The following is a 72,089-nucleotide window of genomic DNA, read 5'->3' as shown; positions in this document are numbered from 1 at the left end:
TTAGAAATCACTAATATTGTCTTCAATATTTAATTATTATTATTATTATTTAATCCTTGAAAATCCGCTAAACCACAGAAAAGACTAAAATTTAATTTGTTTACATTATTGGCTTAATTTACAATGAAAACATTTAGTTTTCTAGATGTTATATACCTACCACTATTAATAATATATTTCTAAACTGTCCCTCAAACTTATCAAAATGTCAAATTAATCGCATCCTTTCGCTCTGAATGTTTCTTATCGTAAAGTTGTTATTTAAATACGAAACGTCTGTGGCAGATTGCGATGCCATTAAAACTTTATTTGACTCTTCCATTTTTACAGAGGTTAAGGTCAGTGAGAAAAATATTTTGCCGCATAGTCAAAACACTTTAATATCCGAATGAATAATGGTTTATTGCTTGTGATTGCGATTCTCCAGTAGCGAACAAAAGTTGCTCGTTACTCGCAAAAAATTACTGGTCGTCACGACCAACTTTGTCGACTGTTTCATTTATGCGTATTCTGGAGTGTCGAATGATCAAAGAGATGATTATATTGGTAACCCTGTGAATATTGTCTATGTTTCTGATTTTTTGGCGTTTCTATGGTGTGAATTTGAAATGTCAAAACAAAACAAACGTCGCATCGTTGTTTGTGTTTACACTATTTACTGAGTGGTTCATTTATGCTATTTACTTTCTTTGTCGCAATGTCTACCGGCTATATAACTAACGCCCAAAAACAGCTCCTAATTGAGCTAGTTAGTAGTGATCCCGAACTTCTTTCGGGAAAGTTTTCGGCGACATTTACTTTTAATGAATCGCGACGGAGGTGGGTGCAAATCGCGGAGAAACTGAATGCCCTCGCAGGGGCGAATAAAGACTTCAAACACTGGAGAAAGGTTAGTATTTGTTAATTTGTGTACAAAATATATTAATTTTCTCCTATTCCGCCTCACTCTTAATACGCAATATTTCACTTTCAAATAAATGGATTTAGCTTTATTAATTCAAAACATTATTTATTATGTCGGGGGAGACGGAAATATACGCATTTTCAATTTTAATTTCGTTTATTAAGTCACTTACGCGATATGTCAATTAGTATGCGGCGCCGCCGAAAGCGACTATATTCATATCAAGAGTTGGATTATATTCATAATATCGTAATTCATACCTACAAAATATTTCATAGACACTGCTGCCAACCAAAAAAAAAATAGTATTGCCATATAAAATAAATAATATCATCGTGTATAATTAATCCATATTAATATGTAAGTCAATGTATTATTTATAACAAATAATCAACATATAATTAAATAAAATAACCCGAATAACAAACAAATAGAATAAAATGTGATTAAACGTATTCCGTTTAGGTAGTTTAGGTAAGGTTAGGTTAGAACATGGAAAATAGGTATTAAAATTAAATTACAAACAAGTCTATACAAACCTAGCGTAGCCCACATACTATTTGAAAACTGGGATGTAACTCTAAAGGGGACGCGAGCAGGCGTTATTAAAGGGGCATTTTTTTGCCATAGAAAATCACAGTTAGATTAGGTTAGGTTATATATATTAATTTAATATATTCAAGATTTTATTTTCTTTAACTGAATTAGTTCGTAGGTAGGTACTGTACCTAACCCGCGCACTGGCTAGGTAAATAACTAGTTGTGGTATTTCCGGCAAATGTCACATTATTTTGTTTCTTTGAAATCTCGTGTGACATATCGCGTAAGTGACTTAATAAACGAAATTAAAATTAAAAGTGCATGTATTTCCGTCTCCCCCGACATAATAAATCATGTTTTGAATTAATAAAGCTAAATCTATTTATTTGAAAGTGAAATATTGCGTATTAAGAGTGAAGCGGAATTCGTAACCTTTACCCAAAATATAAACTGTTCTTGTTGCCCTAACACTACGTTCAGATGAAGGTCCGTCTTTGACGAATCGCGATTCGATAAAACGAATATGATGTTCACACGGAATTTCCTTAAACCTAATTTGTTTGTTAAAAATCACTATATTGAAAAGAATGTGTATTGGGTTACCTAACCTCAATGCCGATTGTTTCAAAATCGAAGAATATTGAACATTTTAAGATGTTAGAAAGTGTATTTCTACATTACTGTTAGGATATTTACTGTCAATAATGAATATTATTCAAAATTGTTTTCAGACATGGCAAGATTTAAGATCGAAGGCCAAATTAAAGAGTGTCGCCTTGAGACGTCATGCGGCCGGGACTGGAGGTGGACCACCGGCGCCATCAATAAATTTAAACCACTCAGAAGAGATGATTTTACAAGTCATCAGTCCCGTGTTGATAACGGGCCACACAGGAGTCCCAGAGTCTGAGGTAGACTTTGACTTTTCGTCTCTCCCAGGTGCTACAGCCAGCAACACGTTGAGTTCCTCAACTCAACCTGTTGCAGGCTGCAGCAGCTGGCAGTCTCCCAGGAGAGTTGAGGTACCACTACTCGTGGAGGCCCCGTCACTGACACCACCACTTTTGGAGGCAACTCCTTTTTTGAATGAACCCTCCATTAACCGACCGCCACTCGTGCAGACTCGGCGAAGTACAGCATCCCGTAGAGTAGATGAAACGTTGAAGACATCAAATGCGTTCATTGAACAGGGGGATCGAAACATCATTAATCAGTCGGTATTTTTTAATGAGCTGCTGGCTGTATTGACGAGGCTTACAGAGTCAATAGAAAATCATAATACTAGATCTATAGAAATTTTAAATACAATTGTTAAACTTTTGGAAGAAGGGAAGTCAAAGAAGTGATTTGATTACTACTACTAGCCCCGTCATTAAAGCAAGCAGCACATTATTTATATGTTTTTTTTTTTGTTTTTGTTTTTACTTTACTAAATAAAACTAAATGTGGTGGTTAACGTGCCTTAGTATTTAGCTTGTATTGAAAATATGTAACATTTTTTTATAAGTAAACATCATTTTATGTTATTATATAATAAGAATTGTGATATTCTTCAACCTATTGTTTAACAAAATGTTTTTGTGCACACCATCGTTTACTGGGTCATAAAACAAAGTTGTCATAGTATTCAATGTAAAAAATAATGTTATCATTTTATTGTTATCATGGATAAATTTTATGTTTTAATTTAAAATTAACACCAAAGATGTTATTTACTAGAAACTATCAGACTTGTTTGTTAGTGTACATATTCTTTAGCTTTTATTACAAAATATATTAAAATTGTACAACTGATAACTGTGTCATTCTCTGACATTGAGTTATTTGATAAAAATTGTGATATTATTCAGCGTAATTAATGTTTTATTTTTATCTTTGATAAATATAACGTTTTACTTCAAAAATAACACCAAAGATGTTATTTACTAGAAACTATCAGACTTGTTTGTTAGTGTACTTATTCTTTAGCTTTTATTACAAAATATATTAAAACTGTACAACTGATAACTGTGTCATTCTCTGACATTGAGTTATTTGATAAAAATTGTGATATTATTCAGCGTAATTAATGTTTTATTTTTATCTTTGATAAATATAACGTTTTACTTCAAAATTAACACCAAAGATGTTATTTACTAGAAACTATCAGACTTGTTTGTTAGTGTACTTATTCTTTAGCTTTTATTACAAAATATATTAAAACTGTACAACTGATAACTGTGTCACTCTCTGACAATGAGTTATTTCATAAAAAGTGATATTATTCATCGTAATGAATGGTTTACTTTTTTCCTTGGATAAATATAATGTTTTATTTTAAAATTAACACCAAAGATGTTATTTACTAGAAAATATCAGACTTGTTTGTCAGTGCATTATTCTTCTTGTATTACAAAATATATTGAAAACTGTGTTGATATCTTTATTATTTAAAAAAAAAATCTGGTATTCTTAATGTTAAATACATTATTTTTTTATGATCAGACCTTTGTTTTCTTTTAAACATAATGTGTCATACTTTACAACTTTAAATCCCTACATTACTACAAAATATAATATAAAAGTTCTTGAAATTCACCCTACAAATACAACACTAAGGAAGGAATTGTATAGGAACTGCTGTAATAAGTTAGTTGATTTGACACCAAAATAAAGTGGTGCTTACAAAGTTAATAATTATAATCAAATGTACAATACGTACATATCATATTTAAAGTTTTGTAACGCAGCCTCATGCAGCCTGCCACTCACCATTTGTATGTGGCTAATCCGCCATCATTAATAAAAATAAAACAATTTAGAGTGTAATAGAGACATGAAATAATATAGAATGAACAAGAAATGAATAAGAAAATGATAAAAAAAGGCTAGTACATATAAACATTTAACCAAAATAATTTAAAACAATTCTATTTTGAAGAGCTCTACCAGCCACTAAATCTGGGTTAATTCTAACAGCCCGATGCTCAGGCTCAGCAGCCGGTCCACCAGCAATCAGTCCCAAATCCATATTATGATCAATCAGATATTCTGGAAGATCAAAATTATCATCTACACACATATTGTGAAGCACTATGCATGCATTAATAATTTTGGACGCCTTTTCAGGAGAATAATGCAGAACTCTGTGTTTACAAAGGCAACGGAATCTCATTTTTAAGACACCGTTACATCTCTCAACAGTTGACCTGATTGATCTTAATCTTATATTAAACCTGTCTTCAGGAGATCCAGGTTCAGCCCTGTCGATTTGGGTCATTAGCCAAGGTCGCAAAGGGTACCCAGAATCCCCCAGAAGATGATATCCGGACTGACCACTCCTATATATCTGCTGCAGCACAGGTTCTACAGAACACGACTTCCAGATAAAAGCGTCGTGAGTGCTCCCAGGGTAACGTGCATCGACATGCATGATTCGGAGATCCGAGTCACAAATTATCTGAACATTAATTGAATGATATGCCTTTCTATTTACATAAATGTATTCTGGAGTAACTGGATCTCGTGTTTTTGGTGGATATATGGCCACGTGTGTGCAGTCGATGCAGCCGATTATCCCTGGGAATCTGTATTTGTTGTAAAACCTAAAATAAACAAATATTATTGATAGAGCTAACCTTAAAATAAGTAAATAACTTGATCATAATGTTTCTCTAATAAAAACTTACTTCGCCCTTATCTGGTTTAGGGCCTGGATGTTAGGGGGAAATTTTACCCAACGGTTAAAAACTTCACGGTTATTAAGTGCGTTTACCACTTCATCTAATGCCCGGGAAATTGATGCTTGGGAAATTGCAATGTGCAAATTACACCCCACGGGCAACTGGTAACCACCCGTGGCAAAGAAATTTAATGCTGCTAACACCTGCAAAACGACATTGGAAAAGATTAATTAGCAAGTTCATTTTCATGTAAAAACTATCGACATTTGTATAAATCATTTTGAACTCACTTTACTTTCGACATCTAGAGCTGAAGAACGGGTTGGGGGTGATATGAAAGGCGACACAATGACTACCAGCCGACGTACTAGGTCTTTGGTAAGCCTAAAATTCCTGATGAAGGCTTCGTCTGTTAAATTATCGAAAGGATCGACCCTCTGGCGAAACATTCTTGTTGGTCTCACAGCAGCTGCTTCAGCTTGCTCTACATTATTTATTGCAGCCAATATCGGCGGTAAATCAGCCATTATAAGGAACCAAAACAACTTTGTAAAATTTTTGACGTTTGTCCTTCCAAGAGCGGGCGGGAAACCGTTCGTTACTATGTACGATTTTGACAGTTTTCACGATGTCGACCATAAATCTATGGTTTCGACTGGTTCAACCCACTCGTTGTTAGTTCCGAATGACTTTTGACGTTTGTCGACTAAGTATATACCTACGAAGAAACTCAAGAATACCAATGTCGACCAATGTACGTACTTTCGACGGCGATTACGAGTGACGGCGACTGGAGAATCGCTATCAGGTCTTATGAACGATATTCCTTTTTATATTACTACCGGACATTTCGTTTTATGTAGTACTCGGGTAAATGAACTATACAACAAAATTATCTTTTTAATCTTGTCCACATTTTCAGTCACTTAACATGACGTGTAGATATTTGATTACTGAAGTAAAGTTTCACAATAAAATGTAGAATATTACAAATGAAATTAAAATAAAATAAATTTATATTAATTTACTTAGAAACATGTTAAGCCTTTGACACAAAACTTTGAAAAATCTAAAAAAAAACGGTATTTGTGAAATAAAACTCGACTTACTGAAAAGCTTCATATCTGATTAAACGCTATAAGTGAAAATTCACAACAAGGTATGTGAACCACTATTAATTAGATACGGGATACCACAGGGGAGTGTACTTGGCCCTCTAATGTTCCTTATGTACATATACGATCTGTGTGATATTACTACTACAGTACTATTCTGCCAAGAGGAATCATGGAAAGAGTTATTTACAAAAGCAGAAAAAAATCATCAAAAATAGCTAACTAACAATATTCTTACCCTAAATACAATAACAACCAAATACATTACACAAAGGGGGCAACCTTTGCCAAACAAATACCCATTTCCGCATGACCGTGCACAAACTTCACCCACTTACCAATGCGAGTATTCAGAAAACGTTTAGAAAACTGAATACGTGGGAGTCATAACTGACCACATAACTTGTATCACTAATAAACTAAAATGAGTCATGTACCTCATAATATCAATTAAAAACATTTTCTTAAACAATCCTTACAACACAATTAATGATCACACATGGCGTACTGCCTTGGGGAAGTGCAACGAGCAATAGAATAAATTACAAAAGGCGATAATCAAACTCATCCTCACAGTACCTACTCTACACAGACATACTCTCCCAGTACCTACTCTAAAAACGGTAATTTAGTATTAGTGGTTATGTTCTTAAAATTATTCATTCAGTGTGCCTTATCTAATACAGATCTAATATTATAACACTAAATATACTGTTTATACAAAGTGATGAAAAAACTTAGAATAACAATAACAGCACGACAGGACAAAATAATAACATTAAAACTAAAACATAATATAATATTTACAAATACTACACCACAGCCTAGTTCAAAAAACCAAGTACATATTTACTTTATTCCGACATTATAACACCGAACAAAACATAACCCAACAAAAAAAACTTCATTTCTTGATAGTCCCTTCTATAATTATTACTGAGTAACTGTCTAAAAAAATACATGAACACCTCATCACAGGTTATTCTGGTAAGTTGAACGCGAAACACTAAAATATTTTTGAATTACTTACAGTACCGATACAACATCATCATACTTCTACAAATCATCAATCTATTTATTATTTTTTTCAGTCTTCCTAATATTATTTTATAATATGCTTAGTAATATAATTAATGCACAAAAATACTACCAACAAAAAAGCTTGATCACCTCAGTACAGGTTCTCCTAGTGAAGCATAAATAAACCACTCACTAGTAGGAGTTCACGAAACACATATACATACGCTCAATAAATTATGATATTAACTGTCAAAAAGTTAGTGTTAATAATATTTATACAACGAAATAAAAAAAAAATACGCGGAATAGATAAACAATATCCCTTACTGATTTACCAACCTTGCAAAACCTATTAGATTTTTTTACGGGAGAAATTATTAACTCACGTGTATTATAAAAAGTGTATGATATTGTTGAGAGAGTTCAACACAATTTTTTAAGGTTCATCTATTTAAAACTAGCCATAGCCATGTCAGATATATAACGTTTATACTGCAACTATATTTGTGCAACTATATAAGTGAAACTTCTTTACGCGCGTTATGCAATTTCAAGGACCGGAGTAAAACCGACTCATGACCGTCACGAAAAACCGTGATCATTTCGCTATAGGAGCCTAGCTAATATTATATACCTAGTTTAGGTCACTCTCCAAACTCAGCTTCGCGGTCTAGAGGGAGAGCGCCCGACTGTCGTCGTTAAGAACCGAGGTTCGATCCCCGCTTTAACTATTTTTTTTTTCTTTTTGTGATTTTTTTAATACGAGGAAAAGTGATAAAATGCTCTCGTGCTGCGACTTTTAGATATTTTGACTATATGATATTTTGGTCGAAATATAGCTTACAAATCGATCCGGTAGAGTCGCTCGGTATTTTGATTAATTATTTTTATTTTGAATCATTAAAATTACTAATCAAGGCCTATAACGCGACTAATTACCCTCGCAGACGTGCGTGACAAGTTTTTTTAGTAAAAAACACAGCCGTAAGTGAGTTTTTAAAAATTTAGAAATGTTTTTCAAATTCAGACTCCATACGGGTATGAAACTGTTAAAACACGATAGATCTTTTTCAAAACGGACAAATATACGGAAATATTTTGAAAAACGACAGATATGACTTCACACTGCCGATATATCTTCGATTCGACCCTATATAAAGCGTTAACGAGACGTTATGTGATATTATTCATTTGCCGTGTTTGAAAACGAAAAATGGCGCGGGACAAGTCAATTGAGGAGTACACGTTGTATACGCGGTTCTCGTCGCGCGAGATACCTCTCCTCGCGTTCTAGAGGCAGAGCGTTCGACACTCGTTATGCAGGACCCGGGTTCGAATCCTATATTTTTATAACTTTTAATTTTTTTTTATCACATGCTACTTATAAATATCTCAATGGACAGAAAAAAAGAGAGAATGAAATGAAAAGAGAGAGAGAGAGAGAAGAATACTAAAAGTTTCACTTCCGTCGTGCGTAGGCTTGTCACACACTGTATTTTTTATTTTTTATATTCTGTTATTTAACCGTGTTATATTAGTTAATGGATGCACCTGACTTAAGTAAATTAATAACGTTCCGAGTACCAAATCGTAACACGCGACTTCCTGAGTTGTTCTTTGTTCATTCATCTAAATTTAACTATTATTTTAAAATTTTACATATCTCTTCACTAACATTGTTTTGTTATATAATCTGTAACTTACTTTTTATGTAAATATTTAACTTTGTTTTTCTTTTATTTTATTTACTCCAGGCATATATTAATACCTTTTTCAATATTCTCTATTTTCTGTATTTGCTGTCTTGATGTGTATCACGTCAATTAATTTTGTTCCTATCTTATTTGTTTTATTATTTTAATGCTATGCTCATGATGCTATAAAAACTTTATTTTTTTGTATTTTTCTTTATTCAGTGACGTGGTTATTACAATTATTAGGTATGTTAAGACCAACAAGCTAGGAACATGCCCGTCTTGCATTGGTTGAAATTATTATGTTACTTTGAATGCACTATGTAATTTAATTAGTGTATGCTTGTTTATGTAAAAGTGAATGAATGAATATATAAAATATATTGGTACGTGGAAGAAAAATATTCCTCTCAGATTCGGTTTAGCAGTAACAGTGATAACGAATAAGGTAGTGTCGTTATTTATCTGCGGGGACCATCAAAACCTTCTGGTCACGCGTAATCCGATCGGACCAACCCTCATACATCACTGTGAAACGTTTTATTTCAATCCCCGCCGCGAGGAACCTTGCGGGATGTGTCGCAGTTTGAAGTGTCGCTTGTGAGAAGATATTGGTCTGAATCGCGTTTGGGGCGATCCGAGATCCGATACCGACATTTTACGATGCAACGAAGAGATGAACCAAAAGAAGTGCAAAGGTGGGCGTTTCTTTGTAAAAGAAGTTAGATGAATTTCTGAAAATAGAAAATTTATGATTTTGAAGTGAAACTTCTTTACGCGCGTTATGCAATTTCGAGGACCGGAGTAAAACCAACTCATGACCGTCATAAAAACCGTGATCATTTCGCTATAGGAGCCTAGCCAATATTATATACCTACTTTAGGTCACTCTCCAAACTCAGCTTCGCGGTCTAGAGGCAGAGCGCCCGATTGTCGTCGTGAAGAACCGAGGTTCGATCCCGCTTTAACTATTTTTTTTTCTTTTTGTGATTTTTTTAATAATATTTTTTTTTAAAGTGATAAAATGCTCTCGTGCTGCGACTTTTAGATATTTTGACTATATGATATTTTGGTCGAATACGTAATAACCGCGGTCTAGAGGCAGAGCGTTCGAAACTCGTTATGCAGGACCCGGGTTCGAATCCCATATTTTTATAACTTTTAATTTTTTTTTATCATATGCTACTTATAAATATGTCAATAGACAGAAAAAAAGAGAGAATGAAATGAAAAGAGAGAGAGAAGAATGATAAAAGTTTCACTTCCGTCGTGCGTAAGCTTGCCACACACTGTATTTTTTTAATTTTTTTTTTGAAAGGTGAGTCCTTTTGTTTGCCGTTGGATACAAACTAATGCACAATGTACACACACACATCAACGTCATGGACTTAAAAAGCCCAGGACAGAGTGCGATTTTGTGTGAAAGGCATTGAAGCCAAATCTAGGGGAAATAGCCTGGCAGTCATCTTGTAAGACAGACTGTTATGTATACAAAGTGGTATTATTGGAACTATTTTTATTTTATTTTCATATTTTTAATGTAATTATAACAGCTTATAAATGTTTGGGGGTAATTGATGAGACAGGGAATGATATACTTCATTGAAATTTTATGTTGTAAAGGCATTTTTCATACATCTTCCCCCTCACCCCACGGCTTCAAAATTTTCAGGGCAGTGTCTAAATAGAATACACTAGTCCAGGGCCAATTAGATTTATGCATCCAAATACACATCAATACATGAGTCAAAACATAATACATATCAATCTGAATACAACACAGTAGTGGAAAATGCTCATAATACAAGAGTAACTGCAAACGATGGACTTGGTATTCCCAGATATCTAAATAAATGCCGTCAAAGAACCTTATAATTCAATTTCCCTAAAATTTACAACATGTACCAAACTCATTAAAAAATTGTTAACAGCTTTTCAGAAGGAGGTGGAAGCAGAAAAAATGTTAAGTGTAAATCTTTTTGTACTGATCTTTTTTCTCTCTGATTTTCTGTTTACTTTATACTTTTTTTGATTCTCTATTAATTTCTATGATTCTATGATAGTCTATGATTCAAAATCATAATGCTATATAATATATTTAAAAATAATACATTTAAAAACATAAAGTAGATTGCGTTGACAAACTGCTATCTAGCAGTTTAACGGGACTACATTTTAATTGAATATGTAACATTAATAAATTTAAAAAAAAACATCTATAGACACTCTCAAATACATGCTCCCATTTAAGATCGTATTTCGACAATCGGCACACGCTGACATCACTCTCAATAATAATTACAATACAATCATTACGTACAACATATAAGAAACAATAAACTAAACATTATATCCAGCATATGCTCAACAAAATGCGGAATAAAATCTTTCAAATACATACCAAGGTTCCATGATAACTCAACACAGTGACAATTCAACACACTTTTAAAAAGTGATATAAAGTCATTGGAAACGATGTAAAAAAATGTAAACCTAACCTAACCTAACCTACTTAACCCAGTTAAAAAAGTTTTTGTTTCACCACTTTCCATGACTTTTTATAACTCTTTAAAGATGTGATGAATTATCATTGTGATGATTTATCCGGTCACCACATACCAATACCAAGTCTAAACAAAACGTAAAACGTCTCAAAGGATATTTTGGTTATCGAAGAAAGCAATCACTTTGTGGGTTGACATAATAATTTAATTAAAGTTAAATATTTGGTTTTTAACCACTTTATTTTAATTTATAAATTACATTACCTCAACTAGTTTCAGTTATATTGTAACCTTCTATTTGATCCTCCATCGGAGGTCTAGGAGTTGATAGGTCGTATGTAAAATAGCGTAATCCGTTTTCTTTCAAACTTTACTGGTATAGTATAGATTTCACTCATCTCACTTCTACTGATTATCATCAGTGTGTAATGGACCTGTTTGGGGTGAAATAACGTAAAGAATTTTTTTTTTCATAAATTAAAATACGTTCAGAGAATAGGGAGGAACGAACAGACTATGGACATCTTTGGGACATACTAGAAGCTTTATTATAGAAACCTACGTCGGTAATAGGTGTTAACCACGTAATAATTGAAAAGAGGCGTGATGGAGCTCAACGAATCAGATCATTCCCAAAATCAATTAAATAATTTTTCGCCAATCACGGAGACTAAGGGCGGTCTAAAGACACGAAACACTCTAGGTTGATTTACTGTTGAGCTAACCTTGGGATCCGGTCTCACGATGCGTGTAAGGGCACTTGGAGAGCGACGATAAATTTGCATTCTAAGGTAGAAACGAAGCGATACCCAACCATCGATAACGAAACAGGGGGGTGACGGTTTGGCGAAAGAAGATGGTTTTTTAGAATGTTTTGGTCCAGAAGACATATTACGAGGTGATCCTCATAGCGAGAATTGTTTACGATCGCTGAAGTTCTGAGTGCTATTTCAAGTGTTGACAATGGACACGAATTTTAACTTAAGATGGGATGTTTGGCCGAAATTGCCTAATTATATTAACACGGGGGAGATGCAAGTGGGGTAATTAAGAAAAGACATAAAAGTTAATGGGTCACGAAGTCTTTGATTAACGATCAAAATTTTACGACCTTTTTTGCGCGTAAACAAAGTTACGAGGATAATATTGAAATTCCTGGATGAAGCGAGAAAAGAGTATATGGATTGGGCTAAAACTAGACGCAAAAAAACTGTAAAAACAGGGATGTACTGGGCGTAGATCACCGAAAAGAAAGGACCAGGAATCGAAAAGAAACCCGAAAGGTAGTTTAGCTCATGATGGAAGAGGTGTCACCGACTCGGGTAGTGGACAGCGATGGATTACGAAAAATTACCAGAAGATATGCGGCGGATATCACGAAAAGAGTCAAAACAGGTAGGCGAAATTACAAAAAACGTGTCGAATCAAATTTTGGAACGAATGCCTACGTATGTCATCACCGAGAGGAAGGTATATGTGTCCTGGGATCACCCACGGATCGTGTAGACACCAATCAAATGCTAGAAGGCAGCACACAAGGAAGGATACTGGATTGCGCAAGCGCTGGACATAATAGGTGAAAAGCTTCCGTTAGTTGGGATAATTTATCGATTATATTATCGATATCAATAGCGAATTTCTCGGAAAGATTTCGAAAACAACGATATAGAAATGAGCTACACCTAGTCTATAGGCCGGAAATCAACCAATATTACGGACACAACACGCGTACGAGAAAAAATAATCAAATAATTTTGCGCAATAATCTACATCGCCGAAAATCATTTACGGGAGGGCGCCCGGAAGTCAGGTCACCGAGTACACGCCTGTACCCGTCTCGGCAGGGGGGTAGGTGTCTACCTCAACTCGGCAGGCGGGGGCCAAAAATCCTGAAACGGGGTTATGCAATTCTAAACTTAACGGGAAGTGAAACCTTGAATTCATAAAGGCGAAAGTCGCACAAATTTTAAGTCGATTTATTCGAAAAAACATTATTAAATAGCGTTGTTTGGAGGGAATCAGGGGCTTTTTCGTTCTAACTTGGTTGGAGTCGGTCTTCGAGATCTTTGGCGTCGCGACAGTTTTGGCGTGCTATTTTTAAACTAAACTTATAGAGTTTTAAATGTAGTGAAGTTGTGAGTTTTGAAAATCAAGGTATTTTCATGAAGTTAGAGTGCTTTTAATATTAATCGAAATAATTGAAGTGTTTTAAAATTTAATTAGATTCAACCAAAAAAAAAGGGTAGACTCATAATTAGCCAATACTAAATTCACGGGTTGGAGTCTCTTGGTTTGGACTAATATAGAACGATGAAACTCAACTGCAGTAATGTTTAATAATAACGCGTGTGCCATTAGAGGAGGAAAAAATAGAGAACCATAATAATTATCAAATGACCTGACGAAAACGGCTAAGACAAAGTTCTAAATTTATTGTGAAATTGAAGAGACAGTGTTTTCCTTGCGAGCACGGGAAGGATTTTAACGGTCTACACGATATAAGAATTTAGTGAAAAAATCGAAGTGAACGTGGCAGATAATATATGAAAGGTTCTAGGGAGGGGGAGGGAGTTTGGGTAGATCTCGGCAAATACTTACTTAGATACTCTAAAATAGTCGATAGGGAGAGATATCTAGACTAGGTACAGTGGAGGCCAACAAATACCTATGCATGTCAACTATCAACTTACGGTTAGGGAGGAAGAGATATTCTATTGAAAGAAATGATCCGCTTAAACATTCCGAAATCTAGTATTCGGTAATTTATGTGCTATCTACGGGGCGGCGTATGAAAATAGAAATTTTAGCTAGGAAAATTAGATACAATATGGTTATAGTTCCTACTGGCGAGTAGACGGGTGACATAGAAAATCGATTTCGAATTTAATACGAACCTTTAACGGCTTAGGGGCTTCTACTCATACCTACAGTTCCTGGACGCGGATTAATGTACATGTCGTCGATATCCCGACTGGACTGGTAATATAACGATTTTGGGTGAGTGATCTTGCATGAATATATATTTCCAGAACGTTAAAATTGCGACGAAGATGGGGCTGCAACTGATAAAATAGTATCACATTTAGAACTGTTTGCTTGCTTCTAACAGCTGTGTTTAGCACGAGGCCAATGACCTACTTATTTGTAAGCAGTTAGTGGCGACACACGACCCAAACGGAAGAAAAGGGACCCCATAAATCACTCGACGTCCGTGCCTGACGACAAAAGTCGTACATTCTACCGAGTTGGCAGCCGCGCAGAGGCACCTCAAATCAACATGGAGGCGACTAGCTGCAACCAACTCCTGCTCAAAACAAAAAAAAAAAAATCAAATTAATAATATTTGTATAACCTTATATGTTCACTAACAAATTCCCGAATACCTTTGGCCTCGGCTTAGAACTCACCGTTGGAGTATGTTGTTCGTAAGCTGTCTTGAGAAAGCACACAACTTCCTCAGCTCAGAAGTTTTTCTACTTTCCTCATCACGCGATTTCGGGGCGTCAACGTTGTATGGAGAATCACGAAGAGTTCGGAAGGTCATCCCTTTTCGCGGGACCGGGTCGGATGAGAGGACACGAGAGGCAGTATGAAAATTAATGTCAAGTTGGAATGTTTGGGCCTTGGTTCGCTGCGAAGGCGTTTAATTGAACGGGCTCCAAGTCTTTCAAAATCGCGTGGAGGGGACGTCGGCGTGATGAACGAGGGTTCAAAATCGGAGGACGAACACATACTAAAGCGGGGTTTACCCGGAGGTTGATGCAACTCGACTGGAAAACCCTCGAGATCCTTTGCAGCAACCTTCGTGAGGTGGATAGTAGGCCTGGCGGCTAGTGGACGTTGAAAGCCTCACCAGAACAAACCTATTTGAAACATGCACGCGTTTAGCATCATGATAAGGGACGCAATGAAAATTCCCCTTTTACAGTCAGTAAAGTAGTCCGTCGGAGGAAGCGGGGCGGGGTGATTTGGGATATTCCAACAGGTGCATTATCTCTCCCTCTGACGTGAGCGGTCCGGAGGTGTCAAGGCGACTATAAGAAGAAGTTAGACCAGACCTCGGGGAAAGCCAGACACGTATTGGTTCTTGGGGTTTTGCATTTGGAAGAATAGCGACCATTTCATTTGGGGCAGTGAGGTGCCGACCCAGTTTGCAAAAAAAAACCTTTTTTTCTCGTCATTTAATCCGTTCCCATCTCCTTTTCTCTCGTTTCCACTTCCATCCGCAACACCCAAAGTTTACTAACCACAGCTAAATCCATTTATCTAGTTTTAGTACATCGTTACAGAGGTCGACGAGAGAGTCCCAGTACTTATGCGGAAACAACACACTATTCAACGAAGGGTTTAATAGCCCGTACACAAGAGGGGGGGGGGGGTACGGTTCTATGTCACAATCTAGAATTTATAAACACGGGGACATTAGGTAAGGGCGGGGATACAAGGAAATTGTAAAGATATGATATAAGCTGTTAGGTCGATTAGTAATAGGGTCCAGTATTCGAAAGTTAGGTGAGACACGTACTCGTTCCTTGTAGAACTCGCTGAGGGTCGATGGACGTTTTCCCCACGCTTTGGCTAAAAAGAACCGGGAGTTACCACAGAAAGGAGACATTAAATACCTACCACCCCATAGCGGGGGGGGCTTCGAATTAACAAATCACACAACGTGAAGTTAAGGGATTTATTGTAGATCAACCCCAAAGCGTAGGCCTTATTTTACTGTGTGCGATACCACAGGGGCGGGGAATATTCAGAGTTAGCTAGGCCCAGCACGATATCGTTTTGCAAAAGCGAAACTGAACGCTGGAGAGAAGGAGGTATAAAAACCTCATTCAAGCGAGTTAGGACAATTAGGAGGTCGAGTCAACACATTTGGTGCCTTGAGAACCAGGAGCCGAGAGTTTTACAAGTTGGGGTGGCTTCATTGACCTTATAAGCGATAGAGGTACGAGTATGGTGTCTCAAGAAAAAAAAACATGTCAGGAGCGAATAGAAAAAAAATAGGTCGAAACGAATGTGGGTCAGTTGTAAAATAGTCTAGACAGGTGAACAAAAATTAAGCTGGACGCACTGTTAGACTCTAGTGTCATTTATGATTTAATTACTTACGATGGAGACGGCGAGGCGCCGGACAATAGTGGAAAAAAAAAGGTTACCTACTCTTACGTATCTACAGCCGGTGGTAGATTTATCGCTCTGAACACGGCAGGGATGTCGGTCGGCTGTTTGTTGGAACTCGTGTGGCGCCGTTTTGGGTAAAGTCGCCTCAGGCGCGCCGTACAAATGAATAAAGAGAATTAATACACAATACGGTAGTTAGTAATGAATAATATAAATTGAGTACTTTCACGAGACTAATAATAAAAGGGAAAGGTTACACAGCTAAATGGAAAAAAAAAAAACGTAAGCTGATGTTAATCAACATTTCATGAGAAAAAAAAAGAGAAAATAAATAAATAGACAAGTTAATTACGGAATCTTTATTTGAGTGGAGATTTGTATTAGTTGATATTGCGAAATGTACGCCAACCTTCGATAAGGAAAAAATATACAAATCAGTTAAATGATCATAATTTGAGAAGGGCTCGCATTTAGATGGTGAAACGTAAAGCATCTGACTAGTATTTTGTAGACCGCTTGAAAAAAAAAATAATATGAAATGAATATTATTCAAACATTTTAAATGCCTTACGAAAGTGGGTAAAAACCGTACTAATATCGGTTTGTCGTTTCGAAGAGACCTATCGATGGTCACTTGAAAATTATTGCAAGCTAAAAGGAACTAATAGACCTTTTCATGATTTACAACGGTCGGGTCATAAATCTTAGAAAGAAAAAAATATCCACCGAGCATTTGCGAGACGATTTGTAGTACATAAAAACGGTTTGTTATCTTTGGATAGCGTGATATTAAGGGGAAACCTAACCGGTGAACATTTTGAAGGAAACAGCTTCGAAAATACAAGCTTTCATACAAAAGGGATCCGTCTATCCTCTTAATATAGAGTTAAACTTCGCAATGGGTGGTGATAACAGATAACAGATATTGTATGAGCTTTTGTACGACGTAGTTTGGAAACGTTATGCGTGCAGACATCGGTAGTCTCGGAATGTGTATATTACAAAATGGTCGGTAGACAACGGTTTTTCGATACCTAGCAAGCAATATAAAGAGGGAGAAAGTGTGGGATAATAATAATAATAATGTAAACCGAAGACTAGTGAGATTTGACTTGGTTACGAATCGGGACAGCCGGGATTGTGAGAGAGGGAAGATAATAATTATTTTGTTATGTTTTCGTAAAGGTTTAAATTAAACGTAGTGAGTACAAGCAGGGATACAATACGTTTGCGTACCACGACGAGTTCATTGAACCTACAGTGAACATTACCGGTGATTACTATTACATGTTTTCGGTGAAATAAATGCAGTGTTCTTGTGAAGTGAATAGTTACAACCATTGGATATAATCTAACTTATTATTTGAATAAAGTGAAAACAGTGATATTATGAGAAAACTACAGCGTGAAATAGTGACTAAATTCTGTGAATAAGAATAAATAAATCCGTTTCAATTAGTTCAACAAGTAAACAAAACACGTTCGGTACAATACGAATATTAAAACAAAAGATAGGTAGTCTCGCAAAGCTACTACTTGGATGACTTAGTCATATTTTTTTATTTTTATCTATGTATTTTATGTAAATTTAATCCTGAATTTATATTTTATTTTATTTTAAAGAAATTTGTATTTATCGATTTATAACACATTATATTAAAGGCACTGCTGAAAACCAGCTACATTCCCGGAGAAATCCGGAATGTACAGCTGAGCAGTTGCCCTTTTGACAATATAATCATCTAAATGTATGTGTACAAACTATATGCAAACATGTAAAAAATTATTGTCAAATAAACGTTTTTATTATTATTATTATTATTATTATTATATATTTGTGCGGAAATTTCGATGAACATCTAGGACACGTAAGTGCAGTTTTAGGGAGGTTGCGTGTCCAATTCAATAAACCAGATTTAATCCAATTCAAGTTTTATCAAGGCTTATTGATAACCGGCCACACATACGGATTATTATTTATTAAAGAAAACGAAAAAAATTATAGTCACGCGAGAATTCAAAAAAAAAACAGGAAAAAAAAAACCACATGCAAAATAGCTACGCGTTTTAAATAGATTCAAGTTGCGTGCATATAAAAGTGGAAAAAAAAAAACATACAACCAAAACTTCAGTCAGGTACCCATAGAACTTTGCTTCGACCCTTTGGGGGTGCAACAAAAACTTAGCCATAAATGTGTAGTTAAGAGGAAACACGTTTACTGACGAAGCGCCTAGAATATAAGGCAAAATTACGAGTTTTGTGACAAATGAAACCGTGTTTCGTCTTAATGAAATCACGAGTGGTAGGAGGCGGCAGATTTATGAATGGCATTGTGCCTTACGTTTTGTTTAAAGGCATTTGAGTTAAGACACGTACAGGGGCGAACTTCGTGAGAAGCAGATAAGCCAAAAATTAACGGAAGATTGGAAAGAAAAAAAAAGGGAAAGACCCATTCTAGAATTTATTTTGCATTTAGGGAAAATAGGAACATCTCCTCTTAGGGAGGTAAGGGGTACGCAACCTTTGGAGTACGAAAAAAAAAATTTGAAAAGGAAGAAAAATGAGTCATCTAAAACTATTGTTAGTAATGATTTCACCAACTAAACACCAAAACGTGTCTATCCGCTGTAATCCTTACTAAAGGGAGGCTGTAATGGACCTGTTTGGGGTGAAATAACGTAAAGAATTTTTTTTTTCATAAATTAAAATACGTTCAGAGAATAGGGAGGAACGAACAGACTATGGACATCTTTGGGACATACTAGAAGCTTTATTATAGAAACCTACGTCGGTAATAGGTGTTAACCACGTAATAATTGAAAAGAGGCGTGATGGAGCTCAACGAATCAGATCATTCCCAAAATCAATTAAATAATTTTTCGCCAATCACGGAGACTAAGGGCGGTCTAAAGACACGAAACACTCTAGGTTGATTTACTGTTGAGCTAACCTTGGGATCCGGTCTCACGATGCGTGTAAGGGCACTTGGAGAGCGACGATAAATTTGCATTCTAAGGTAGAAACGAAGCGATACCCAACCATCGATAACGAAACAGGGGGGTGACGGTTTGGCGAAAGAAGATGGTTTTTTAGAATGTTTTGGTCCAGAAGACATATTACGAGGTGATCCTCATAGCGAGAATTGTTTACGATCGCTGAAGTTCTGAGTGCTATTTCAAGTGTTGACAATGGACACGAATTTTAACTTAAGATGGGATGTTTGGCCGAAATTGCCTAATTATATTAACACGGGGGAGATGCAAGTGGGGTAATTAAGAAAAGACATAAAAGTTAATGGGTCACGAAGTCTTTGATTAACGATCAAAATTTTACGACCTTTTTTGCGCGTAAACAAAGTTACGAGGATAATATTGAAATTCCTGGATGAAGCGAGAAAAGAGTATATGGATTGGGCTAAAACTAGACGCAAAAAAACTGTAAAAACAGGGATGTACTGGGCGTAGATCACCGAAAAGAAAGGACCAGGAATCGAAAAGAAACCCGAAAGGTAGTTTAGCTCATGATGGAAGAGGTGTCACCGACTCGGGTAGTGGACAGCGATGGATTACGAAAAATTACCAGAAGATATGCGGCGGATATCACGAAAAGAGTCAAAACAGGTAGGCGAAATTACAAAAAACGTGTCGAATCAAATTTTGGAACGAATGCCTACGTATGTCATCACCGAGAGGAAGGTATATGTGTCCTGGGATCACCCACGGATCGTGTAGACACCAATCAAATGCTAGAAGGCAGCACACAAGGAAGGATACTGGATTGCGCAAGCGCTGGACATAATAGGTGAAAAGCTTCCGTTAGTTGGGATAATTTATCGATTATATTATCGATATCAATAGCGAATTTCTCGGAAAGATTTCGAAAACAACGATATAGAAATGAGCTACACCTAGTCTATAGGCCGGAAATCAACCAATATTACGGACACAACACGCGTACGAGAAAAAATAATCAAATAATTTTGCGCAATAATCTACATCGCCGAAAATCATTTACGGGAGGGCGCCCGGAAGTCAGGTCACCGAGTACACGCCTGTACCCGTCTCGGCAGGGGGGTAGGTGTCTACCTCAACTCGGCAGGCGGGGGCCAAAAATCCTGAAACGGGGTTATGCAATTCTAAACTTAACGGGAAGTGAAACCTTGAATTCATAAAGGCGAAAGTCGCACAAATTTTAAGTCGATTTATTCGAAAAAACATTATTAAATAGCGTTGTTTGGAGGGAATCAGGGGCTTTTTCGTTCTAACTTGGTTGGAGTCGGTCTTCGAGATCTTTGGCGTCGCGACAGTTTTGGCGTGCTATTTTTAAACTAAACTTATAGAGTTTTAAATGTAGTGAAGTTGTGAGTTTTGAAAATCAAGGTATTTTCATGAAGTTAGAGTGCTTTTAATATTAATCGAAATAATTGAAGTGTTTTAAAATTTAATTAGATTCAACCAAAAAAAAAGGGTAGACTCATAATTAGCCAATACTAAATTCACGGGTTGGAGTCTCTTGGTTTGGACTAATATAGAACGATGAAACTCAACTGCAGTAATGTTTAATAATAACGCGTGTGCCATTAGAGGAGGAAAAAATAGAGAACCATAATAATTATCAAATGACCTGACGAAAACGGCTAAGACAAAGTTCTAAATTTATTGTGAAATTGAAGAGACAGTGTTTTCCTTGCGAGCACGGGAAGGATTTTAACGGTCTACACGATATAAGAATTTAGTGAAAAAATCGAAGTGAACGTGGCAGATAATATATGAAAGGTTCTAGGGAGGGGGAGGGAGTTTGGGTAGATCTCGGCAAATACTTACTTAGATACTCTAAAATAGTCGATAGGGAGAGATATCTAGACTAGGTACAGTGGAGGCCAACAAATACCTATGCATGTCAACTATCAACTTACGGTTAGGGAGGAAGAGATATTCTATTGAAAGAAATGATCCGCTTAAACATTCCGAAATCTAGTATTCGGTAATTTATGTGCTATCTACGGGGCGGCGTATGAAAATAGAAATTTTAGCTAGGAAAATTAGATACAATATGGTTATAGTTCCTACTGGCGAGTAGACGGGTGACATAGAAAATCGATTTCGAATTTAATACGAACCTTTAACGGCTTAGGGGCTTCTACTCATACCTACAGTTCCTGGACGCGGATTAATGTACATGTCGTCGATATCCCGACTGGACTGGTAATATAACGATTTTGGGTGAGTGATCTTGCATGAATATATATTTCCAGAACGTTAAAATTGCGACGAAGATGGGGCTGCAACTGATAAAATAGTATCACATTTAGAACTGTTTGCTTGCTTCTAACAGCTGTGTTTAGCACGAGGCCAATGACCTACTTATTTGTAAGCAGTTAGTGGCGACACACGACCCAAACGGAAGAAAAGGGACCCCATAAATCACTCGACGTCCGTGCCTGACGACAAAAGTCGTACATTCTACCGAGTTGGCAGCCGCGCAGAGGCACCTCAAATCAACATGGAGGCGACTAGCTGCAACCAACTCCTGCTCAAAACAAAAAAAAAAAAATCAAATTAATAATATTTGTATAACCTTATATGTTCACTAACAAATTCCCGAATACCTTTGGCCTCGGCTTAGAACTCACCGTTGGAGTATGTTGTTCGTAAGCTGTCTTGAGAAAGCACACAACTTCCTCAGCTCAGAAGTTTTTCTACTTTCCTCATCACGCGATTTCGGGGCGTCAACGTTGTATGGAGAATCACGAAGAGTTCGGAAGGTCATCCCTTTTCGCGGGACCGGGTCGGATGAGAGGACACGAGAGGCAGTATGAAAATTAATGTCAAGTTGGAATGTTTGGGCCTTGGTTCGCTGCGAAGGCGTTTAATTGAACGGGCTCCAAGTCTTTCAAAATCGCGTGGAGGGGACGTCGGCGTGATGAACGAGGGTTCAAAATCGGAGGACGAACACATACTAAAGCGGGGTTTACCCGGAGGTTGATGCAACTCGACTGGAAAACCCTCGAGATCCTTTGCAGCAACCTTCGTGAGGTGGATAGTAGGCCTGGCGGCTAGTGGACGTTGAAAGCCTCACCAGAACAAACCTATTTGAAACATGCACGCGTTTAGCATCATGATAAGGGACGCAATGAAAATTCCCCTTTTACAGTCAGTAAAGTAGTCCGTCGGAGGAAGCGGGGCGGGGTGATTTGGGATATTCCAACAGGTGCATTATCTCTCCCTCTGACGTGAGCGGTCCGGAGGTGTCAAGGCGACTATAAGAAGAAGTTAGACCAGACCTCGGGGAAAGCCAGACACGTATTGGTTCTTGGGGTTTTGCATTTGGAAGAATAGCGACCATTTCATTTGGGGCAGTGAGGTGCCGACCCAGTTTGCAAAAAAAAACCTTTTTTTCTCGTCATTTAATCCGTTCCCATCTCCTTTTCTCTCGTTTCCACTTCCATCCGCAACACCCAAAGTTTACTAACCACAGCTAAATCCATTTATCTAGTTTTAGTACATCGTTACAGAGGTCGACGAGAGAGTCCCAGTACTTATGCGGAAACAACACACTATTCAACGAAGGGTTTAATAGCCCGTACACAAGAGGGGGGGGGGTACGGTTCTATGTCACAATCTAGAATTTATAAACACGGGGACATTAGGTAAGGGCGGGGATACAAGGAAATTGTAAAGATATGATATAAGCTGTTAGGTCGATTAGTAATAGGGTCCAGTATTCGAAAGTTAGGTGAGACACGTACTCGTTCCTTGTAGAACTCGCTGAGGGTCGATGGACGTTTTCCCCACGCTTTGGCTAAAAAGAACCGGGAGTTACCACAGAAAGGAGACATTAAATACCTACCACCCCATAGCGGGGGGGGCTTCGAATTAACAAATCACACAACGTGAAGTTAAGGGATTTATTGTAGATCAACCCCAAAGCGTAGGCCTTATTTTACTGTGTGCGATACCACAGGGGCGGGGAATATTCAGAGTTAGCTAGGCCCAGCACGATATCGTTTTGCAAAAGCGAAACTGAACGCTGGAGAGAAGGAGGTATAAAAACCTCATTCAAGCGAGTTAGGACAATTAGGAGGTCGAGTCAACACAAGTGTTACGATGCCACCATGATTCCACGGATAAACCAACCAGCGCGAATATCGTAAAAAAAACCCGGCTGTAAAACAAAATGGCAACATAAACAATTTCAATGAAATTCTGGATCTTTGTGGGCAAACTGCAAACTGCTGACGACCTCCGTGGCTGAATGGTAAGTTCCTTTACTCCAGACTAAGCTAATAAGCCTACAACTCTTAATTCCCTTACACCAGCCATAATTAGGTACACTTGAATATATTGTAATCGGTAGGATAGGTATCTGAAACACAAATATGATAAAGTTTCATTTTAATAATAATCCTAACAAAGTTACTAATTTACATAAACGAGCAAATAGGTTCGAGTGGCGGATTATGAGTTGATACTAAAATAACCCAAAACTAAAATGAGAAGCTTTTAAAAACATAAGACCCCGTAAAGAAATAATGTTGTCTTAATTTTACATCCCACTAGTCGTTTTATGTGACGTGTTTGTTTAAATCAGTGATTGCCATCCAGTGGGCGATTTAAGTCGCTTGTCCGGTGATCGTGAGCTAAAAGTGTTTTAGGGGGCGACTTTAATATGATTTTGGGCGACAGACATATTTGTGCACTTATTTTATTATAAAGACTAGATAATTCGGCGCTTTTTTGTTGTGATCTATGTTTGATTCCAAAGGCTTTTGTTTCATTAAATTCCAAAACATTTCGTTACAATTTTTTTCGTTGGAATCTAACTAACGATAAAAATCAACAGCATTTATTGGTTTGTCTTTGGGTTTAGTAAAATGTTCGCATGCGGCACTTTCTTTGAGAAGAAAAATATTATTGGAAAAGTGTACAATGTTAACCCAAAAAAATTAGGAAACTCCGGATTAGATAAAGACGTGTTGCAAAAATTTATTTGATTTTGGCTTTATACTGACTAAAAATGTTGTGAACACCGGGTCGGGGCTAATCGTACAAGTCTATCAAAATAAAGTACCTAGGCAAAAATGGAGGACATTGTGATCGTTAATCATTTTAAATGGTGACACCAAGATGGTTAAAAGTTTTAAAAAACTTACTACTAATAAACACTATGGTTTTCTGAAGATTTTTAAAAGCATTAACAAACGGTATTCAAAATTTAGAGGTAATTACAAGGAGATTATTCTACAGCATATTATTTAAATTTAACGTTCAAGTTAGTTGTTACAACAGTATAGAAAAAAAATTGTAGTTGTTCATCATAAGTTAAATTGCAAATTTTCCTAGGATTTTTCCTTTTTTCCAATTTTATTATTTTTAATTTAATAATTAGTATAATCTTAACACATTATAAATCAATCATTTGCAAATACATCCATAGTCGCTTGATGTCACTTGTATTGCAGTAAATTGAAATCTTGCAGCTCGCATTCAAACTTCTAATACGAAACATGATACACGTGGCCTAAATATTTTGTCAAATTTTTTATTTTTTTTTTTAGTATGATTTGTACAAAACGGTACTTACGTATTTATTCCATAAATATAATTATTTACTATAAATATAATAGTTTTGGAACTAAGAAATTTTCTTTGCTTTCTTCCAAAATATCAATTTAAAACCCTTTAAATGCCGGAAGATATTTTGCTTGGATGTACCTACCGTAAGGCCGTTAGCAAAAAAAATATAATATAATCCTTTTCTGAAATATATTAAAAATATAAATTGAAGACTTACCAAATATGTACACTGTATATCGTTTGTGTCGCCATTCACCAAGAAAAACATCACAAAATTTTCACAAGTTGTCCAGGGTTGTCACAAATTTTTAATTTTACTCGAATAAAAAAATATTTTAAAATAAATAGAAAATTAATAATTATTTTAATCAAAGTTATATACTTTTCACATCACGAAAAAAATAATAGGCTTCTGCCGTTTGGTACTCCTCAAAACAAGGTTCAATGCAGAGAGCTACTTTGCACTGTTTACACCGATACCTTGATTCTTTTCTATTTTCTTGGATTCACACATCTCGCCATTGGTGTAGCTTTTTTCTCAGCTGGTGGGATTTTTTCCATGAAATGCCTTTCTGTGAGTCATGATGGCAATTCCGGATTGTTTTTCCTTGATGCGCATGAGGGCACATCACGTTTATGTTCACTGATAAGTTGCCGAATCACCTCCAACTGAAACTGTGCTAGTGAAATCTTTTTTTTTTATTTTTTTTTATTTATTAGATAAAATAATTACATACATATTAAGGAAGCTTTAGCTGTCCAACTAGGAAATTTTCCCGTTTTAGGACAGCCAAATTGCCTGGTTTAGTTAACATTTGTACACGCTGCTGTTATGAATTATATTTCCATACTTTACATTAATAGTTACGCTAGTAATATAGTCTATATACATATATATTTATCAAAGTAATCAAAATAAAAACTTTTTCAGACATATTTGTACACCCGAATATTAGTTTTTTTTTATGAAAACACCTGATAAATTTTATCAAGGTACATGTAATAATATGCAATTAAGGAACACTGTATCAGGGTACATGATAACATATTGGATTAATTCAATTTATAGTTACAATATAAGAAAAATATTAGGTGGGTTTCTTAATTTGATCGCTGTTACTGTGCTGTGTATTAATTTACATAATCAAGGTACATATAATATAATATACATAATCAAGAAACATATAAACAAGGTACATGAAAACATATTGTATAAACATTATCAATCACAAAAATGATCAATCGCATTGTATAAATCAGATGCATGGTAGGAATTTTTTATTTAACTGCCAATAACAATGAATAAATGTGAGTACAGAACATTTTTGTTTATCTGTTGGTCATCATAAGTTCGCTTTCGACTCTTCCCAAGTCTAGAAGCCAATAATAAACTAATTTACGGAGAATGCTTATGCTTTTCGATTTCCATAAATCGGGTAAGAGGTTGAATAATTTTGGACCAAGGTAATAGAATTGTCTTTGGGCAAAGGATGTCATAGTAGTAGGTGGAACAACTGGATTCCTCCTTGAATGTCTAGTGTCGTGATAATGATCAATGGAAGGGTAGTGGTGACGTTGTTTTTGAGTGTGTAATATAATTTTTTTTATGTATAGTTGCCTGACATCAAGAACTCGTATCTCTTTGAATAATACATCACTGGGGTACCTAAATGGTTTTTTTAGGATGACCCTTAGCAGTGATTTCTGTGCTTTTGCTAAGGGATCCAGTATTGTTTTAGTACATCCGCCCCATCCCAAAGATGCATATTCAAGTAATGAGTTACACAGAGCATAATATAAACATTTAAGATCTTTTATGCAGAGAATATTTCTAATGCCCAGGAAAAGATGAGTAAGTTTTCTGACTTTTGTGGAAATTGAGTCTATATGTAGGTCCCATCTCAGAAATTTGTCTATCATAATTCCTAGATATTTTATACTATCTACGCATTCTAGGGTGTTACAATTACAAGTAGTTAGGTTATTGCAGTGGTGTATAATAATGTTTTGTGTTTCTTTCGGTTGTCCCGCTTGAGTTGCACTGAAGCGGATGAATTTTGTTTTCTCCGTGTTGAGTGTGAGTAGATTATTATCAAGCCATTGTTTAACACTGTTTATACCAGTTTCTGCTTTACTGTGAACTTCATTCCAGTTTTTACCTTCAAATAACAAGACCGTATCGTCTGCAAAGGTAATAATGTGGTCGGCAAGGGAACTGTTACATAGCTCATTAATATATATATTAAACAAAATTGGCCCTAGAGTACTTCCCTGAGGTACACCAAATTTAATATTTGCTGAATCGCTTAGAGTATCATTAATGTTCACTCTTTGGCTTCTGTTTTCTAAATAACTAACCATCCACTTTAATAGTTGACCCTGTATTCCAACGCACTGTAGTTTTTTCAACAGAATTTTATGTGATATAGTGTCGAACGCTTTGGCTAGATCCAGGAATAGTGCAGTACATTTAATTCCTCCATCGATATTATTAGAGATGATTTTTGTCAGGTTAGCGATAGCGTTTTCTGTGCTTAAACCTGGTCGGAAGCCGTATTGTCTATTAGAAAGAATGTTATTATCTTCCAGATATGTGCTAAGGCGATTTTTTACAATTTTTTCAATAATTTTCGAGACCGAATTTAGCAAAGAAACTGGCCGGTAATTATGTACATGCGATTTGTCACCATTTTTGTGAAGCAATATAACTACTGAATGTTTTAAATGATTGGGGAATATTCCTGATTTAAAGCTTAGATTCGAAATGAACGCGATCGGTATTGCGATTGAGGATTTAATAAGTTTTAACAGATTTGATGAGACTTTATCAGGACCACAAGCATTTGATGACTTAAGATCGTCAATTATTTTCATGACTTCGTTTGTCGTTGTTTGTACATTGTCTATTTTATGACCGAAATTAGAGGTAGTAAACTTAGTGAGATCAATTTCAGTAGTATTAAGTTTATCAAGAATTTTTTTCGCAAGAGTGACTCCCACTGAAGTGAAATAATTATTGGCAAAATTTGCCATAATTTTTGGGTCTGAACAGTTTATATTATTAATGTACAACGATTTAATTTCGGAAGATTTATTAATTTTTGTTTTAGATATACAGGGTGTCCGGAAACTCGTAGTACAAGCGGGAAACTGGTGAATCTACATCACATTTGGAGTCGATTTTGTAGTATATATTTTTTTTATTTGAGCTTTCGTTATCGATTAAATCGAGTTTGAAGTTGATTTTTTTTTTTTTTAATTTTTTTTTTTAATCAAATTCTTATAAATTATTACTGAAGATCAAAGTACCCAACTAATTAAAACTATTTGAAAGTAAAACAAATGAAGAAACTCGGATTTGAAGCATTATTTTGAAATCACCCTTCATTTAACCCGGTGTAATCGTAAAATATTTCTGCTCTGCAGGGTTAAAACATCTGTTATTCAACCCTAAACACCAGAAAAAACTTTAACCCTAAAATAGCCGAAAAATATTTTTTTTTGGTTTTTTTTTTTTTTGAAAATGCTCAAATCAAAAAACTTTATGTTTTTTTGGGTTCCCCATGTGGTGTAGATTCTCCAGTTTCCCGCTTGTACTACGAGTTTCCGGACACCGTGTATTACGAAAAGTTTCCCACAGACGTTTTGGCGTACAGTTATTTTCGTAAATAATTTTTTTATAATAATTTTCTTTGGTCGATTTAATTAAATGTTTACATAAATTCCTATACTTTTTATACTTTTTATAATTTATTTATTTATACTATATATATTATTTATTTATTTTTTATAATTAAATCTGCTTCTCTGTTTCCAACATTTTTTTATGTTTGCTCCTGATCTCGAACCGTTGAACGAATTTATTTTGGGAACAAAACCACCAGTTTCCCATTCAAAAACTGATAGAGATTCGTCAATGATGGAAGGGACATCTTGTTCTTCCTCACTAATTTCGAAATCAAGATCACTGTCATCCGATTCAGCAGTACTGCCAGCTTCATCCATGAAATCTTCAAGCAGTTGGTCATCACCAGGCATTTTTTGTCCATCCTTGACCGTAAAAAATAACACATTTTACAATGGGTGTAAAAAAAATCTTGTCACTCAGAGTACAAATACTTTTCGCAAAAAACGTATAAAATCTCCAAAATCGTAAAAATCAGAGACCACACTTTGTACACTAAAAACATATACTTTTTTGTACAGGTAAAAATAATTATAATAGCACAAAAACGAAATAATCACCAATAAAAATCAATATTCCAACGGATACGCCAAGCAATCACGAAACATGAAATACGGTCGTCCCGTGTGCAGTGAGTCCCTCTAAGTAGCAACCCTGCATTAGTGACACATATTGAACGTCAAAAGAAGCTTCATTTAGATCACTCTAAAGTCGATATAATTTGTGAACTGTTATATTAAAATTATTTCTTCATCATCCCAATAGATGTCACCGTGGGTTCCATATTTTAGATTTTTCAAATTACTTGAGTTTGACAAGCAAAATCGTCATATAGAACAGCGTGTTAACGCGCTCATTTTGTATGGCCAGCCTTGTGAGCACGGCTGTCTAGAGCGCGTAAACGCGCTTGGCAGACGACCGGTTAAATTCATTTTTTTAAGTGATATACCCGGCTTTGCTCGACAAATGGTTCGAAAATAACTTATCATTGCAGACTTTATTCATGGCCGATGATAGAAATGGAGGTGCACCTAAATATTTCAGAAATAAAAAATGTGTGTAAATTGCATAAAACCAGAGCCCACCGTTTGAGAGTAAGTCTTGTTGCCTTGGCGTCCGAACTCCGAAAACTATCGCCCTTCAGGCCACCATTCGGATAGAAACGTTGCTTGAAATCACTTGCTGTGCTTGGTGACCAGATCTAAGTAACCGAACTTCCTTACTTCCCATTAATACCGTAAATTAATTTATGTTTATGTTTTAACATTATCTTTTGCATATTTGCTTTATTATATTTATTCCACAGGATAAAATACGTCGCCAATTATTCAAATTGGGGAAAACGTTCGTTCTACTGATTCGTAAAGTAAAAAACAGTCAAAATTTTCTACTATTTATAAAATTATTGTGAAGCGGTTTTTTATATGGTATTATTAAATTTTATAATACATCATAGCAATACTGAGAAATGAGAATGAACCAAAATGTTTTTGTTTTTCGGTTGGTAGTTGTGAATTCATTTTGACATTTGATTTTAGGTTATGTAAAGAATATTTTTTGACATAAATTTCAACAAAGCAGAAATAGGTACTATGTCGTTCCTGAATTCTCTTTCGTTTATTCAGCGACTTTTAACTGTTCCGGAACCTGTTATCAAAGGTATGCAGCTTAAAAATCGATTTTATTAGGTAGTTTTGAAATGTTTTTCGATTGGTCGTGGTTATGAATTCAATCATGAAATTTATAGTGGTTAATGTTTTTATTGAATTTGTTTGTTATAGAATGTGTTCGTAATGCGAGTAAGAAGGCTAAAGGCAGTACCCAGAACAATCACACCAAAGTGAGGCCAAAGCACCGCGGAGTGAAGAGACAGGATGGAACCTTCGTGGAATCGGGAACCAAAGTCGCTCTGCAGAGGACTCTTCGATTTCACCCAGGACTAAATGTAATTAAGCTGTATTTAGATATTATTTAAGATTTTCACGGCCAAAATGTGATTTATTTTTGGGGTATTATGCCATATTGCGCTACCTCCTTCTTTAGCCAAAGTTTCGGAAAGCATTACAGTGTCCACCTCTCCACTTTCACTGCACTTCGTATCAAAATTAAGTTCACAATGGAACTAGAAAACAAACAAATTAGGCCTGGTATATCAGTTGCTTTTAAGCCCGGCTTGCTTGGAAATTAATGCCGAGCTTAGCACATAAATCTGTATATAGGTCGTAAGAATAGATTTCACCAATATTTCCTGTTTTATATGATTTAAATAGAGGAATGGTTTCTATTTCTTTGCAAAGCCAAAATACTGTCATCGTTGATTTTTTATAAAGTTCCCCTCTTCAATCAGCATGGTTGCTATATGTGAGGATGCTAATTGTAATAAGTATTTATTTTGCTGGAGTCAGTGCCTAGGTCTCTTTAAAATTACGCTTTTTATCTTCAATGGTTAATGCCTTTCCATTTAATTTAATACCCGCCCCCGTCACCCGGAGGTTCAGATCACCGGAGGTTCGAATTAGAATGGGTTTGGGTTACAGAGACTATACTGTATTGACAAATTGATCAGTTAGGTCAATATTTATATTATATATCATTGGTTCTTATTCAGGTTGGCTTTGGAAGGGACGGTACGCTGTACGCACTTGCCAAGGGCCGTGTGATGATCACCTGTGAGAAGATCAACCCCAAAATGAACCATCTCTGGGTCAAAACAGCCTACGGAGGCAGGGATAATTCCAACATCTACAAGAAATACTTCAACATCATCACCCCGCCAATGCACAACAATTTTAAGCTCATCAAAGAGATTTAATACCCATTTCTTTATAATATTTTAGTTTTAGCCTAATAAACGTTTAAAAGGAAAAGCTTGTTATAATTTTTTTGCATAAATGCTTTTTCTTTTACGTTTCTAACTCAAGTCCGATTACGAGATCAGCCACATGGACTAGATTCCTCGGACTTGTTCCGCCGGACTTGCCGGATCAGGTGGAAAACTCATTGTGTGCATTCTGTCGGATCACAGAATTTTTTAAAAATAATCCTAAAAGGCCAGCAATCCTAAAAGTTTACTGAGAGTGAATTCGGAACTGGTGTGAGTGAATCTAGAATTGTTCCATTATAGCGACAGTAGAAAGGCAAAGTAACTAACAATTTATTTTGGTAGAAGAATTGATGAATTCGTCATTCGATTGCACTTTCATGGAATCTTCCCAGAGCCAGCCATACGAGCTTGCAGTGTCTTGTAAACGCTAAAGAGGAAATCACTGGAGTTCTACTACAAAATATAATATAATATAAAAAGTTATCAAAGACGAAGCATAATATTGGGACGTTTCTAAATCATTTTAGTTGTTTTTGGAATTAAAATATTACAACATGACGACTACACTGAGTTATATTGTCACGGAAATGTTCCTGGAGGGATGAATACACTATTTCAGAGCGCTTCTCCGCCATCACATGGGAAGCTTATGGCGCAAACTATGCCAATCAAGTAACAAAATCATCACTGCCATGGTTGCCTGGATGGAGTCCCCTCTGATGGCCCTCTGGAGAAGGGAGATGTGCAAATATCCTCCATAAACGGCTGCTTACACTCATTTTTGTGGATTCGAAATCACCCATGAATTATTATTATTTTTCTTAAGTTAATTATGTATATTATTTCAAATATGGAATGTATTGCATTGCACTACCCCTGCATACATTCTGGAATATTTTTTTTTTATTTTTATAGCTATTTTCCGACTTTATGTCCGGGTTAAATCTTCACCATAGGAAAAACTAAACCCTTCCACACACTTTTCCACAAATGATCATCTAGTCCAGTGTTCCGCAAAGCGTGTGCCGCGGCACACTGGTGTACCGTGGTCATCAATTGGTGTGCCGTGGAAAAAATTCAAGGTATTGTGAAGATAATAAGAAAGCAAATGGGAGCAGATGAGGGATAATATCAGTCACTTCTGTTTCATACAGAAGTATGATGGCTTTCTAGCGGAAAAGTGCTTTTTCGGATTTACGAGCTAAAAAATGAGTCCCAGACGTTTTTAGAGGCCCAGGGTTCAGATTTTGCTTCTGTGTTTAAAAAAGAAGAATGGGTAGTAAAACTTGCATATCTGGCGGACATATTGGCTCATTTAAATGAGCTTAACAGGAATCCTTATAGTTTAACGTCTTCGGACAAAATTGAAAGCTTTCGCGCTAAGTTGGTTTAATTGATCAGTCACGCTGTCAATGGTAGTAATGAATATTTTTCAAATGTCATGACTGTCGATTCAGAAACAAAGTGCAGGCTTTGATAGTGAAACTTGGAGCTATTAGCAGAAAAAATGAACTGATATTTTCCTAAGTGTGACCTACAACCTATGGACTGGGTACAAAATCCACTCTCGGATAACATTTGCCTTGGACACTTACCGATAAACGAGCAGGAAGAATTCATAGAGTTAAAAACTGATCGATGAAAAACTGACTGATGAAAACTAAAATTTTCCAAAGTAGAGCTAGCACATTTTTGGCTGCATATAAAAAATGAGTATCCACTGCCTTCAAAGCATGCTGTTAAAATATTTATCCATTTGCCACAACCTACTTTTGCGAATTGGGATTTTCAACTCTCACTACTATTAAATCGAAAAAAAGAGAACGCCTGAGGACAATCGATGAAGAGATGAGAGCAGCCTTATCAATGATTGCTCCAAATTTCAATCACCTGTGCTCGGTTAAACAGGCTCACATTTCTCATCAAACATCTTTTCATATTAGGTGTATTGATTTTAGTAATAAATAAATATTAAATAAACATTGCTTTTTTCTTTGGTGTACCTCTTAAATTTCTTGATTTGATAGGTGTACCTTGAACACAAAAAGTTTGCGGAACACTGATCTAGTCAATCCACATTATGCAAGTGCATTATGTAAGCAAAATAAATACAAGAACAACATGTTAACTCACCAGAGATCAAATGGGAAAATAATTCACCGACTCCAGATATTTTCATATCAGAGGGTTCGGCTCGGTAGAACTCCTAACAGGGCCTATAAATCCTACTGATCCCTCAACATAAATATTTAAAAAATCTTTCAAAAAATATTTTTCAAATATAATTATTATTATATTTTATTAAAATTCAATGCTTAAATTGTTCTTAATTCCGTCCACAGAAAAACGGCCCTCTTCTGGTGTCCGACAAGAAATTCAATCTGGAATAAATTATGCTCTAAGACTATAATCGATTGTCAACACTCCTTGTTCGAAGGTGATAGTAATTTGGATTCACTAGCAGAATCGCCAATATTTTTTTTCTAACTATTCGATGTAGGGACTTGAAAATCCTTATGCACCTGCGTAATGGGATGAAGTGCATATTGGATTATTAAAAAATTTTAACATTGTGGTATAATTTTATCTTCAGGTTTACTATCTATGAATTTTTAAGTTATTGATTATTTGGTCTGCAGATAAACAGCTCTCATCTGATGCTTATGTTTATATGGAGCCCATAATGCCCACTGAAAATATTTTATTCCAGCTGCCAGTTCACCTAACAGTAAATTATGTTTCAATTAAAGCACTCTCTCTCTCTCTCTCAGATATTCAAGAAAAAAGTAAGGATAAAATATGGAGACAAGAGAAATCTAATGAAAGAAAGATTAACAAAAAAAACTATGTGGATTTCTTTAAGGATGACGAAGAAGGAATGCTTGATCCTGACGAATAAGGAAAAACTTTAAAAAAGCTGATGCTCGAGATATCGGAGTGAATGACATTGTTGGTGAAAGTGGTTTGAAGAAAAAAATGAAAAATAAAATTGTTGCATCAAAGCGGAAAAGAATGCAAACGCGCAGACAGATCAATTATCAAAGCAGAGCAGCTTAAATAAATGTGGAGAAATTTCAGATGAAAAAAGAAAAGAAAATTTCGACTGCTCCATTTAATTATCTCATTTATGTATTTCATAAACAATGGTGAAGGCCGCCGCCGTCTCCTATCTGCTTGAGATTTATTATTGAGACTTTGGATATTTCCCAAAAAAATATGTGTATTATTATAAGTCTCAAATGCTTATTTTGGATCTGCCTCTGCTACTAAGAAGATATATTACTTTTAGTAAGAAATTACATAGAGTTTTCCAGCGTTACTGCAGGTACACATTTGTATTTACCACGGGATATGAAAAATCTGGTGAAAGTGTAATAAAAATATGTTTTTACTTGTTTGTTTTTTTATTATTAAGAGGTACCAAAGATTCACTGAATTGTAACCCTCTGTTAGATCTATACAGTACAATAATTAATTTAATTGCTCTGTATTGTATTTGTAGTACATACTATGTATGTACCACATTATTGTGATCGCTTAAGTTGTATTGATATTACATTATTATTTTTTTTATTAATTTAAACGCCCTGACGGTCTTTTACATGTTACATATTTTACATAATTTACTGCATAATACAGTGACCACAGAAGGTTTTTATTTTTAAAACATCAACACAAAAATAACAATTATTTTTAAGTTCACAACATAATATCTACAAGAAAACAATAAATATACACAATCGCTCTTTATATGCTACATAAAAATGTCATTCAGGTATCTCTGACTGACAGACAGAGCTGGCAGAGACATGTGCCATGTATTTTGGCGCCTTCGGCGTTCATCGGCTCAGTTCGTGGCGTTCGTTCACTTCGGGTTTTCTGCGTGTACAAGGAGTGATGTGCAAATAGAACCCTCCATTCCAGGCTAGCGTGAAAAGTGCAATGTGGCTCGCCACTAGACAGGTTGCGACAAGTACTGTCAGCAAAGGAACCACTAATACATTCAATATCGCAAACATACGAACGCATTTAATAAACCTAGGCACTCAAAAAAAAATTAAACTCTAACAAATAAATAAAAATAATTCACATTTTTAATTAATGTTTATGAAAAAATTATTTCACTGTCGAATAGCGGCGGGCACATACGAATTGTTCTACGGGCACGGTTTTGGGAACCCCTGCATTAGACGGTTAACACCGCGAAGTTTGTATGCAGTAGACGGTTAACAGCGAGAAGTTTGTGTGCATTAGACGGTTAACACCTAGAAGTTTGACAGTTGTTTTTGGATTGATATTGATGCTGAAAACAGATAGTGCTCTAAAAATTACAATCCATTTGTTAAGATAGGGGAATCTATCGAACGGACTGCCCATTTCTGCAAGCTCAAGGTTATCTTGAGGGCCCAGACTATATTTCAACAATGGGGCGCATTTTGAATTTGTGCAGCATCAGCATTAGATGCTCCGTAGCGTGTGTTTGAGATTTTTTTTTTCATTAACTTTTTCTGAGGAAGATAATTACACTTAGAGCCCGTTTCATCTTTGGGCATTTTGAGAGGATATATTCGATTTTGTTCATTGAGCTTGCTTCAATGTGTTCCAGATGTTCCATTTCTTCTTCATTTCTAGATTTTAATACTTACTGCACTCAATTTAATACAAAACGATGGTCAAATATTATCAAGCTGTTTTTTTTTTAAATTTTTAAATAGTAACTTAGAAAACACCACTTTTATTTTTTTTACTTAATGCTGTATTGTACTGCCCTGAAGAAGCTACGGTTTTAGCAAAACCCGGTCGGCATTAATATAAAAAATAAAAGTGGTGTTTATGATATTGTTTTATTTTAAATTAATTACAATGTCACATAACAAAGATATGAATAATGTTATTTATTCACCGTTTGTCTGAGGAAATGAAAACCAAAACATTGAAAGCACACAGTTTTATTAAATAAAATATGAAAACAACATATATAATGTAAATACAAAAAAAGTTTTGTATCTGTGGAAAAGGGGAACCACTTTGATTTTTGATTTGTTGGTTACATAGAATTCAATTTAACTCATTGGCCTCCGAATTGTTTAGCTAAAAAATTGTCCTTCACATCCGAAATGAGAATTAAATGAGAGCTTTTTTTTTTTAAAGCGGATACGGTTTACACATAGTTCCCGTGAGCATTTAGGCCATAGGCCCATTGTGCTATCTCACATTTTACTTCAATCCTTTAACAACAACCCAGTCCCTTTAATAGTTCACCAGGGTTGTTATTGGGTATGTGGCTATGTCTTCTGGTTCTACTGTATGTCTCCCCAGGTATCTGAGCCTAGTTCCCACCAGGGAAGGACATTGGCACCATAGTTGAAATGAGAGCTTAAAAACATATTTGTATATTTGAAACCAAGCAACATGAACAACAAAAAGAAAACCTTCGTGCAAAATGAGAAAATAAAGATTTGAAGTGGTTTTTTTTACATTCGAAAACAGTTTTCTTTTTCTAGAAAAATCTTTACACTAAATATTTGGCTATCGCCGCCTGTGTAACCTGATATTTTCGTCCATTACATTTACAAATTCCCATTCCACTACATTTACAAATCTCTAAATAGTATAAAATAATGTTGCTTTTCGTGTCTGTCTGTTTGTGCGCTTAGTTCTTCTAAACTACGCAGCAGATTTTAAAACGGTTTCACTATCGTTTAGAGAATTTCTTCCGAAAGGTTTATATATACAGGGTATATCGGCACTAACCCGACAAACTTTAACCAGCTATTCCTTAGCACATTTGGAGTAAAAAATGTTATAGGCATTTTGCTGTCCGGTAGCATTTTTTTTTCAATTAAATACAAAAAAATTAAAAATTTCCACACTCCATCACTTTCATTGGCATTGCTTTTCGTGCTCAACAGCTGTTATAAGCAAGTATGTCGAAAAGTGTCTTTGCTCTTTCGCACACACTAATTAATAATAGTTAAAAATGAGACGATTGGTGCCGTGCCATTTCGTTGTGATTGTAAAAGCGCGTCAATATAGGTACACACGTACATTATTCAACGGAATTCGAATAAAATATTGCCAGATGCGTTTTCAAACTTTGACAAAGGATAAAACAGTGGTGACATGTGGTGAAAATATGAATAGTAAATTTTCTTTTTTAAAAAACGTTACCGGACAGCAAAGTCCACATAAGATTTTTTACTCCAAATATGCTAAGGAATAGCTGGTTAAAGTTTGTCGGGTACGTGCCGATACACCCTGTATAATACATGCATATTATATCTTTACAAAAGTCGACGTTTTTTAATCAAGTCAAAAAAATATTTTTTCGGGCACTTACATTGCTAACGCTGGCTAAACCTTAGAAGATACAATCAAATAATGTACTAAGGAATCATGTAAAAGCCTACAAAAAAGTCCATAGTGATATATGTCTATCTTCTAAGGATAACCCACAATAATCATTTTTATCTTTTACATACTTTATGGGTTATTTGCAAAGATATTAGAAGAACGAGATATGCTATGTTGGCCGCCGGACCGTAGCCGGAGTACTACCTAATTAGGGTACTTTGAACGGTATCGGGACGTGTATGCACAGAAATCTGTTCTATGTATTAGTGCGGATACCTTAGCGCAAGCGTAGGTGTGCAGTAGTATTGGTGAACAAAACCGGCGACACTCGGCAAAACAATTTCACTCAGTACGAACTGCGCATAGCACATCTCGTTCTTCTAATATCTTTGGTTATTTGCGATGCTACTTTAACCAATAAAATATTAATTCTCATCCAAATATGTTAGTTATGTTGAGCATTTATTAGTGTATATTAAAATTGCCTGTACATAAAATTTAAATCAATATCTAGAAGATATCGCAATTTGAAAAATCACTTGCAACATAACTATTTGCCACACTCACAAAAGTCCCAGCGGCGAGTAAGGAAGAAAAGCGAATTATTCTTATTTTAGTGTTGTTAATTTGTGAATATTGCAAATATTGGTTCTTTCGTAATTTAAGGTTTATTTTCCGTGATCCGTAATTATGTATCGAAAACATAGTAATTTGAACAGGCTCAACACAGGCTAGCCTAGTGAGGCGGTATTTGAGAAACCTCAACTGTACTTTCATTTTCTCTTTACCTTCACAATATTATGTTTGTATTAATAGTTCTTCATTTTTTTAAATTTTATAACCTTAAATATAAAAGTTACAAATCAATGTACACCATAATATGTATGTATATTTGTAATGTGTAAACTTTCCTAAATAAAGATATTATTAATATTATTATAATTCAAGAAAAAATATAACTTTTAAATATTATCAACTAGCTGTACCCGGCAACGCGTTGTTGTGGCTCAGTCAACATATAATAGTCCATGTGAGAAGCAATCCGTGTCTAGATCTAAACCGCACAATTCTAAAGATTGGCCCTAAGCTTAGTTAATGGTAATTGCAAACGCCAATCGACTTGAGAATTGCAATTAAATTAAAATGGCATATCAGTTGGAATTAGGAATGAGAGGAATGAAGACATCTTCTCCTTTGAAAGATCCTGTCAAGATTGTTGCTTCTACGACATTGCTCATTATTTTTTTTACTACAAGCCGCATGCCGTTGGAAAACTTTGACTGGTTTATATTTTGCAACATGACAATTTACAGGCTGATTTTCAATTGCAGTACGTGCGGTGCCATCTCTGGCAGATCGAGTGAATTAAAAAATTCTATTGGTTATTAACTGTTCCACAACAGTGTCAACGGACTTGAATGTGACTGCCTCGCTTTGAATGTTAGACTGAATAATATTGTTAAGTTCGTAGATGTCTTTTTTCGTGGCCGCAAGAACAGCTCGTTCACTCAGCCAATCTTGATTATTATAATTGGTTTGAATATGACGAAATGCTTTTTCAACTAATTCTTTTTTTGACATCACTAAATTACAGAAGTTATGAGGCAATGAAATTGGTCCTGGTCAGATCAACCGGCACCTTCCCGTTCCCAATTTCCAACAATTGATGTGAGAATATCTCAGCTGATCGATCGTTTTGCAGCTGAACACGCTAATTTATAGTTAATTTTAGCGTCTTTTTGTGTGTCGTCACAAAGCAGAGTATTTCAGGCAAGCATTTGTTTTTCGTCCACTGGTGTCGATGGAGGAATTGTAGGTAATATTTGCCTATAATCTCCTGCAAGCAATATTAATACATTCTCAAATGGTCTGATGTTTCCATGCAAATCTTTCAATGACCGATCAAGAGCCTTGAAAGATTTTTTGTGCGTCATTGTGTATTCATCCCAAACAATAAGTTTGCATTTCTGCAATACTTTTCCCATGCCGGATGCTTTTGAAATGTTGCACGTGGGAGTTTCAATGAAGTGCATGTTCAACGGCAATTTGAAAATGGAAATTCCGGACGATGCGAGAGCTAAGGCTGTCAATTTGGGATCGAATTGCTGAGGGCATTATCAGAGGGCATCTTTAGTATGTCGCGTTAATTCTGTTCTGCAGCTTCAGATCAGCGAAGCCTGGCTGCACGTCGTTCTGCTACTTCTTCGGCACGTATTTGAGCTATTTTTTGTCTGTTTTGCTTATTCGCAGATGCCCGTTCTACCTCAGTTTGATTTGCAATTACTCCTCACACTGCTTCTACTCCGCAAGTATGATGACCTAAGTTTGATGTCAATTGTTGTTTTGTTTGTTTTCGTGAAGAAGTTCTTGCAGCGGAAACGATATACCTTTTTATGCCAGTAGAAATTCCGCAGCGTGCATTCAATTCATCATTGCCCACACCGATGAAATACATCAAGTTGAGGCAGTTTAATTTTAACTGCGCCGCAACACATTCCTTTCTTTTCTCCATTATTTTTCAGAGTCTTGCAATAAGGACACACTTCAGTCACAGTGGCGATGAGAACATGGCGTATCAAACTGTAATCATCAACTGGGTTGTACCAGATTGCAAGGCGATTATAATCGACTGATTGCTGAGCACGAAATGATAAAAAAAGCTTGTTTGTCCAACAGATGGCGCGTGTTTATTTTATGTACAACAGATCTCGCTGTTTTTAAAAAAAAAGCATGTTTGTCAAACAGAAAAAAACATGTTTTACCTTTCACAGGTCACATCTATAAAACATAGGTATATGTATAAAAACACACCCGTATTCGATTGCAACGTTATGTCAAAAATTTAAAAGCAATCGGTGAAGAATTTTCGGAGATTTAAGATTTTGAACAAACGAACATTTACATTTATATTGAATTAAGATTTCACCAGAAGTAATTGGCCTTACTTCAGGCACAGCAGACACCCACATTTTCCTCCGTTTTCTTTGTGGTTTTTACACTTATACAAAGATAAATCACAATAAACCTAACTAAACTTATTGAAATGCGCGTTGCTCCTGCCGCAATCAAAGAAATCATTGGTTTTTAGGGTTGGTTTTCTTGGTGGTCACTCCGTGCTGCGCCCGCATGTGCTTGAGGAGATCTCCCCTCTGACGGTAGTTCTTGTCGCAGAGGCTGCAGGCGTGGGGCTTCTCCCCGGAGTGGCGCAGGATGTGCACATTGAGGACATGGGAGCGGCGGAACGCGTCCCCGCATATCTGAAACACGATACCACATACTGAGTTCTATGATAGAATGCTCAGTCTTACACATAAATGTAAAAGTTCAAATTTCTCACATTTATAAATAAAAAAAACATTCCCGGGTTTCTAGGAATTTATACTTTTATTCCGCAGTAAATATCTGTACTTCCGTTAACAATATCTACACAATATTTCATTGTAGGACCTCCTAGAAAGGAGGACTAATAAAATATTGTACACTTTTCATTCTCTTATATCTTTGATGGGCGGACATAACAGTATAACTGCATTTTTGACCATTTAACGATTTATATGAGAAAATGTGCCTTGTGTATGCCGGGGTCAATGGTATTAATACTATTGATGCCGGCATACACAAGACACATTTTCTCATATAAATCGTTAAATGGTCAAAAATGCAGTTATACTGTTATGTCCGCCCATCAAAGATATTATATCTTTGATGGGCGGACATAAGAGTATAACTGCAAAAGTGTAACTTTTCAGGAGAGCAAAAAAACATTATTATGAACCCAATTATTTTGCTACAGAACTCATATTTTGAGAAATGGGTTATTATTTACAGATTATTTAATCCATTTAAACACATTGGTGTTATTTATACAAATAATAAAGATATTCAACATATACTATTTGAACCATTGAAGATGGAACATAAATGTGTCCACTTATACTACTAGAACTAACTTATACTATGTGTACCACTCAATTAATGATATTAATTGGTCTACTTATATTACTGAGACCATCTTGTACTGTTTGTAACACTGAAAATATGACAGAAATGCGCATATTTATCTTATTAAAACCACTATTAAAAAAATATTTATTATTATTTTGTGAAATAAAAGTACAAGTATATTTGCATTAAAAAATGTATTTTAGCACAGACATTACACAAAAGTATTATTCGAATTGTTCAATATCCGGCAATGGACATCACCATCCTTAAGATTGATACACGGGATGAATTAATGGTAAAAGTGCCAAAATATCCTTCTTCTTTTCTTTTGATATTATTATCATTATAACACTTGCCTGGCTTAAGTGTAGGATTTCTATTTACTCGTAGATATGGTGTTGGCAAACACTGCTGCATATCAAATGTGTAACTGACTACAGTACTGTCATTCTGGGCCCTCTCTTTGTCTGCTTGTTTGGAGACAAATGCAGAATCTGCTAAAATATGGTGATTTTTTTGCTCATTTTCAATATTATTTTTCTCATTTGAATCCGCAGTTGTCTCAATTTTCATTTTGAGAACATCGCATAGATGGCATGTGTCAACTTTTGGCAACTTAAATTTCAATTTCAACTTATGAAATTCTTGAGAATATGTTTTGCGTGAGACAGGTTTTGTTGTCACGCTTTCACGATACGCATTGTACATTAATTGTATGTTTAAATGCGCAGGTAAATATTTTTTGTCGTTAGTTCTTCTGGTGTAGTGTGATTCGTAAGAGGGAAATGAATTTATGTGTTTTCTAACATTCTCCAGTTCTTCATCACAGTGTTTGTGGATTGGCACAATACTCCCTCTCTTGTCACCCTCAGTCAAGCCTGTCAAAGATTTATTTTTATTTTGGATGACTGTTGTAACAAACATTTGACTTTCATCTAATATTTTCATAAAGCAACCTCGGCAAACATTCCCCCTTTTTCCATTTATTTTGAAAAAAAAACCATTTGAATATTTTCGATTTTTTATAATAACTTCATTGGTAGTTCGCTTTATTGGTCGAACAGTTTCCATAGAATCAATAAGACTTCCTACATATGCTACTCTTTTTGAGTACTCTCCAAGAGCCCAATATTCAGTAAAAATTTGTTCTCTGATAAATTCTGGGATGCGTTCATTACATTTCATACGACAATTAGGTAAATTTTTCACGCATCTTTTCCTCACAGTTTTACTCTTAAGGGTGGTATAAGATAGACCGGTATTCCTTTTTGTTTTCTCGTCTGCTCTGTATTTTCTGGTATTCATAACCGCCTTTGTATTACTATCAGTTTTATTTCCATTTTCTGGGGTGTTACAAATACTGATAACTGGTGGTAGTAGTAGATTTTGTGGTTCCGTGTGGGTACTTAGTAAATCTTCACAGTGTGGGACATAGTTAGGGTCTTTATCAGTGTCGTCGCTACTAAAATCGCTATCATGACTTTCAAAAATGTTTTCGCTTACAATCAGTTCTTCATTTCCATTTGCTAAAGGGCATTCATTCATGAGAATGTCGTTTGAAGAGATAACTTCTCCTAGAATGTCAGTTTCATTATTTAAGGCGGCTCCAAAACAGTCTGATGGTGTCCATCTAGAAAATAGTTTGTGAAAATTATAATCATTATGTATAACTAGAAACATACCCAAACAATTATATCGTACAATATCATGAGAAATACAAATTGTATTCACAACATACCTAAAACTTGTAAAAAAATATTGTCAGACAAAGGCATGACGTCATAGCTTGTTGAAGGAATATTCATAGCTTGTCGAGTGGGCTCCAAAGCAACCTGACCCTACGTTCCTATAAAAAAATAAGTTTATATAAATTAATATAATGTTATAATAAAACAGATCAAGCAAAATGAAAAATAATTCATAATAATTATGTTAAACTTATCCAGTATCACAATAACTAACATTTAATTTCCAATGAAAGATTTACGTATTTTATATTTCAATAAAAAAAATATATATATATATACAATTGGTATATTATAATATGTACATTGTACATACCTATAACTTGTAAAACACTATCGTCTGACAATGATTGCATTTTCTCATTGCTTGATGAAAGTATATGCATTGGCACATTGTTAGATTCAATTTTATTATTTAATGAGGAATTCAAAACACCTTCATCAGGAGCTCCTATAGAATATAAATTTATGATACATTAACATTAATCTCAGATAAAGAATAAGGCACCATCATAATATTATTTGAGGATAAAATACCATCATATAGGTACATAGGTTAGGTATAGAACAGTTAGGTATATAGATAAAACAGGTATTTCTCTATTTTATTATAAACATTGATATAAAAACGATCTAAAGTTGGAGAAAGCCATACATGAAATTAATTTAATCTCTATTTGGTATCTATATGATTAAATGTATTCCTAGGTATTCTACTTTTTTGGGGTTAGAATTTGTAAACTTTTGTTATTAAATTTACTGATATAAATAGGAAATATTATCCAAAATTTATATACTTACCACAAGCCTTGTTTAAATTTTTCATCATTTCCATAAAACGCCGAGATCTTTTCATTTTGTAATAATAATTAATTGAGTTAAGTAAATAAATAACCCACAGAACACTTGATGGTCACAATAGTACAAGTTCATAGGCACGCCTAGCGACATAAATCATTTAGAAGTATTATCGGTGGATGTAACAGTATAAGGTACACTTATACTTATGAAGCAGAAGAAATGTGTCGAATTACTTTTTGCACGTGTGTACCATCTAGTACAAGTACTTTTATTCTGTTTGAACCGAATCTTTGAGCTAAAGAGGTGATTGTCATTACGAGTATAAGTGATCTTATACTTATGAGCTCAAGTATTTTAAGTTAGTTTAATAGGCACAAAGTTGTTTATTTATGTTTTGAGTACTGGTGGAACAATACTGTTAACTTTTTCGCCGCTACGCGCATCAATTCATGCGAAAATAATTCGTGCCCCCCACGCTACGCGCATCATATCATGCGTTTCACTTTAGCGGCTTGATACTACGTAAATACGCGACGAATTTAGCAGATAACTGAACCAAAAAATAGTTCAATCCTTTTTCTTACTGACATCTGGCGTTTGCTGGTTAAAATATAATAAATTGTTTACATAAAACATTGTGAAAGCGATGATTCGTTAAATCTTCATTCAGTCATTTGAATGTCGCGCCGCTGAATCGTTGTGTCATCCATAGTATTTCTTAGGTGATCTAATCTGCTTTGATGGACTTATGCGTCAATGTAAAATATTGACCGATTTCTATTTTGCGAATCTTTTTAAGTAATATATTTTTCTGTGATACATTAGTTTGTTTGTGAACTTAAGTGACGTGACGTGTTTTAAAAATAGTTATTTTACTCGAGACTTTTTGATTGACTTTCGTTTGTTTGTGAACTTTTACGTGACGTGTTTTAAAAATAGTTATTTTACTCAAGACTTTTTGATTGAATTTATTTTGTGATTTTATTTCTAAATTTTGTGGACAACCTAAATAGTAATTTATCTGTCTATATTTATAGGCTTACCGTTTATATATCAAAATTGAACTCCCTTAAAAATGGCAAACCCCAGTCTTACGGAAGACGAAATTTATGAAACATTTTTAGACATGGACTCTGATTTAGAAATAAGTGAAGATGATCAAGATATACCAATTACTGAAGAAGTTAGTGACAGTGAAATAAACGCCCCCGGGACAAGCCAAGATCATGACTCTCGTACACCTAACTTAGACTATACCGTAAATGCAGACTGCTTTTCTTCTTGGACCTCTGGTCCATTTATTCCAATAGTTCATGAATTTGATGATTTTGTGTCAGGTTTTGATCCATCCACTTTATTTTCTGGTAATTCATCGGAAATTGACTTTTTTGAATACTTCTTGAACAAAGAAATAGTGACAAAAATGGTGATCGAAACTAATCGATATTACATAGCCACCATATCAAAACAAGAACCTTCCCAAAAATCCAGACTTCGTAAATGGGTTGACACATCTGTCGAAGAAATGTACATTTTTTTTGCACTGTTAATGTTAATGACGAGAAACCGACATCTTACTATCGAAGAACACTGGTCCACTGACCCATTGCTCGCTAGTACAATTTTCGGAAAAACCATGTCTAGGGATCGTTACGAAATTATATTGCAAATGTTACACTTCTCAAACCCCGACACACAAATTCCTGGTGACCGACTTTACAAAATTAAAATCCTAATTGACCATACCCGAAAAATGTTCAAAAAAACTTTGATACCTTATGAAAATTTATGCATCGATGAGAGCATAATTGTTTTCAAAGGGCGTTTAATTTTCAAACAATATATACCATCCAAACGTCACCGGTTTGGAATTAAAATGTTTGTATTATGTGACGTGAAGACGGGTTTTATATTAGACTTCATTATTTATTGTGGCGAAGGGACTGACATAACTGACTCTGAATGTCTCGGAGTTTCGGGGGCTGTAGTAACGACACTACTTCAAGATTATTTAAATAAAGGACATAATCTATTTATTGATAATTGGTACAGTAGCCCTCAACTATATGATTTTCTCCATACTAACAAAACCAATGCATGTGGTACGGTGCGGAAGACACGAAAAGGCATGGCAAAATTTAATAAACTTAAAAAGGGTGAAATGAAAGCACAACATCGTGGACCTCTGTTGGCTTTAAAGTGGTGCGATAAAAGAGAAGTTCACATGCTAACAACCTTACATGACGACTCCATGGACATGACGGGAAAAGTTGATTGGAAAACTCGTCAACCAATTATGAAACCCAAGTGCGTTCTAGACTATAATAAGTGTATGGGTTCTGTTGACAAAGTGGACTTGATGTTAAGTAGTATTAATTGCCTGCGAAAAACAATTAAGTGGTATAAAAAAGTGGCCTTCCATATTATTGATCTGTATTTATTGAACTCTCATGTAGCTTTTAAATCAATTACAAATAAAAATGTTAGTTTAGCAGATTTCCAATTAGCCGTAATACGACAATTATTGCAAAAATATCATGAAACTTCCCGATCTGAGCCTCATTCTCGCTTTTCACACGATTTACCTCTGAGACTAACTGCTAAGGCATTAGCAAAACATATGCCCCACCCAATAAAGGGAAATAATTCTCAAAAACTTCACCGAGCCTGCCGAGTGTGCGCCATTTCTAAAAAAAGGAAAATGTCCCAGTATAAATGCCCAGAGTGCGATGTGACATTGTGTGTGTGGCCATGTTTTAGAAACTACCATGAAAAACAAAACTTATAAATATTTCTCCTCGTGTTAACTTTTTATTAAAACTTTATTTGTTAGTAGATATAATAATAAAAATAATTGTGTTTTGATGATATCGGCGCAGTGGTCCAAATCCCATCAGACCGGGTAAGTAAATACTATAAACAATATAGCAGTGTGCATGCGATGGCGACAGTTCTTGTTGATTTCTTGTGATGGGTCACTGTTTATAATATTATATCTGTATCCTGCGGTTTATTGTTTATTTATGTGTTTCAACAAACTTCAAGAGCATTAATAAAGCTTTTAAGATAAGCAAATCATAAATCTGTCTAGAAATAAGAGATTTATAGCTGTTTCAAGTGGTAGGTTTTGATTTTCAAAGTGAGTACCGCGTACGAGTGTAATTTTCGGTACATTTGATCGCGGTGAAAAGGTTAATACCATTGATGCCAGCATACACAAGACACATTTTCTCATATAAATCGTTAAATGGTCAAAAATGCAGTTATACTGTTATGTCCGCCCATCAAAGATATATCTTCTTAAAATGTAAAAATTATAATAGGTAGAGCTATAAAAAACATTCAAATATTATTATTTTATTTATTATTAGTAATTAAATATGTATAAATAATTTTCACAAAATGTAACTACAGTGCCATTAAACAAAAAAAATGTTAATGCATATTGCTAATACATTGTTAATTTTATAAAAACGCCAATGAATGTAATTAATTTGCCGGTACTCACCTATTCTGAAGCCAGTAGTACAAAATTGTTTAATTTATGATTACATATTTATCTAATTATGTATTTACACATATAATAATTCATGTTTTTTTCCTTAAAAAAACTCTTTTCCTATTAAAATTTCAGTCCAATGTTTTAAAAAGTTGTGTTAAAAAGTGAACAATGAAAAAAAAATTATCATTTTTATTCTGTTTATTTCTATCTCCTGTAACAGAAACTAATTGACACTTCACTTCAAAGTGTTCATCATGATTCAATTAATTGTGGGCGATTTCTGTCAATATGATATCCACAGAATTTGACATTTTAAATGAATCCATGCAAATTACGTTAGCAATAATAAACATAATTTCGTGAACGAATATTCAAGACAGCTGCCATAAATAAACCACTCACATGGCTACATTGAGATCAATGGATGGCTATTTTTTATCACACAAAATACTTTCAATGGACATTTATTGTCATCTCCCTCCAATACCTTAATAATCTTAGGTCGCAGATTCTCTCTCTTGCCGCGGTCATGACCGAAACCCTCAACAAAATAAATTTTGTATGATACTAAACATAGTCAGACGAGTTAGTGTTTACCTCCTTTTTTCTGTATGGCAAAATAGAAAGAAAGAATATAGTTGGGGGACAATATTTAAAGTGACTTTTTTTATTTGGTCGCTAGATGGCACTGAAACCGGCTATTATACGAATTCGCATGAATATTTTAAGCTAAATTAATAATCGGGTAGTTTGATAAATCCATTATTTTTTAATACATGTAATAATATTGCAGCACATTTTTGGGAGGTCATTGACTAAATGACCTCCATAGAAGGGCCGCCACTGGTGCCATTTATTTTATTCTTATCATAAAGTCATTCAACCATTTTTATTCTTACATCAAGATGTAATCTGTCAGTTATATTTTGTAGAATATTTAAGAACATAAATGTGGAAAATTCAATTAAAGAACTACGTAAGCAAACCTAGTAATACAAATTGGCAGCAATTTTATAGGACGGTGATGAGAATATCACAGAACTAAAAGTTTTTCTATCTACATAATGGTTAGATTAAATAAATAAACTTACATTGTGAATCTTACAGATTAAATAAACTTAAAACTTACATTACAAATATAGGGCCTGTGATCGGTGTGAATCTTACAGTGCTGGCTGTATACATGTTGGGTCATGAAGGTCTTGTTGCAAGTCTTGCATTCAAAGGGGCGGGCCCCCGAGTGCTTCCTGGTGTGGTTGTCAAAATCTGCCTGGTTCAAAATACATTATTATTAGGACAAAACAAAATATTCTAGTAATAAAAATGAGCTTAATTTATAATTTTGATTTGCTGAACTTTTGAAAGGAATATTTTCTATGGGCACTTATTCTAAGGTCATGTTCCTCGGTGGTCGAGCAGTTAAGATCCTCAACTTCGAATCAAGAGATAGCAGGATCGAATCCCTGCATCGCTGCGGAAGATTCTCTCATAATCACTCTGGCGAGAGACTGCATGAAATTTATTTATTTAATCAATTTATAAATTTTTTTATAACATTACAGTTTTAGGGTCTAAGTTATATATAATTGTACCGTTTAAACCAGAGGTCCCCAAACTTTTTTGACTCGTAGACCACTAGCCTAATTTTTTTTTCTGTAGATCCCCGAATATCCAACATAACAATATTCCCCACAACACCCGACAACCGGGTGGCGATATAGTTCCCCTGAAAAACTGTGCAGAGAGGGTCTTATGAGGTATTAAATAAATGAAACATTCTGTAAGCAACAGGTATTTCTTCCTGAAGCTAGAACCGCCGAAACCCCTTTTCCTAATTTCCCTCTTCTACGTTGGTGCTTATTCCATTCCATAGTTAACATCATCAAACCTAGTTTTAACTATCCCGAGCCAAGTGGGGGAGTAGGTAGTACCCAAAATAATTATCCTCCTTTTACATATGCAATACCTCCACATATCTCTAAGGAGTGGTAATTGGTCATGCCCATAGACATATGAATATTAGTAGACCTGCCCTAAGTGATTAAAAGCGTATTATCCCCACTCCCCATACCGGTTCCATTGGAGCCGGCTGTGCTCGCGTATGGCCTCAAGTGAAATTTGAAAACGTGACGTCATCATTCTTGTCGAGGCATCATCGGTTCATTTTACGAAATAACACGGCAAAATGTTGACTTGTACTATGAAAACTTGTAAAAATAGATGTGAAAAAGAGAATAAACCCAATTGTCGTATTACATTCCATATATAAGCATTATTTTACTTTATTTTAAGCATATTCACATCGTATAATATGAATCAGTTGTTACTATGACATCGAGAAACGTCTGGACGCGAAACACAAAGCTGGTTGGTTGCTGGGAAGTAAATTATGAACATTTATAAAAGTGTCTTAACTAAATACTTAAACGAAATATTCGACTCTGAAAATAGAACCGAATTTTTTTGCCGAATTTGGACTTCGCAAATTTGTTCATAATGTGGCGAGTAATTTGCGCTCCCATGTAAAAATGTATATTCATTCAAAAGCAGATTTTACTTTTAAGAAGTAAATGGTGATATTATAATGCGAGATGCCTATTTACTGTCAGATTGATTTATTGACGAATCACAGTCAGCTTCACTCCCTTCGTTCTTCAACAGTTGATTTTACCCCTCGCCATTATCTTCTCGTCTATTAATTCCTATGTCTGTGGTCATGCCTAAGAAATAAACAGATGGGTAACGTCCGTAGAGATGGAAAAATAAAATTGCTTTAGCGGTGTTAGTAACCAGATTTCAATAGCCAGGTACTTCTCCTCCTTACCATCATCAGCCTGACAACATACCTCAATTGGAGATACCATAATCCTACTGACTCCGAGTTATTCATATATTTTTTTTTTATGTATGTACCTTTAATTTGAAGGTCTGATTACAGAGCGAGCAAGAATAAGGCCTCTCATCGGTGTGTGTCTTGGTGTGTGTTATCAGACCAGAGGACTGGCTGAAACACTTGCCACAGAAGTCACATCTGTAAGGTCTTTCACCTGCAATTCAATTACACATAGTAAGAAACAATACATCCACCCAGGGGCGTGCCATCCATATAGGCAAATAAGAACTGCCTATCCTTCATTACTTGCATAAAAATATACATATCATGATTGCCGCTCAAGTTTCCACCTATCTTCTGGAGTGAGAGGTAATCGAAGAAGCACGCCATGTGCCAGTCGTCATATTTTGAAAAATTTGAATTTAAAATTTTCCAAGAAAACTGGCAAATTTGGAGAGAAGTCAATTTTCCGAGATCCGTGAATGAAGGATTTTACTTTTTAATTATTGAAGATAATATTAGCGATTCTTAAATGAAAATTTGAAACAGAAAAAGATTCAATTAAATGAGACTGAATTTTCTGTTCTAAATTTTCGTTTAAGAATCGCTAATATTGTCTTTATAATTAAATATTACAATTTGAGGTTTAACTCGGTAAGTTATTCCAAAAATAAAAGAAGGATTTTACTGTATTTGTCTGTGCTTGACTGCTACACTATTAACACCGTTAAGACTGTCATCAAGAATAGTTCATCTTTGGATCAGAGAGATTGTAAATTCATGAAGAAAATAAGATAATCTTACCTGTGTGTGTCCTTATATGTTTAACAAGAGATGCTTCATTAGGAAATGCTTTGGGGCAATAATTGCACATGTGGGGACGAGTCGGGTCTTTCTCTTGAATCTAAAATCAATAATACACAGATATAATATAAGTATTCTAACATTTGGCAGAGGTGTCCATCGCAGGATATGCAGTTACTTACTGAAACAGGATGGGAATTAACTTTATGGGTGTCGGCATCTGCTGGGGAGGAGAACACAATGCCACACATCTTACACTCCAGGCTAACTGAACCTGACTTGTGTCTTGCTATGTGGGCCACCATCTTGCCCAGGGACTGGAAAGTCTGGAAAACAAGAGATTATTTATAATTGGTAAGTAAAAACATAGTAATTACCATGCGAGTCATTCTCCAAACAGTCGAGTTCATAAACGGTAAAGTTTTTACAGTTATTGTTTTTTTACCTTTTAGTATATCTACAATTGGTTTCATATTTAATGTTTTTTAAATCAAAACTCTTGTAGAAACGTCCTATATAACCTATCATTAAAAAAATGTAAAAAATAATAATATCTGTTGAAAGCATACGTTTTTCCGTTTTTACTAAAAAATGATAAATGTTTAAATGCCTGTGGTAAGTAAAAAAGCAGTATAATGATTATTATTATTATTTACTGTGTTTATATGTAATCAATGGCCTGCATAATACAGTGGTTATAATTTATAATCCTTGGCTACGAATTCAGAGATTGCGAATTCAATTCCCGGCGTGCGCTAGTAAACTTTATTTGTTTAATTTATGTTATTTCACAATTTAATTTAAAATTATATATAGTATACGTTCCAGAGTGCTAGATACTTTCAGTATCTACTTAGTGAAATCGCCACACAGGAGGCGGATAATAATTTGCCTCAGAACTTGTCAATTTTGGGAATGCTGTGTAGAGGATCTTTTCAAGGAGAGTAAGAAGTGAACATGGCACTTGAAGAAACCCGTGTCTCTTCCTCATAAAAGGAAGCAGGCAAATCGTTCCCCAGTCGTAGAAAAGACCCATTCTCATGCGGCAAAAGTCAACTGTGTACAAATGTTGAATGCATTATTACATATTATTTATTTATTTATAACCGTCAGGTTTCCACGGGACGCCGTTATAGATTGAAAGACAGTGCGGCGGGATAATGTTTATTCAAGATGGTAGACAAAAACACAGAAATTTCGCACATGTAAGTTAATCGCAGTAAATTCTAAATTGTTGTTTTTTTACTGAAACCAAAATATTGCATTTTACTTACCAACAGTGGTAAAATTGTGATAATATCAAAAACAAAATTATGTTTTTTTAATAGGAAAAATGAAAAATATTAAATTGTCTTACGTAAAAACTTAAGAAACTCGATACTTAATAACTTCCCATATTCAACTCGTGTTTGCAAATTTCGGTAATTACTTTGGTTTTACTTACCATGGCATCACTGACATCAAACAAAAATTACATAGTAGGGTACTCCATATTAACTTGAAATTTAAAGAAAAGTCGACCGAGATTAATTTGTTTTACCTTGGAACAATACTGGCAGCAGAATAATTTCCTTGCCAATGGCCGGTCAGGATAGTCGTCCTTGTTATGAGATACAGGATGTTCCGACTTGATTGCCACGTGCAGGAGAAAGTCCCGGTGGCAGTTAAACTCCTCATGGCAATAGCGACACGTGAAAACAGGATGTTTGCTGTGGTGCACCTGCCTGTTAATTTAAAAAGAAAAATAGTGATGAAAATATTTTGTAAAAAAACAGTAAAAATATCTAGAATCTCTTAAAATCATAAAAGGTTTACGATTACAAAGAAAAATACAGGATCAACTTATTACCTGTGGTTATCGAGACAAGAAATTTTAGTGTAGAGACGAGAGCAGTATTCACATTGGTAAAGACAGTTGACAGTGATCTCCTCCAATTCCTGTTCAGAAGTCGGAGTGTGGCCGTGCTCTTTGAAAAGATGTCTTTTAATCTGAAAATCATAATGAATGTGTTAACTGTCTTAATAAATTAAGGGTATTTTAAAACATTTTATTTCAAAATTTCATACTAAAATTAATTTTTAAGGTAAGAAATTGTCATTCTCGCCAAAACATCACAGGACATTGGTGGTCACACGGTATTACCCTTATACCTACGTAGCTCACAGGCTAACAGTTCGAGGTGTACTCGCCAACGGGGTTTAAACCATTGCTCCTAAGTAAATTTGAAATGAGTCTCTACTTATTAATTTTTACAAAAACATTAATTTTGGGAGTCGGTGTTTTAAGTCGCGGTCGCGCTGTCATTTGTTTTGTGTTGTGAGCGAATAGCTTCAATATTACCACTTTAAACCTTCTAAAATCTCAGGACATAATACTAATTATTATTCATACCGATGTCTAAAAAATAAAAAAGGTTACAATGCAGTTTATCGATGTTCCAGGAAGTTTTTACTCATTTTTTATTAATTCTGAGAGTAAAAATATAGAATTATATAAGTATATAAAGTAAATCCTCATTATGTAGTAAGTAGTAAGTAATAAGTAATTAGTAAAACTAATAATTTGAAAGAGTACTGGCAATTTTTATTACCTATTCAAGAAAGAATTTTGATATTTGAAAATATTAAACCAATTTCAATACTTCATTTATCATTTTTATTTATTCTTAAATATATTTGTATTACAAAGGTATAGTATATTGTCCTCCACGCTAGGAGTTCACCTGTGTTGTGGAGGACTTTTTCAATTGTAAAGTTATATAATACTAAAACAATACAGTGGAGTTAGTTACACAGAGAAACAATAAAAATTAAAATATAAAATTGATTTTTCCATAGTTATAATAAAAAAAAGTGAAATATAAAAAATTAAATATTAAAAGAATTGCAGCTAGTTCCATATGTGTTTTTTGTATTCTGTAAGATTAGATGTTTTATATTGTTTTGGAAGTGATTTGTATAGTTTTATAGCCTGGAATCTGTAGTGTTTTTGTCCAAAGGATGTGTTGGTTTTTGGTATTAGTAGTTGGTGTGCATGTCTTGTTCTAGTATTGCGAGAAATTTGTGAAGTTTTAAATGTGTTTAGGTTCTTGTAAAGGAAAGTAAGTAATTGTTTTGAATATAATTTAATCTAATTTCATACTTCTGACACACAAACAAAAGAATTTATCCCCAAAGGAATTTATTTTTTAATAAGAAAGTTGTTCGAAATGAGGTTTCTTTTTTGATGAAAATGTATTATATTTAAAAAGTTAAAAATGACAGTAAAATTAGTTTTTGGGGTGTTATGCCGTGTTGCACTAACTCCTTCTTTAGCCAACGTTTCGGACAACGTTACAGTGTCCATCATCAGGGCAGATGTGTAATTGATAGTGGTGAAATATGTGTTTAAGTACGTCTGTGCGATACCGTGTTGCCAGGAAACTACTCTACGAGCTGGTTGTACAGTAAAATTTAAAATGGTTTTCTGCGTTTAGCTTTGGTGTAGTCGTCATTTACCGGATACCAAGAACTATTGAGCTTAGCTCCGTCGTCTCTATCAATATTAATGGGATTTTTGTGAATTTCGATTGCTTCCGTAATTAGGCGAGCTCTGTGATTATTTAGTATTTTTCAAAAATTCTAAAAACTTCTGTCTTCAGAATGCTCTAATTAATATGATAAATTTTATGCAAGAGATTTCGTTGTAGGAGACAACCTCACCATTTATATGAAAATTCCTACAATAGTCACGCTTCGGGAATATTCCCAAAAATTTTCCAGTGAATTTACCCATCACTACCAGCAACACACTTCTGTTAGTTTATCTTTTCGGTGGCTAACATGAGTTGAAGCACAAAAATAAAATTGCAAAATGATAATAACCTGCGCTGGGTTTGAAAAAGCCTCCATACAATGATCACATTGGTGACAGTAGCGTCTCACTCCGTGGGCAGTTTCCTCATGCATCAATCTCATGGACAACCTGGTGAAGTATTCACCGCATTCCGCACAGGAGCTGCCGTCATACTCCTTGGAGGACTTGGTCATGAGTTCCCACGTTTCCTTTTCTTTTTGGGAGTGCTTGGAGGAGTTAAGAGCTCTTTTGGCACGACCACCCCGGTGGAGGTAGCAAACATGACGATACAGAAGATTTTCATCGGCGAATCTCTAGAACATTTCAGAACAAAAAATCTTGAAAAAACATTCAAAATAAAATCCCTCATAATTTTAAAGTCACTAATTAACAAAGTCTTACTTTATTACATATAGTACAGAGTCCCGCTTCCTTGCCCATATGGAATTTCATATGAAACTCCATTCGATGTTTTGATTTGAACCTTTTGTTGCAGAAGCCACAGAAAAATAAGCATTTTGAATTGTTCTCAGGGACCATCGGTTCTGTGTTTATGAACTGTTCAGAACTATTGTCCGAAGGAAGTTCTGCCTGAAATCATATATCAGTGTTAAATGGGTCCATATTATATATTTGTAGAAATTAAACTAACCTCTTACATCGTTGATACGTAGTGTAAGAGCTCATCCATAGATGGCGCTAGATATTAGTCTATTAGACGGCGTTTAGCTTTCGAATATTGTAGAGACCGACTGCATAATAAATAAGGTGGGAACCTCAAGGTCAGTGTCCACATTATTCCCACCGCCTGCTAATTAAGATATCAGAACCCACTGTCCTACCACATTAAAAGCCCAAGTGTTTGTTGAGCTGGAGTTTTTTTTAATAAGAGAATTTGTGAGAAACCCGAGAGACACAACATAACATAACATAGAATTCGGACAGAGTTAATTAAAATAGTCAAATAATACTTACAGGAAAAGTATGGAGGTTCATGTGTACAAGCAGCTGTTCTTTGGTAAAGTAGGTTAGAGAATGACACAGGACACAGATGTAATTTCCACTTGGTGTGCTGTGATTCTGTATGGAATGACTGTATAGAGATTCGATATCCGGAGCTAATCCATTACAGAGGGTGCACATATACATTGCTGTATTTTCCAAGACCAACTGGTAGCTTTCATCGTCTTTGACAATATTTATATCTACATCTGATTTCATCAAATCACTGTTTGCAGTAGAAATCTCATCCGATGTTTGCTCTACCGTTTCTATAATGACATTTTCACTGATGTCATCGACGATTGTATCCATGTGGGTGATCAAGTTGTGGCTCATATTAACTCCGTTATTATGAGTGATTAGAGTAATTATTCTTCCTTTCAGTTCATCGTTAGCATCGGACACAATCTCCGCATAAATGTGATCATTATGAACACATTGGTTCGTATCATCATAAATTTTCTTTTCCATATCTTCAAAATTTTGTTCCGGAGCAGAACTATCGCAAAATTGTTGAAACATTTCTTTCAGAACATTATCAGAGTCCAGAACAGTTTGGTGGAACTTGAAATGTTTCTCCAATTGTTTTTGACACTGGAAACAAATATTTTTGGGCAAATCATCAGTCGGGGCCACATTGATTGGTAGGCAGGTATTTATTTGATGAAAAACTTCAGATGTCTCTAATATGCTCAGCATACTGTGGCTGTCGGAATTACTTCCGGAACATAACCTACAGATGGTTAAAGCAACGTGATTTGTTTCCTCCGGAACTATGTTCACCTCTTCTGAGTTATAGTTTTCATTACTGATTAAGAAAGATTCATCCAGAGAGTTGCCGGAGAAATGGTTTTCCCGCAGGAGGACAGAAATGCTTGTGGCGCAGTCAGCACTCAACACATCGTTGTAAGAAGTGTCTTTCAAAAATAGCGTGGGAATGGAAGTAACTTTCAGAAGTTTCTTGTGATTTTTAACAAAACTGTTGGCAGAGAAATGGACAGAGCAGATACTGAAGTTCTTATTTAGTGTTTCCGTCATGTGTGATACTAAATCCTTTCTGTTGCACATTAGCAGCCACTGCAGACATCTGGAAAGACATATCTGAGAACATCTTGTATGTATAGAGTAAATCATAATATCATCCGGAAGCTTTACGAACATACAAACCTATTCGCATTGAGAGGAAAGGGGAAGAAATGAACATCTGGCGACATGTTGTCAGTGTTGGTGCAGCCAGGCACCGCACAAGACTTCATCGGAAATAATTCCTGCAACCGTAAAAGATCAATGTAACTCTTAAATAATTTTATGAACGCAAGTTTATATATTACCATGTCACTGTGTTTTGTCTACCAATAAATAAATTATGGCATCAAACAAATTTATGTGTATTGTACTTGAAGCATTGAGTGGAAAATATAAATTTTCGCTAAGTTCCGAGATAATCGCATTCAAAATTTTTGGTAGAATATATTTCCATAAATCTTTACGTTAGACCAGGGGTGGGGAAGCTGCAGCCAGTGAGGCATTTGGAGCGGCCCGCGAGTGTTTTCTGCGCGGCCTGCTGACCACAAAAAAATACTTTCAGAATGCGAGAACGGTTTTCTTTCACGGTGTTTCAGATATTATTAAGACATTATTACAAAACCCAGAGAAAAGTATAACATAATTGACAGGTACTCACTTATGCACCTATATTACTAAAAGCATTACATTGGTGAAACACGCGAGGCCCACACATATTATGAGAGTGTATTATTAAATATTTTGTGCCTATTTGGATTGAAGCGGAACCTTTTGAAAATCTTCGAATCTTACAAAAATGGCGTCAAAACTTAGGAAATTTCGATAATGATTGAAATAAATGGAACATTAGAAACTTTGACGCATCTTTTACCATCATCTCCCTGACGAAGTGTTGTTTAAATCATTTGTGTGTAAGCGGAGTACGGAAATTGTACCTTGATTATTTCTATGCACACATGCTAAGTCCTTAAAATAATTAGTACGTAGATTTTAGAATATTCCATTTCAATAAAATACAATAAGTGTGTATGACTAGTCCGTTTATTTATACATCACAATTACTTACCACCGATTTGCAGTCCTCATCTGAAAGCAAAAGAAATAGTAAGTAAGTTATATGATCGAATATTGTATTAATGTGTTCACGGCAGCAGGTTATTTTTGATGAGGAAATAGTTACCTGTCATTTTTATTTAATTTTGCGTTGTAAATGTTTACGTCAAAGAAAACACATAATGTAAATACTACACCAGGTTACTAGACTACAAAAACATTGGCTGAATCAACAACAAATTTAAAAAAAACTAAACAACGTTCGAAGACGATGTTATTTTACCAAAGGCATAAATAAACCACCGACCCAAGGCGAGAAATGGGAAACGTCAAAAATCGGAACATCCTGAACCATAAATAAACCGTCCTGAACTGTCAAATTAATATGTCATAGATAAAACCGTCGAGTTTTATTTGTTTGCTCTTATCTTCGCCCGTCGTCCCACGGGTCGGAAAGCAATCGATATAAACCGAATGCCGCAAGACCACCAATGCCAATTAATTAAAAAATGTCGCTAGAAGAAAGGTATTTTTCGCTCGAATAATCGCGTAGACCACAAGGTTCTCCTCGGCCGAATTTCGGCCGAACGACATATTCGTAAACAGGGAATTTTTATCTAAATTCTGAAATCGATTTCATTCGTGTGGCACGTCGGATATTTTCATTCCAAAAATGACACCGGAAGTCGTCGCTTTCCAGGACTATTCCCGGGCCGAAATCTGGATGAATGCGTTTTTTTTAACTAATCTTATTTGGGGTTAAAGCCCAGTACTAATTTGGTTCATGTGGCCTATAGGATGGAATTTTTACGGTTATCGCTTGGACAATTTCCTTTGCAGCGTCTTGCAGCATTCGGTTTATATCGATTTCTTACCGACCCGTGGGACGTCGGGCTAAAATATTGAGATGAAAAATAATATTATTAAGAATTTTGACACTGGCAACACAAAAAACGCCACCATTGTGTAGATACCTTATATTACTAATAAGGTTAGCTGTGATTGGTTTATTTATGGGTTAGCTCATTGAGGGGGTAGAGCTGTGATTGGCTAGAAAATCGTGACGTAGATGGAAGATCGTTTTTCACCGTGAGATTTGAATTTATGGCATTTATATAGAGCAGTTTCACTTCAAGTGCGAAATACAAATGACTTGGAATGCATTTGCAATGATTTATTTATAATGCGTTGGTCGAGGTTATTTATAAACACGTTGTACATATTGCCTTTGAAGACATTCAAATTTTTAAATTAATAGTCTCACTAACCACAATTCGAAATCGAAGCAAAGAAAGGAACTTCTAATGGCGTTAACTGTATTTATTTATTGGATGATTTGTATAGCGCCGCTTTTGTGAGATATCACCTCAGGGGCGCTTTACAGTTAATGCAGATATTACAAAAAAATATAAATATTACAAATTGAAATTGAAATTAAGTTAAATAAAATGAAGTACAGAAACAGATGACACGAAGATGGAGAATCTGCTGCAAGAATCCTAGGTGGTGAGGAAACTGGACCAGCTGCTGCAGCGAGAGAGTCCACCAACAGTGCCAGCACGAGGTTCGTCATCCGTCCAGGTATGTGTCTGCTGCTAATAAAGCGCTGACACAATGTCCTCTCATGGATTCCAGACCTTGGCAGCACCGCTGTGACATTCGACGAAGGTAGAGGATGGAGACTCTGCAGCAAGAATCCTAGGTGGTGAGGAAGTTTAGTGATCATATGTGAATAGCCAGGTACTTCCCCACCTTCCTCTCCCCATTTCTTTCCCCTTCCTACACCGAAATAACTTGAACACTTTTCGTCACAGCTAAATTGAAAAATACAATTTATTTTTACACAACATAATTATACGAAAATAAATTTCAGCATGGATTTCAATAATTATTTTCATAACATCACTCCACATAGGAGACCCCGAGGAAAACAAATTCCTGACGGCCTATATCACTTTTGGTGATGCAGTGCCAAAGGTCTTTTAAAGAGAAAACACGAAAATCATGAGTGAGAGTGAGTGAGATAAATAATGTTAACCAAACCAATAATGTCAACTAAAGTCAAGTTTTTTTGAAGTATTTTGAGGCTTCAGACCAGAGGTGGCTGCCAAATTCAACAGTTGTTAAAAGTATGTAATGGTGATGTATTGAAAGTATGTAAGTGCGTGGAAAGATATACCAAAATTGCCAGAAAAATGGGTGTAGTGAGGTGGAACTACATAATATTATTGTTAAGAGTTGAGTTGAATTGAATTTGTTTCACTTGATCTTTCACTCGTCCTTCACGCTTCTACCATTCTCTTCTACATCCTACATTTTCCTCACACCCCTTTATTCGGTTATTACTACACTCCTAATTTTACTACACATACGTATTAGTTTCACTTGATCGTGCCATGTTTTGCTTGGGCGTTTCCGAATTCTTCCACCATACACTAGGTACTGTATGCCACAATTTAACTGTTAAAAACTACATTACATCGACTCTGTATCTCATTTCAGTGCAGAAATATTGCGTTAAGTATTCCTCGGGCGTCCCCAACTTCTTATACCATTCAAACCTATATCTAAACACTGTTGGTACCAATAAGAACAAACTTGAAATTTTTGGCGAAATCGGTTGACTACTTTTCGTATTTTGTGAGCGCAAACATAAGCAGGCGAATTTTTATACATTAAGAAGAAGATTGTACTTCATCAAGTAAAAACTTTGCCATAGAAACTTTGGAATTAGTTTCTGGTTGAAAATCTACTTCAAAATCTTATTAAAAATGACGTTGGAAATAATACGATATGATCTTACATAATACATTAATTTATTTACTCTACGATACATTTATAAATAAAAATCATCTAAAATTATATTTCCCGATAAAAATACATTTGTATAAGTATATAACTGATTTCAGTTGCGCTGGCAATTGAGTTTTTCTCTGCCCTCTACAACAAGAGACACGAAAAATTCTGAGAGAAAACTCCCAAAACAAAATGAATTTTTTGTGGCTGCAAAATGACTTTAAAGAGTACGCGAATAGAAATATACCATTAAATTCCACAATTACAATTAGATTTTATGACAATGTTTTTCTTTCAATATTTTTATCTTATAAAGAAAATGAAAAGATTTTGACTACAGGGTTATAAACGTATGCAATATTTTTACAAGTGTGGATATACTCGTATAATAGCCTCTAAACAGGCGCTATCCTTATTTCAGTGTAACATTCAATCTATTATTAAATGTTTATTAATGATAATGAATTATTTGCTAGAATAATTACCCTTTCTCGCCGCTGAAATTACACGAACGATGAGAGCAAAATTTTTGTGCGTGAGGGGATATAAATATCCATAATATTTGTGCGTGGTGCATAAAATAGTCAACAAATATGCGATACCATAATTTTAGTAGTAGGTACCTACTTTCGATGTATGATGAAATATCAAACGTTTTAAAAACTTGGGGTTATGCAATTCCTCCACAGGGACTGGCTCTTATACTGCTGTGAACTCTTTAAATGTATTAAAAAATGATCTGGCTGAGGATTGAACCTTCCTCCCCAGGGACTGGGGCTGTGCCAAATCCCGATTGGATAGGTCAGACATTTATTTCGTATATTAACTTCTGTAATGTCATCCAATTTCAGAGAAACGCATTCATGCAAAAGTGTAATTCAAATAGATGTAATTAAAAAGAGAAAGATTGGCAATATTATCGTAAAGCCGATTAAAAATCCTTCTTTGAACAATGTAATACAATGTGTGAGAAATGTGAAAACTGAATTAAAACTACCTCGGCACATTAAACCACAAAATTAAACAAAACAAACTTCTAAAGTCAACTGAACTGCCGAACTTAATATGCATAGATTATGGAAATTACACTCCGTTTCAACTTAATTACTATAAGCCCGTCGTTCCACGGGTCGGTAAGCAATCGAAATATAAACCAAATGCTGTAAGACCCTGTGCAGAAAAGTTTTGCTTTACGTTTTAGTTTTACGTTAGTCTACTTTTACAGCGCTAGGTTTATGTCGATTCCTTACCGACTCGTGGGACGATGGGCTAAGAAACAACAATTATTTTCATTGCGGGAGATAGTGCTAAATTCGTTAATAATTTAAAAAACATAAATATGACGCTAGTAGTTAAATTAGCGTCCAAAAAAGTATGTTTCTAATTTTGTCTTATTTTATGTCAAAATAAAAAATTACCCATAAAGATTTGTTAGTAGGTCCTTCAATTTTAAAACCTACTTAATTATAAACAAATTTAATTAAACTATTAAAAACGGAACCATTAAATTCGTCAAATGAAACGTTGCTACCTTAATGGAAATTCTATTTCAAACTTTGTAATATACAGGGTTTTCCAATAAGAGGTGTTATTTTGATATTCAATCGTAAAAGATCAATGGTTTCGTTGCTTGTGTGGCACGTAGCGCCGTCTTGTTGAAAGTAACCAATGTCCAGATCAATACCATCCAATTCCGGCCATAAAAAACATTAATCACATCTCGATAGCGCAATCCATTCACCGCAACTGTTGCTCCAGCCTCATTTTCGAAAAAGTAAGGTCCAATGACTCCGCCGGACCATAAACCGCACCAAACAGTCACACGTTGAGGATAGAGAGGCTTTTTAACAATAACTCTTGGGTTTTCCGAGCCCCAGATGCGACAAATTTGCTTGTTGACGAAGCCACCGAGGTGGAAATGGGCGTCATCACTCAAGATGATTTGCATTTGATTCACTCAAGTGAATTTTAATAATTTCAATGCGTTGTTGAAGCGTGCATCGTTCCATTTTTATTAATGGTGTAGTTTCTACTTGTCGAATGTCAAAAAATAACAGCTTCAAAAGTAACATCTACCGAAATAGCGGGCTATTCAAAATAACACCTCTTATTGGAAAACTCTCTATAAAAACACATTTTTCATAATTTAAGTATGTTCACAAAGTCGCATTAATTGTGGCAGACATACTTTATTTTTTCATTTTTAAAATGAAGCGCATTTTCAATCGAAATAATTTCTTTCTGAATTTTATTTAAGATGGCCGTGCTAAGTGCAATTTGTACATTTCGTTTATAAGAATACTCCAGGTTAATTATAAAATGTAAAGCAACAAAATGTTCTCTGTTACTATAACATTCTATACCTTAATAGAATTTATTTTATATTAATTACTATCCATTATCATAAACACCTCATACCTCGGTTTATGTCAGGTCTTATACAAACCTAGTATTTATTCAACTATTACTACACTATTAGATATTTATTTTAATTATGTATAATCTCACTGCATTTCTATTAACAAATGTATCACTTGCAATAATATTTTTGTGTACATATTACTTGTTCTGTAATTTATTACTAATATTCTCCTGTGTACCACTGTATGCTTATTTTATGGCGTTTAAATAAATAAATAAAATGTATGTGAATATCCAATTTTTATCCATTCTAGATGAAATAAGTTATTTAAATTTCCAAAGTAAGTAGGTAATCTTGATAAATACTATACACAAAACACGTAATTCATTTTACTTAAAACTGCATTTAACTAATAAGATTGGTTTTATAACCGAAACTAATTGATACGATAGATAAATTATAATAAATTGGTGAATTTAAAAAAATATATAATATTATATCTTAGGCAGATACTCTGTCAATTTTTTTACAAATTAGTTGTAAGTTAAGTCCATTTTTGAAAATGACGCATTTTGGGAGATACTTCTCCCAGTCTATAAGGACTCATAAAAGACATGCTCATTTTCATTACAGTGATAATATTAAAAAGAGAGACGCGCCGCGCTATGTATTTGTATTTAAAAGTTTACAATAGACGCCCACGAAAATTTTGAATTAATTTTACTAAACAACATTTATCGCTTGAATGATGTTTCATCAAAGTTTGAAAATTTTAAAGCAAAACGAAAAAGTAGTGAAATTACAATTACTTTTTAAATACTTATAATGTGAAATTATGCGATGAAAATCGTCGGTAAGCGACTTTAAAACTTTTTCCATGTTGGCGTTGAAAATTTTAACATTTTTATCGATTTTTTATCTGCGTTTTGTACGTTCGAAAATAGAGAATTTATTTGAAATTGAACGTAATGCTAAAATATTTCCCGCGCAGTAAGCATTTTGACATTTCGCTTAAGAGAAATGCATTGCAAAATATCAGTTGCTACGGTGGTTAAATTCAAAGCAAATTCTAGTTCTAGAGAAATAATCACAGCCACACAACCGAAATTAGTATTTTCGATTAGGTATATTTAAAATTGCCTCGTCTAATCGAAACAAGAATACCTGTGTCAAGTGCAGGCGCACGCCATCACATGTCATGGTGAGCTCGCTAGAAAGTAAGAGGCGCGTTACTGTTAAAAATAAGTTTCATAACCATTCCATTGCCTCGTTTATTATTTATGCTTTTGTCATCTAAACTTGTATGTCCGCACGAAATTTATCACACAAAAGCATTTCATTTTATTACATTGTAAATAAAATCGGGGAAGGTACCTACGTACCGGCAAAAAATCGGGGTAGATACGTTCTTATTTAATATTTGAATGTGTTCCATTCCAAGCGCAATAAACCATAGCAATTTTTTTGACAGATTACGGGGGAAAAAAAGATTAGAAGAAAAAACAGTATTTAAGTAGTGGGTTAAGATTGGTAGTTGAATGAAGCATATGTCGTGTGTAATTTTGGAAAAAAACAAGCAAATAACGTTTTAATTAGAAGAACCGCTTACTATAATTATTAACACGCAACAATATCACGCTTCCTTGTACCTACTCGTGAAAAATCGCGGAAAATGATAATAATTTACACAATTTACACACTGCGTATAACTTTCAAAATTTGAAAGTTATACGCAGGTACGCAATTATTTCTGTTTTAAATTGAGTATAACTAACTAACATGCCTTTTCCTAGCAGTGATAGGCAGAGTGGATAGACAGCCACACAACTCTGTTTCGGCAAACTCCTAGCAACTTTGTTAGAATTTTTCGTTGTTTGAAAAACTGACTGACTTTTGTTTTAAACGCGCTTCTTACGATTAGTACTCAGAAGGACAAATATTATACTATAAAATTGGCAATGTACACCTATATTTATACCTATAGCTGTAGTTAGTATATATTTAGGCCTCGAATTGAAGCACGCACCAAAACGTAAATTTAAAAAAAAAATGTATGGCCGAGCAGAGCTTGAACCTAAACTTTGAAACATGGTCGTGTAAGTGGGTAGGTAGCATTGATATAACTTGGTAGGTTGGTGGTAGGTAAGCCCGAACTTTTAAGAAACTAGCAATTCATAAATTAGTCCTGGATCGATCATGAACTTCCATGAGGATGATTGGGAACTGTCGTTCAAGTATAGGTTTTTTGGCGCTGGGGGCATGATTTCGATAACGCACCCCTCACAATAGGGCGAACGTTATAACCGGTACAGTTACATGTTATTTATTTATGTTTGTTTACTTTATATCTTAATTTATTCGTTTTATTTCCTTGGCTTGGCTTTTCAGATTTTGAATTATTTAATTACTATTAGGTACTAAATTCCTAAAAAAATTTGTGAGTCGTGAGTCCGTCTATATAATATACTATTATGTAGAATAACTTCTTATTAATAACAAATGAGCATTGTCTGAGATGCTTTTATTGTGTACTCGCCAAATTCCCGCAGTCACCTTCATCTTGTTTTGAAGGTCAAGTGTGCGAAATTTCATCAACCTCGGAATAAAACTGTAGATATGTATAAAATCAAATCCACGCCGCCCGCCTGTCCGCCCGTAACAAACAGACGCTCTTCTTTATACATAATATATTAGAGAAGAAAAAGATGGTGGGGTAACCTAGCGATACCTAAAGCTCTCACTAATCGTGATAATAATTCGCAACGAGAAAAGCATTTATGAATTTAGTGTGAGTCCGTCTAGATAATATCACAATTATAATAACATATGAGCATTGTCTGAGATGCTCATCATAAGACATATAAAATAATGTCGGACTAAAATCACCTCAGGAGATTTCACCTCATCTAACGACAAGCGTTTCACAGTGTCATTGTAAGCCATGATGTGAGCTTCTCTGTAATTTCACAACCGAGTTGTGTCAATACTAGGTATAATAATAACATGTTGGTACACAGTGCACTTTTGCCATAATACTGATGACCAACTCTCTTTTATTGAATGCTAGTAAATATCGAATATTCTTTGAAAGGCCACTATTCGGCTAAGGTGACTTGTGTTTTCTTGTACGAGAACTTTAGCAAGCATTACTTAGAAAATGGGTGCGTTAACGAGAGAGTACGCAACCTACTGGCTGTACCATTTTACTAGGAAAACACTTGTAAATATTTATAGGTTTCATAATGTGTCAAAATCGTCAAAAAGTTATTCAGGGCCAGGGGCCAATGTTATTTCAAGTCAGAGTAATCAACATCACGTGAAATCTAGAGTTAACTAGGTACTATTAAATATTTCATAACACCCCGATCATCGAAGTTTCATGTTTTATCCCGGAAAAGCTGTATTTGCCACACTTGCAAAACGATTGTATGTTAAAAAAAATTCTCATCAAAATGAAAATTCAGAAAATTCAAAAGTGAAATAGTCATAAAAAATGATGAAACAAAAACTAGGTTTAATAGTTACCAATATAACCAATTTAGCCTAGTTTTTGTTTCATCACTTTTCATGACTTTATATCACTTTTTGGAGGTGTGTTGAACAGCCGGAATAATATCTTTATAAAGTAATATAATTGTTATAATTATAATTTAGAATTACTGCATACTTTCCATATTAATTAGATCGTTTCTACGTTTTTTCTTAACGTATTACTTAGTATGTATTATTGTGACAATTATACTACGGTTTCAAGCTACAATTCTGTATTAAAAAGATGACACACCATTGACAACTCTTTTTCTTTGTTGGCTGATGTTTTTAATATGCCTATATTGAAGTATATAGCTATAGGTAGTACTAAAACATTTTAGCAGTACGTATTTTAACGAGGTCACTGCATAACGGTCGGTTTTTTTATTGTTTTTGTTTTTCTTCATTCACTTTGTACCAACGTATATTATTTTTTCTTATGTCTTTGTTTACTTAAATACTTATAATTTTTATTATCTTTCTTCTTTCTATATTTAAAAAAAAAACATTAGTGTCAATAACTACCATGTACGTATAAATAACTAAATCATTTACCTACAGTAACATAATCGTCATCATCAATAATGCTAATGTAATTTATCCATGCGGTTCAATGAACACGAATTTTCGTTGAATTTAAGTCTCATTTTCAAAATTGGAACTGATTGTGTAAAGAATTCAGAAAATATAACAATAACAGTTTTACGGAAAGTTATTTTAATTGTTGTTTTCAAAAATGAAACTTTTTACTAGTCTGTGCTAGAATAATTAAAAATCTCGTTAGAAAATTGCAATGTAATGGTCTAAGCGCAATGCTGTTACTAGGCAATATTGAATGTCATTATGAGAATCAGAGTGAAGAACAGTGGCGGATCCAGGGGGGGGGTCACGGTGGTCATGACCCCCCCCCTGGGCCCCAGCCCAGGGGGGGTCATGACTACCTAGGTCCTGGGCCCATCCAGGACCTAGGTGGACCACTAATTAAAATTGTTAAACATAATTTTTTTATATATTTTTTGTCACAATATAAATTTTATTTAAGTACTTTCAATATTTAATTAATTTAATATAATACTTTGTTTGACGGCAAACGCATTATTCGGGAACGAACGCATCGAAAATTCGAATGTTACCGCGTCACCGCGCACCGCCACCGGCGCGCGCTTCGGCCGCCACCTTTCATATTATTATGACACATTTCGTGTAACCACGTGTGACGCTTGCGCGCGCTTTGTTTCGACTAACGTCTAGCGTCTAGCAAAACCTAACCTCAATCGGAACGACTAAACTTTATTAATAAAGTGTTTACTTTTATTTGTTTACTAAGTTTAAAAAAATAAGTTCCAATAAAAGTAATAGTGTTCTTAAAAATTGATGCTGCAAATTCAATTCATTACAAGAAATGGTAAGTAATCTAATCAGTTTCTTCATTATGCCAGTGTATGTGTGTTTAAACTCAAATGTTATTTGTTAATGTTCTAAGGCTGGGGTTAGACTCGTAAGTTTTTTTCCTGTAAATCGCTCTTGAAGGCGAGTTTGGCCAAATTCCCAATGTAAACGACACCAAAAGTCACTTAACGTAATTTTAGTAAGTTACAGAACTTATTCTTTCGGAAGTTTTTTGACAGGTCTGGACAGGTCTAACGCTCCCGCGCGAATTACCAGCCTTCCTATACTTCCTAAAGCAATTCTTAAGGCGAGACACAACCTCGTTCATCGAGGTTTTGCCCAAGGCTAACATTTTAATTTATTTCGGCGAAATTATAATTGAATTTAAAAAAAATAAAATTATGCCGCACGAGGGATGCAAGTTATTTATATTTTAGATTAATAAAACAATACCTTACAATTAATATATTTTACGTTCAACGATTTTAAAACTTTATAACCCGTGTATAACTATAAAGTTAGCGGACTTAGCGGTAAGTACCAGATTTTATTTTTCTAGATTTTTTTTATTTATTTTTTTTTATTTCTTTTTATTTAGGAAGCAAACAGTCGTACAATAAAAATTATAACAATAAACATTCATATGTTCTAGACCAATTAAGTTCCATTAAATTAAATGTAGATTTAGTATTTTTTACCTACAGAACATATTAAATGGCAAAAAATAAACATAATAAAGAAATACATAAATATAAAAACAAAAAGAAAAAATACAACTTTTCGCATAGTTATACTATTCACTACGGGTGATAATAATGTACTTTTCACAACAAAAAAAATTGAGTAAAATAAAAGTATTTTAATTTATTAATTTATTAAGCTGAATTTTATATGATATTAAGTTATGGTTGAAAATGTCAACATCTCGTAAGGCATTGTGAGTTTCACAGATACGTACTATTACAGAGTTTTGCGCGTATTTGGATTTACAATGTGGTATTCTAAATAAATCATTCGATCTGGTGTTTTGCTTGGGGCAACGAAATGCAATCCTTTCTAAAAGATATGATGAATCAACTAGGCAGTTTACGATTTTGTGTAAGAATAATGCATCAGAGATTTTTCTACGTTTATTTAAAGTGACAGGGACAAATCGATGGTCACTAAAACGATACGATAGGTGTTTCATAAATTTGTTCTGAATATTTTCAATGCGATCAATATATGTTTGATATTGAGGATTCCAAATTACTGAGGCGAATTCTAGTTGTGACCGTACATATGACATATATAATAGAATTAGGGTGTGTGCTACCGTAAAAGGCTTTGTAATTCGAATAATGAAACCCAATTGCTTATAAGCTTTTTTTAGAATATTTTCAATATGATCCCTAAATAACATTCTAGAATCTAGTATTACTCCAAGATCTCTTATTGTTTCTACTCGTTGTAGAGGTACATGGTTTAGTTTGTAAGTATAATAAATTGAATGTTTTTTTCGTGTAAAAGTAATAACATTACATTTATCTATGTTTAGATATAGTTGATTGTTTTTGCAATATTCCTCAATTTACCAAGGTCTTCTTGTAATTGGTCGCAATCATCTATGGAGCTAATACATTTATATAATTTCATGTCATCAGCGTAAAATAGGAAACAAGAATTACTAATAAGACGATTCATGTCGTTTATGTATAAAATAAACAAGAGAGGCCCTAGATGGGAGCCTTGCGGTACCCCTGAGGTAATAATTATAATTTGTGACATGTAACCTTTTAAAGCAACAGCTTGACTTCTATTTTTAACATATGAAGAGAACCATCTCAGAAGATTTCCACATATACCATTCTTCGAGAGCTTGTTTAACAGTATGTCGTGATGTCGTGATTAACTTTGTCAAAAGCCTTAGAAAAATCTGTGTAGATGGAATCTACCTGTTTCCCATTATCCATAGAGTTAAGAACAAAATCAGTAAACTGTCCTAGGTTCGAATCAACAGATCTGCCTTGAAAAAAACCATGTTGATGCGGGCTAATAATAGTATTTTTGCATAAGTCAAAAAGTTGGTTATACACGATTTTTTCCAAGATTTTACTTAAGATACATAGTTTAGAGATAGGTCTATAATTTTCAATGTTGTGTTTGTCCCCTTTTTTAAAAACAGGTGAAACAAAAGCTTGTTTCCAAATGGTAGGAAATACACCTTCTTTAAAAGATTTTTGGAACAGTAGTGTTACAGGAGTAACTAGTGTTTCAGCACAATTAACAATAAAAATTGGGTGTAACTTATCACAACCGGCACTTTTTTTAGTGTCCACATTTTTGAGATGTTTTAACACTAATGGTGCAGATGATGCAAGACCCATAACCCCATGATGCTAGATGATGAATTAATAACTTCGGAAGTGGACACATTTTTAATATTTGTAACAAATTCTTCAGAATCAATTAAAATGAAGGCTAAAAGTGTGGATAGATTTTTTTACTAAGATTACGAAAACGTTAGTAATTTTTTTTAGAAATGCATAGTATTATTTTTAATGATGGATTTTGAATGATTTACATGAAAATGTTCCGTCTCCGATTATGTTCCCTTAATTTTGTAAAATTCCACACTGATTATTTTTTTTATACGGCAACACTTTGATATCCGGCGAATTTTTGAATTTGACGTTTAACGTTCACTAGATTTATTGTTTGTTCTCTGCGAACTTAACCTTTGATTTGACTTTTTGCATGAGTAGGTGGTTTGGTATATTTATGCTTTTTGCTAAAGATGGCGGTGTTTTGACAGATGTTATGAACAGAACTCCGTACAATTTCATGCCATTTTTGTGACATTCGTGTGGAAAACGTTCTTTTTTAAATGACTTTCGGCTAGTTAATTGCCGTTTTTTTGCACATATAAAATTATGTCCCGTCTTTCCGGTTTATAAAAAATGGTCTGATTTTTCGAGTTGAAATTTTAAAAAAATCACCAGGGTTTCAAAAATACGATTAAAAAAAATACGGAACGTCTTAGAATATTTGCCTAAACCGGATTTTTTTTTAAATGTGATGCATGTGGCCTATTATCGGTCCAATCCTTTCTAATCCTAATGTTTCTGTTTTTAACATTTACGTATTTGAAATTTTGAATACGAAGCCGGTTGCCGTCAGCAGATGTCAGGTAGGTAGCTGTCATTCGGATAAAACGAAATTAATTGTCGCCTTTGACGGAACAAAAGCGCATAGATAATTGTTTAATTAAAGCCAAAATCTATTTCAACACTTTATTTGGGCCTTTTTGTCTTTCTTAACAAAATCGAGTAAATTTGACAGTAGCAGGTCGTTGTTGAAAGGAAGCCATCTTACCGCAAATAAATTTACAGATTGATATAAACGGTCGCATGAGCATTTACACAGGCACAGGTCGAACCTCCGAACAACTTCCGTGATCATTAATTACCACAAGTCGGATGC

At 34.8% G+C, this 72,089-nt stretch overlaps 2 protein-coding genes across 2 annotated transcripts; one reads left to right on the top strand and one right to left on the bottom strand.

Annotated features, from left to right (window-relative positions):
* The first annotated feature begins 30,303 nt into the window (after window positions 1-30,303).
* On the top strand, window positions 30,304-31,703 carry mRpL27 (mitochondrial ribosomal protein L27). The gene is made up of 3 exons (XM_089631966.1): window positions 30,304-30,484; window positions 30,607-30,770; window positions 31,434-31,703. Exons 1-3 carry the CDS (start codon window positions 30,418-30,420, stop codon window positions 31,635-31,637), a joined length of 435 nt encoding a protein of 144 aa, XP_089488092.1. The 5' UTR covers window positions 30,304-30,417; the 3' UTR covers window positions 31,638-31,703.
* Window positions 31,704-36,607: 4,904 nt separating this feature from the next.
* On the bottom strand, window positions 36,608-58,911 carry LOC149423438 (uncharacterized). The gene is made up of 13 exons (XM_089631546.1): window positions 58,677-58,911; window positions 58,563-58,582; window positions 57,638-57,738; window positions 56,444-57,557; window positions 55,871-56,059; window positions 55,498-55,782; window positions 53,483-53,622; window positions 53,174-53,357; window positions 51,816-51,959; window positions 51,634-51,733; window positions 50,910-51,043; window positions 49,126-49,266; window positions 36,608-41,260 (listed from the first exon to the last, which is right to left on the bottom strand). Exons 1-13 carry the CDS (start codon window positions 58,681-58,683, stop codon window positions 41,078-41,080), a joined length of 2,742 nt encoding a protein of 913 aa, XP_089487672.1. The 5' UTR covers window positions 58,684-58,911; the 3' UTR covers window positions 36,608-41,077.
* Window positions 58,912-72,089: the final 13,178 nt, after the last annotated feature.

The sequence above is a fragment of the Hesperophylax consimilis genome, chromosome 5 (genome assembly GCF_061612785.1).
Source record: "Hesperophylax consimilis isolate HC1 chromosome 5, BYU_Hcon_1.0, whole genome shotgun sequence".
Classification (NCBI taxonomy): Eukaryota; Metazoa; Arthropoda; class Insecta; order Trichoptera; family Limnephilidae; genus Hesperophylax; species Hesperophylax consimilis.
This window is presented reverse-complemented; position numbering and strand designations above follow the sequence as displayed.

What these genes read in the sequence shown, in the direction of transcription:
- mRpL27 (XM_089631966.1), top strand. Translation starts at nt 30,418, where the DNA reads ATGTCGTTCCTGAATTCTCTTTCGTTTATTCAGCGACTTTTAACTGTT. An exon ending in TCCGGAACCTGTTATCAAAG is followed by an intron (nt 30,485 to 30,606) that starts GTATGCAGCTTA and finishes TGTTTGTTATAG; the next exon opens with AATGTGTTCGTAATGCGAGT. An exon ending in GATTTCACCCAGGACTAAAT is followed by an intron (nt 30,771 to 31,433) that starts GTAATTAAGCTG and finishes GTTCTTATTCAG; the next exon opens with GTTGGCTTTGGAAGGGACGG.
- LOC149423438 (XM_089631546.1), bottom strand. An exon ending in TCTTGTCTCGATAACCACAG is followed by an intron (nt 53,358 to 53,482) that starts GTAATAAGTTGA and finishes TTAAATTAACAG; the next exon opens with GCAGGTGCACCACAGCAAAC. An exon ending in ACATATAAGGACACACACAG is followed by an intron (nt 51,044 to 51,633) that starts GTAAGATTATCT and finishes ATTGAATTGCAG; the next exon opens with GTGAAAGACCTTACAGATGT.